Below are 72,089 nucleotides of genomic sequence, written 5' to 3'. Positions count from 1 at the left end.
CGTCATCATCAAAGTCAGCAAGGTGATGTCATTGCTTGCATCATGGATGGGACATCGGATGATCCAATAGGTGATCAGACGTTCCGTTCGTGATCGGACGGTCCGATCTCCGTTTATATATAGGGGTGCCGAGGCCTCATTTGGGGCACCAAATTCCTCTCTTCTCTATAGCTTCTAGTTGTCTTAGTCAGATCTAGGGAGTTATAGGCGTTCTATTGGGAATTCGGAAGTAGCGGAGCGATCCCGGCGTCGTAGCGGAGCTGTGCCTAAGTTTTGAGACAATCGAAAGCAAAAAGCTGACGACGGACGCAGGTATAGCTTTGACATCCTAAAAATATTTAAGATTATGGAATAGCTTTGTTAAGGCTTTCAGAGCTTAATTAGTGATGCATGAGTATTTGAATTGTAGTCGCAGTAGCAAGGACTTGTAGGCGTGGGATCTAGACCGGTGTGCTAGGTTTTGGCCTGCAGTATTAGAGGTACGTAAGTACTGACCGAGATAACCGACATGATATACATGCTTATATGTTGCATTTGTATGTGCTTTGTATTCTATGTTTTATCACTTTAGCACATGCATATTTTATACTAGACTACATCTCGTTAGAAGTGGGTCATTGACAGTCTCCATAGGGAGCATGCATCTCATTTTGGACTCGAGTCAGGTATTGATAGTTTCCATATGAGACTTGTATCCTGTTTTGGATTCGGGTCTGGATTGGGGGAGGCTCAGCCCCTGGTTTTGCTATCACTAGGAGCGACCACAACGGTGAAGTAGACACTATAGTTGATAGGGGAATATACGAGTACCCCGCGGAGTCGCACTCTTAGCACGGTACTGTGTATTCATGGCGTCCCGAGTAGATTGTTTTAACCAGGATTTTGAAGTCATTTGTATGCTGCATATTTGTCTATATATAATTGCTTTCGTATTGAGCATAATCGCTCACGCCCTATGTTTTGGTGTTCTTGGGATGCCTTGTGGCGGGGCAGGATTGAGACTGGATGGTCCAGGAGGTTTGTACCAGGAGTGAGGCCGGTGCCAGTTGTAGTGAGAGTTTAGTGGTCAAGACTTTCGATATGGTTGTATAAGAGTATTTATACACTTTTTACTGTCGTCGGTTGTATTCTGTCGATTGAATTTATTGTATTTAAATTATCCGCTCTTTACGCTTTAATTATTTTATGCATGCGCTAATAATCTGTGTGTGTATTTGTGTCATACTAATAAAAAAAATCCAACTAATTCTATGAAGTTTAGATGTTTTTTTTATTTTTTATTTTTTATATTCCAAGCGTTAATATGTAGTGAAGAACTAATGGAAGATGAACCAAAATGGTTTTAATCATAAACAATGGGGAGTAAATGGTTTTCGTTCCAAACAATAGGGTATAATATTCATGTATTTATGTAATGCCCCGAAACTAAGTCTAGTTTAATCGACATTATTTAACGTTTTCACAATAAACAACAAGTCTCGGATTTCAAAAATTCTAGAAATTAGTCTTTTATTCATAAACTGAAATTACAGTCTCTTTCCGAATCGAATTACTTTTACAATTCAAATCGAAAAATACAGAGTTTAAATGTAGATGCTAAAATACTAACAACGAAAACAAAAAATCAGTCATCACTTCAATCTTCACTAGCTCCAGAATTGGTTTTGCTCATCTTCCTCTAGCTTTTCTTCTTTCTTATCTGAGATGGTTTTGGGTGGATAAGTGATATGGTTGTCACGTAGTAAACCGGGCAAATATTCCAGCTTGTAAATCATTTTATCAGAAATCGTACATATTCATACAGAATCAGAGTAGAACTGAAATCCATATATTAATCGTAGTTAAATAATCAATTTATGCATCAGTTTACTTATGATTTTCATGGCTAACTGATATCAGCCCCTTGTATTTTTATCCTCTAAAGAGTGAGAAATCAGAACAAAGCAGAATATTCAGAATATATATATTCCTACTAATAGTTCACAAGTATCAGTGCATCAACATAATAGATTTCAGAGATTCAGAATTTGAAAACAGATATATATGCTGGAACAGAACTTAAAACGTAATATTAACTTTAAAACGGAAAGCCCACTTATCGTAGATTGATAAAAAAAAATCGGTTGTCCTTACAAAATTCCGCTCTCACTCAACTGACTGCTTCTCTTGGCTCTATTGAGTGCTCAACTGGCTGCTCTTACTCTAATTTTGTGTGTTTTGATTCATAATTCATGTAACCCTTTTTATCATAAATTTGAGTGCTATTTATTGACAAAATTCTGACTGTCGGGATCCCATTTAATGTCATTATTTGTCATGAATTCGAGTTAATGCATCAGTTACAAAACTAGATCTACAACTGTAGATTGACTAAATTTCTGTCCGTTGAAGTTAGCTCAACTGAACTTCGGCAACTGAATTTGGTACTCAACTGAAATTCGGAACTCAAATGAATTTTAGTCCTGAACTGAAATCCGAACCTAAAATGAATATCGGTCCTCAACTGAAATTCTAACCTCAACTGAATTTATTCCTTGACAGAGATTCAAGTTCTCACATCCCTCCCTCCTTATGAGAATTTTCGTCCTCGAAAATTGATGGTTCTACTTGTTCAAAGATATAAGGATATCACTTACGAATAACCTCTTATAATTTCCATGTAGCTTCGCGTTCCGAATGGTTGGACCACTTTCCCAATCCAATTATTTTTACAATTCAAATCGAAAAATACAGAGTCTAAATGGAACGGATAAAATACTAACAACCAAAAGTAAAGATCAGTCAACACTTCAATCTTCACCAGCCCTAGAACTAGAGATTTCAGACGGGTCAACCCATGGCAGAGCGGGACGGCCCACCAAAAAACCCATCATTTGTCGGGTCGAGGGCAAGCCGGCCCACCATCCCGATGGGTTGGATATCCCAACCCAACCAAACCCAAGGTGGGTTGCGGGTTTGGCGAGCCGGCCCTTGGGTTGGCTCACTACAAATAAAAATAAATAAAAATAACTATAATTAATTATAAATTATATTTCATAAATAAATATTAATAGAAACATATTAATAAAATTTTTAATTATTGATTTCGTGCGAGTAAATTTTATATAAAGTAATTATTAAAAAAAATCACAACTTTCATTAAAAAATACATATATCACAATAAAAATTAAAAAAAATTTCTCTAGGCCCATGGGCCAACCCAGACCTTCCGCAGGCTGACTCTCCTAGGCACGCGACCCGCGCGGATTGGCCCATCTCGGCCCACCTTTAGTTAACCCACTTACATTGTGTAGCGGGGCAGACCTAACCCAAATTGACGGTTCTACCTAGAACTGGTTTTGCTCATCTTCTTCTAGCTCTTCTTCATTCTTATCTAACATGATTTTGAGTGAGTGAGTGATATGGTTGTCACTTAGTAAATGAGAAAAATATTCCAGCTTTTAAATCATTTTATCAGAAATTGTACATATCCATATATAATCAGAGTAGAACTAAAATCATATATATTAATCAGAGTTACATAATCAATCTATGCACCAGTTTACTCATGATTTTCATGGTTAATTGATATCATCCCATTATATGTTTATCTTCTAGAAGGAGGAATCAGAATCTAGAAGAGTGTTCAGAATATATATATTCCTACCACTAGTTCACAAGCATCAGTGCATCAACATCATAGATTTCAGAGATTAAGTGTGACGCCTAGAATTTTCATAATTTGAGTTTTATGCCTAAACTGTTTTAATATTTATAATTTTTAAATTTTCGGTATTTAATTGCTTAAATTAGTTTTAAATTCTCTATTATTTAATCATTTCAAATTTTTAGTGACAGTCGCTTTTAAATTTAATTTTTCCCGCACTCTTGAACTTTCTCTTTTAAACCTCTGCGAGGATTAGTATTTTAATTTCCGGGCTATCGAATTCGATCTTTTATTTTATTTGAAAAATCCTAGTGTGTATTTCGGGTGCGGATTAATTTAGAAATGCGAATTATCTCTTTAGTCTAACACTTAAAATTTTAATTAACATTTTTACCTAGGGTTGGGTATAAGCCTAGCCTTTAAAACACACACACACATTCTAAAACACACTCAACTCACGCACACCATCTCGCAATACACACACACTCATGCCGAGAGAGAGGAAAGAATCCCTTTGTTCTGTTCTTCATTTCTTCCCTTTGAATCCTCACATCGTGCCATCTAGGTTCGATTTTTCTCGAGAAAATCAACCCTTGGTGAGCTAGGATGCAAGATTGAGCTCGGGTCCTGCAATTTTCTTCCGTTTCTCCTCGCCTCACTCACGCCGCAGCATCACACCTTGTTCGAGATTTCTGATTTCTTGCTTGATTTAGTTTAGGCAAGATTGTGGATTCGTTTCTTGCATTTCGTATACGAATATTATGTGTTGCATTTTATTGATAGCTACTGCCCTCCCAATTTTCGAAAATACAAGCTTATGCGTGCCCTGTTCTCTTCTCCTCACGGCTGGAAATGTTTATTTGCTCTGGAATTTTGATTTCAATTAGTTTATTGATGCCCTCATGAGTTAAATGCTATGGTTTAAAGCTTGAATGCCATTGTATATATACTTGTGTATTTTCGAAATATTTCCAAAAAATTTTGGCAGCTTGTTCGATTTCTGTTGTGGTTGTTGATGGTGTTTGATTGGTGTGGTGAGGTAGGGGCTACCACGGGTGATATGTAGTTCACGTGGTAGCAATGGGATGCGTTTTGGGACTTGGTTAGGGGATGTTCGAATTTTTGGCAGAAACTAAGTTCTGTTCTTGGCTGCTGGTTCGATCTTTAGCATGAGTTTGTGGTTGGTTTCGATGGGGTGATGGTGTAGGGGCTACCACGGGTGATACGTAGTTCACGTGGTAGCAATAGGATGATTCGATTGTGTCTTGAGATTGGGCTTGAGGCTGTTCGATTTTCCAGACAGCAACCGAAGGGCTGATTTTGGGTTGGCCGGGAACGGGCATTAGCTAGGGATAGGGCGATTGTTTCAAGGTTTTGGAAGAGCTTAGGGGTTGGTGTTGACGCTAGGATAGTGGCTTGAGGATCGGGGGACAGTTTGGTAGGTTTTTGGTTGGTTTGAGGAAGGGTGTTGAGAAGGATTTTGTAGGCCACGCTGCTGTCCAGCTTCTTGCGAGTTCAGCAGGGTAAGGGGCTGTATTCAGAGAACGGCACGGGGCTGGTGGATACCTTATAACGTTAGGAAATTGAGGTTTCGGGCGGAATTTGAATTGGTTGAGTTTTCCCTAAGAATTAGGCCTTGAGTCTTAGGAAGGGCAAAATTTTAAGGCAAAAGCTTGCTATTCGGGTTTGAACATTTTAACTAGTGTTGGGTTTAAGTCAAGGGGTTAGGGAAAGTATTGTCTCAGACAGATTTCTCTCTTGGTCAAGCCCTTAGCGAGTCATAAGAGGGTAGAGTGTGCAGCTCCGTTCACCTAAGTTCTTTATTCATGCTTTAGATTTCCGCATTGGTACTCCCCTAAATCACCAAACCCAATCAATCACCATCGAGTCTCTTGCATGTACATTGAGTAAATAGATTTTCTTTGAGTTCATTACTTTCACATGTGCTTGCTAAGTCCTATATCCAATAAAGAATAGAAAATTATTTTTTGAACGAGATGAACTGATTGTGACTATAGAAATGACGTGTATGTGTGGGGTTGGGAGACGTTCTGACCTACCTTACCAATGGACGTGTATGTGTGGGTTTGAGAGACGTCTTGACCTACCTTACCAAATATAGACGTGTAAACGTGGGGTTGAGAGAAATCTTGGCATCCCTTACCAATCACAGGGCAAGACGAGTTTAGGAGACATCCTGACTTCCTTGCGGCATAGTGCACTGCAGCCATGATCATGATCGAAACCACAGGGTCACAACTCAAGGATCTAAGTTCGCTATTTATATGTTTATTTTCAGAACCATGTTATGCAATTTATTGAGTTATTTGACTTAGCCTTGCACTTGCCATATTCATGTACTCGCATCTTTTGCATGTTCACTACTTTTAAGATCAAGGGCACTAACAGTTATTTTATTACGCACTATTTTGAATTCAGTGTGTGCTTGTAGTTATTTAGTACTCGTTATCCCCCCATGATCTTGCTGGGTCTTTTAGACTCACCCCACTTCTTTCTTCCTTTCAGGAGAGGACGAGTATCAGTGGACTGAGGGGCAGGATCCCATGGGTGAGGTTCCCGAGGGCGCAGGCCTGTGACCGTGGCTCCATTTATTTTTCGCTGTGTCCTTTCAGTCCTAGAGTCTGTAATGAATTTACATTTCGTACTTTCTCGTTTACTTGGTAGCAGGATGTGTTTCCCTGCTTAGGAACATTTGGTTCGCTTTACTTTCGATTGGTTGCCCGGTGTGTCACCTTACTGCCATGTTACTAGTTTTGATACTTGTTGAACGTTGGGAGTCGTTATTTAAGATATTTTGAACTGCTGTCTGTGTTGTTTGTTTGTTCTAAAATCAGATGGGTCATGCCGAAATTTTTTAAAAATTTTAATTATTTTGAAAATCCGTGTATTATTTCTTTTATTATTCGAGTACTAGTAGCTAGTTGTTTCATTAAGAATTTGAAAACAGATATACATGCTGGAACAGAACGTAAAACGTAATATTAGTTTTAAAACTGAAAGCCCAGTTACTGTAAATTGCAAAAAAAATTTGGTCGTCCTTGCAAAATTCTACTCTAAAAAATCCTAACATGAGCCCGATGAAAAATTAAAATAGAGTAATTGACATTAATACACAAATCTACTCAAGTGACTTCTTCTCCTGGCTCGACTGGCTACTCAACTTAATGCACTTACTCTAATTTTGTGTGTTTCGATATAGAATTTGTGTAACCCTTTTCATCAAAAATTTAAGTGCTATTTATAGGAAGAATTCCTACTGTTGGGATCCCATTTAATGATATTATTTTCCATGAATTCGAGTTAATAAGTCAGTTACAAATTTGGAGCTGCAGCTGTAGCTCGACAAAATTAAGTCCGTTGAAGTTAGATCAACTGAATTTGAGCTAAACTGAACTTCGACAACTGAATTTGGTCCTCAATTGAAATTTGAACTTTATTCAATATTTTGAATGGTCCTGCATATATCGGATTCAACTTTTCAACCATGTAAAATTGGATCATCCTTTCATTGGAGAAATGTTTACATACACCTTTTCTCCAACTTCAAATTCTAAGGGTCTTCTTTTATGATATGCCCAACTTTTCTGACGGTCTTGGCTATTGATAAGTGTGTTTTGTATGCATATTTTTGTGTTGTTTTATTGTTGTTTTGAATACATTCATGTGTTAATGTTGATGTTTTTAATTAGTTTAAGTTATATTTCATGCATTTGTCTGCATAATGTCTCTCTTGGTTTACTTTGTAGGAAGTACATAAAAAGTTGAAAGATTTGGACAGAAGTTGTCTCGCTCGAGCGCATGTTTCTACCGCTCGAGCAAGACCGAGTGAAGATGATAAAAATTGCCAGAGTATGGTTCGCTCGAGTGCAAGAATTTTCCGCTCGAGCGAGGTGGAAAATAAAAAATGTGGCAGAAGTTGTCTCGCTCGAGCGCAAATTATTGCCGCTCCAGCGAAACGGGCGTGCAGAATCCATATTTTTGGAAATTCCTTGGCCGAGTGGGATTTGATCTCTTGAAGATTTGAAGCCTATAAATAGTTATTATATCATCTGATTAAGGGTTCTGGATGCATATTCTCGCATAAAAGAGGCGGCCACTCTTCTACTCTTCTTCCTTTTTTTATTTTAATTTTTGGTTTTTGAATTCATGTTTTGGGTTGAAAAACTTGATTATGAATTATGTCAAAGTTTGAGTTGTAGTTTTTCTTCCGATCAAGGCCACGTGATTGGGCCGAACAAATATATGTAGAAAACTTGAATGTTTGCTTGAGATTTTTCAGATTTGGTTTTATATTATTGATTTTTGGATTTAAATTTGTCTTGTGAATAATCTGGCCAATTGTTTACTTGCATGTTAATCGATTCCAAGTCGAAAGGTGAGGAATTTATTTTGATCACTTCATTAATCAACACGAGGTTAAATCGACTAGAAATAGTATTTGATTTTATTGTGCGGTTTTAGGTTCAAACTGAATTCTCACGATTCTTAATGCATTTGAATTTGATTAGAATTATGAAAATTAATCCGTCAACATTTGTATAGGTTTAATTGTTCTAGAAATAGACTTTTAAACAAGTTAGGAGAATTAATCGTAAATTAAGATTTAATCTGAGTCCTAAATCGGCTACTTGTTATATGATTTGTTCGGTACCTACATGTGTTCTTTATCGGATTTTTCTCATCATTGAATTAAATTCTAAAACTCTTGTTGCGGTTTTATTTTAATTAATTTTAGTTACAATTTTATCTGTTAGTTAAAATACTGAAATCACTTTTATTGGTTAGTCTAGATTAAGTTAAGATAACTATATTTTGGTAATTGCTAATAACAGTTTCTAAGGGTTCGATACTTGGACTTAAATTCACTTACTATTACTTGACCTAGTGCACTTGCTAGTAGATACAGAAATAAGCGGTCAAGTTTTTGGTGCCGTTTTCGGGGATGTTTGTGATATCAAAATTGTTATTTTACTTGAGATTATACTTTATTTTGTTTATTTGTTCTTATAAATTCTGAAATTCTTTTATTTTCATTGTGTTTTTCAAGTACTATCTATTGTGCATGCATATCATTCTATCGTCTAAGGATCTCATACCACTTGATTTAGAGATCGAACACACGCTCATCAAAATTCGAAATGCTAAGAGAGCTATCAATCTTGAGCTTCGGTCAGAATCTGAACCAGAATAAGAAATGGTTGATAACAGAACTGTTCTTGATCTTATTCGTCCACCAGTTGAAGGATATGGATCTATCATATTTCGCCCAACTGTTGAGGTAAAAAACTTTGAGTTAAAGCCTTCCATCATTCAGATGATTCAGTTGCAAGCTCGATTTGGGGGCACATCCGTGGAAGACTCCTACGCTCATCTGGAGCGTTTTCTGTCTATTTGCGAAACTTTCAATTTTTATTGGGTAACATCTGATGCAATGCGACTGTGGTTATTCCCATTCTCTCTACAAGGCGAAGCTTTGGAATGGTTGGATGATCTGCATGTATGTTATATCACTACTTGGACCGGCCTTGTTCAAACTTTTTTGAACAAGTATTTTACTGCTACAAAGATGAAGAAATTATTTTCTGACATTATTTCATACAAGCAAAAGGAAGGAGAGTCTCTACATACAGCATGGACCAAATTCAAGAAGATGTTGAGGATGTGTCCTCAACATAATCTCTCTTAGAGCCAACAGACTCAGAAATTCTACAATGGAGCCGATAAGTCGGTTCGATCCATGTTGGATGCTGCTGCTAATGGAGGCCTATTCAGGAAGACGCCAGCAGACTCTTGAAAGATTATTGGTAACATGGCTGAAAGTAATGTAGGATGGCCGGATGTGAAAAAGAAAAAAAAAGCTGGAGTTCTAGAGGTCGACGCATTGACTTCACTGAATGCAAAAATCGATGCTCTCACACATCAAATGGCGCTTATGCAGACTGCCTCAGCAAATAAAGTCCAAGTGCAGAAGCCCGAAGAACAACAAGTGTTTGAAATTGATGCAGCAAACTTCATGGGAAATCAAGGGAAATAGCCGTACAATCTTTATAGCAATATCTACAATCCTGGCTGGAAGAATCACCCGAATTTCTCATGGAAACCTGCAGACCCCACCGCCAAACGTCTAAGCTAGTTGAGAAGAAGCAGAGATTTGAAGAAATCATGATGAAATATGTAGCGGGTACTGAGACTCGCTTGAAGAATCAAGAGGCAATGCTGCAGAATTTGGATACTCAAAGGGCTCAGATAGCAACCCAACTATCGACAAGAGCATCCGGATCACTACCAAGCAACATTGAGAAAAATCCTCGGGATGTGAACGCAATTATGGTGGTGACAAGGTCACAAAATTAGGAGCAAGAGAATAGCGATGAGGGAAGAATATGGAGAGGACGAAGACTTCAGCATCCAAGGAGGACACACATGGTGTGGAAAATTCTGAGACGACATGTAAGAAAAAGAAAGGTATGACTTCAAAATTTGAAGTTAATGCTGATGTAGATGTTTCTAGCCTCCCCTTTCTTCAGCGAGCTAAGCAAGTATTATTTGATTATCAATTTAAAAAGTTTCTTGAAATTTTCAAGAAACTATATATTAACATACCTTTTGCAGATGCATTAGCTCAGATGCCGAATTATGCCAGATTTATGAAGGACTTGCTGAAAAATAGAAAGAAGCTGAATGATATAACACAAATCACAATGAACGAGGAGTGCTCGGCTGTGCTGCAGAATAAATGAACTCCAAAATTTCAGGATCCAGGGAATTTTTCGATACCTTGCCAAATTGGAAAATTTTCATTTGAACATGTTTTGTGTGACTTAAGAGCAAGTATAAATTTGATTCCCTATGCACTTGCTAAGAAATTGGGTATAAGAAACATTGAACCAGTGAATATTTCTCTTAAATTTGCTGATAAATCCATTAAATACCCAAGAGGAGTAGTGGAATATGTTTTAGTCAAGATAGACAAGTTTATTTATCCTGTAGATTTTGTTATTCTTGACATGGATGAAGATTGCGAGGTTCCTCTAATTCTAGGGCGTCCTTTCTTAGATATGAGTAGAGCATTAATTGATGTGGAAAAGGAAATGTTAGTTCTAAGGATGAATGCCGAGCAAGTCATTTTTCATATGATTAAGTCGGTTAGCGATAGTCCAAATTCCAAATCTTGCTTTATTGTGAATTTTATAGATGTGATTCATGATTTGGTTGATAAATGTCTGCAGGTTCAGTGGTACGAAAGCATAAATCCATTGCTTCATGGAAGTGAAGCACGTAGCAGTTGCAGAATTCATCAGATTTCATCCAAGAGGGTGGATGAGCCACCGTGATTTTGGCCACCAATGAGAGAATTATAGTCGGGCTATAGACTATACACGTAGCGCTGACTGGGAGGAAACCCAATGTTTTCTCTCCCTCCCTCTCTTTATTTTATTTATTTTTTCGGCTCCTATGCCTTACCCGTCGCCTTTATATATGCAGTATGTTGCCCCGTTATGTGAGTTCCTGTTGGAGTGTTACTGACGAAGGAAGAGGACGAATCTAAAATCAGGGGAGTGTTATTTTTGTTTTCATTGTGTTTTTGTTCGTCTTGCGTTTATGTGTTTGTTTTTGCATTATGTTCATTGTTTTTAGAGCATTGAGGGCAATGCTTTAGATAAGTATGGGGTAGTTTAGCTATGCATCGTTTGTCATTTTGTGTTGCATCCATATTGTTTAATTAAATGCATATAGTTCGTGATTATGTCATATGCCATTGTGTTTCTTTTGTCATTGTGTTTTCTGTGTCTTGCATAAGTAGGATGATGAATGGTCGACAATGATGATGAAGTTGATGTGAAAAATAATTTTAGTAAAAATTTTTGCTCTTGATTGGACATGAGAAATCGTAGATTGAACAGTAAATATCTTTAAGCACACATGTTAAACCATTTAAATGTAGCGATATAATTGAGAATGTTTGTGTCTGTTTGACCATTTCACGACAATAGGTGTTTGTTGATCTTGATAGTGTCTTTTGAGTTTCAATGATTTTATGACATTGCACGTACGATCTTGGGCGCATCTACTAAATTTTTATAAAAATTTTGTGAAAACAAATTTGGCTCCATCTGGGTTATGAGCAAGAGATTGAAATCCTAATCGCCTTGTTTTTGACTAAGTATGCGGATTAAATGGGGTCAAGAATTTAAAAATCTAAATTTTTGAAATAAAATCAACAACAATTCCACCCGGGCCTGGAAAGGGATTGAAATCCTAATCGCCGATCCATGGCTAAGTCTGCGGGTTCAATGAGATTGTAGCTCCATCCGGGCTACAGACGAGGAGATTGAAATTCGAATCCTATCATAGTTATAGCTAAGTATGCGGGTAATTATTGGGACTTAAGAAAACCGGGTGCAAAATCCAGAGGTGCGTAATCTATCTCAAGGGAGTTGTGTTTTTGTTAGAATTTTTGGGAGGAAGGAGCAGTTGATTGTGATACTTGCACTGATTTGTCATAGGTCTCTAAGCAGCCGTAGAACGAATTCTTTTTCAGTTGCATGTAGCTGGAAGCCTGGAATAACATGACACGCACACACGTTCACACTAAACTGATGGTGTATTATGGAAAATCAAGAGCATTTGTGATTTTGTTTTGTTGGTGTTGGAGCTTATCTGAGGCTGTAATTTTCATGACTCGTCCTTACTTATGTTTGTGTTTACATATTGTTTTTGAATTTCTTGCTCGAGCAAGGGCGGAGGCACGTTATAAGCCACCCGGGCGTGGCCCATTTAATTTTTTTTTATGTATTAGATATATTTTTAGAAATAATTTTTTTGTTTTATTTTTGAACCAAATGCTATATTAGCCCGGGTAGTCAAATTAAAAAAATTAAAGCCCATATGTAGCCCAATTAAAAAAATTAAGTAACCCATATGTCTCAAAATTACATTTTTCGTCATTGTCTTATTGATTAGATTTGATTCAATTTAAATTTCATCTCTATCAATCTCCATCTTTTAAATAATATTTTCCACTTCTATAAGGTAGATTTCTTCTTAAACTTTTTTAATTTTTTCTGCTTTGTGATATTATTTTATTTTAAAAATGACTGCATTGCAATGAAAGGGTTTTTTTAGATTTGCAATTTTTTATTCATAAAAAAGTTTAATTGTTTCTTCCGTTTAAGTTTTTATTTATATTAGATTATGTATCCTGATATGATGTCATATTGAAAATAAATTTGAATTGTGATATTAGTCAAAAAATTTTAAATTTTAAGTATGATTCCATAAAAAATTATTGAAAATCGAAAATTTTTTTAAAACTACAATGAAAAAGTATCTTATTCATCGTTTCATTTCCTATGCATTATTTTTTGTTTCTTGTTAAAAATTCTAACCTGGGTGGATTTTGAATTCTGGCTCCGCCATTGTGCTCGAGGACGAGCAAGGTTTAAGTATGGGGGAGTTGATAAGTGTGTTTTGTATGCATATTTTTGTGTTGTTTTATTGTTGTTTTGCATGCATTCATGTGTTAATGTTGATGTTTTTAATTAGTTTAAGTTATATTTCATGAATTTGTCTGCATAATGTCTCTCCTGGTTTATTTTGTAGGAAGTACATAAAAAGTTGAAAGATTTGGACATAAGTTGTCTCGCTCGAGCACATGTTTCTGTCGCTCGAGCGAGACTGAGTATAGATGAAAAAATTACCAGAGTCTTGCTCGCTCGAGCGCAAGAAGTTGCCGCTTGAGCGAGGTGGACAATCAACAATGTGGCAGAAGTTGTCTCGCTCGAGAGCAACTTGTTGCTGCTCGAGCGAGACGGACGTGCAGAATCCATATTTTTGAAAATTCCTTGGCCGAGTGGGATTTGATCTCTTGAAGATTTGAAATTTATTAATAGCTATTATATCATCTGATTAAGGATTTTGGACGCATATTCTCGCAGAAAAGAGGTGGCTACTCTTCTACTCTTCTTCCTTTCTTTTTATTTTGATTTTTGGTTTTTGAATTCATGTTTTGGGTTGAAAAAAATTGATTATGAATTATGTTAAAGTTTGAGTAGTAGTTTTTCTTCCGATCAAGGTCACGTGATTGGGCCGAACAAATCTATGTAGAAAACTTGAATGTTTGTTTGAGATTTTTCAGATTTGGTTTTATATTATTGATTTTTGTATTTAAATTTGACTTGTGAATAATCTGGCCAATTGTTTACTTGCATGTTGATCTATTCCAAGTCGAAAGTGAGGAATTGATTTCGATCACTTCATTAATCAACACAAGGTTAAATCGACTAGAAATAGTATTCGATTTCATTGTGCGGTTTTAGGTGCAAACTGAATTCTCACGATTCTTAATGCATTTGAATTTGATTAGAATTATGAAAATTAATCCATCAACATTTGGATAGATTTAATTGTTTTAGAAATAGACTTTTTAAAAAGTTTGGAGAATTCACCGTAAATTAAGATCTAATCTGAGTATTAAATCGGCTACTTGTTATATGATTTGTTCGGTACCTACGTGCGTTCTTCATCGGATTTTTCTCATCATTGAATTAAATTCTAAAACTCTTGCTGCGTTTTTATTTTAATTAATTTTAGTTACAATTTTATCTGTTAGTTAAAATACTGAAATCAGTTTTATTGGTTAGTATAGATTAAGTTAAGATAACTATATTTTGGTAATTGCTAATAACAGTCTCTGAGGGTTCGATACTTGGACTTAAATCCACTTACTATTACTTGACCTAGTGCACTTGCTAGTAGATACCGAAATAAGCGGTCAGCTATCTTGAGTCATTCTCGGATAATCTTTACCTTGTCCAATGTGGATTGAAATAACTTAGGTCCGGTGACGACTTTCTCTCTCACTTCATCCCAATACAACGGTGATCAACACTTTCTCCCATATAAGGCTTTATATGACGCCATAACAAAACTACTTTAATAAATATTGTTGTAGGAAAATTCAACCAAAGTCAAATGCTCACTCTAGTGCGAACTGAAGTCTAAAGCACAAGCATGTAGTATATCTTTTGTAAGGCCCGAGATTAATTTATTTAATCCGAGAATATTTAATTTGATAATTTTAGAGTTTAGATTTAAATTCTAATATTATTAAATTATTTAGGATTGAAATTGAATACAAAAAGGGTCGAGGATTAAATTGCAAATTATGAAGAAATGAAGGGCCAAAGTGCAATTGTTAAGCTTGAGTGGAGGACACATGAAATTTATAGTTGTATGTACGTGTGATACATGTATATTCATCAAACTTATCAGATTGCTCAGCAAAGAATCGAGAATCTCATCTTCTTTTTGAATTTGATCTTCAAAATTCATTAACTCAAGATCCGGCCAACCGATTTTAATTCCGGGAATAGTTCTACGATCCTCTCTTCAAGAGCTATGAAGTGACATAAGTTTTCTTATGTTTCAGCTGATCATGAATATGTGTTCTAGAGTTTCTATGTATGATTGTATTGAAGTCGATCGAAGAACGAGCGTTGTTTGCTTTTTATATGAATTTACAGAAATATTTCAATCCTATGCCTATTGATTTAGCTGATATATGATGGATATTATGATGATATGTTGTGTATATGGATTGGATATGATTGATAGAATTGATAGATTTTAGTTTCGGTTACCGGTTTCGCTACCGTTATGCCGTCGGTTTGAAAATGATCAAGATTGAGTTTAGATTGATTGAGCTGAGCTTGTATGGTGTTGATTGTTGTTGTTAATGGCTCGTAAATACTTCATTTCAGATTAGTATTGAAGGAGATTTGAACTCAAGAATTCAGAATTTGATTCGGTGAAGAATTGAGCAAGGTTTGAAGTCACTTTTGTCTTGAAGATTGAATTGTATGTTTGAACAAGATTGTGATAAGAAATTTTATTGTAGTGTTCAGATTTGAAGCATTCCAGAACAAGATTGAAAGGTATAAGATGACATCGATCGTTAAGGGCTTTGAAACTCGAGAACTATGATTCTTGAGTTATCCCGCAAAAACCACATACTTGCTTAAATATATGTTCTTTGTTTAGAACTTGAATTGTGAATCCATCTAAGGTAAATGGATCGTTGAATTTTGTTATTTACCTTTGATGTTGAGTCGGTTACGATCCCCAAAGCCCGGATATATCTAGATCAAGACCTGTTACGAATCTTGATTCCAAGATCGGAAATGAACAAACGAATCTTGAGACCGAGATCGGATACGAAATCTCGAGATTAAGGATCAGTTTCCTTTATGCGTTTTGTTTTTTATATATCTTGAGTTGAAATGCTATCTTTAACACATTGATAAGTGCATTTTGTGCACTTAATTTGTATATGGTTTTACTTGACTTTTGGAATTTATTGATAGATATTGCGTGAAATTGTTGTTGTTTTTGTGTTTGTAGGAAGTTATGGATTTTGATGTGTTCAAGTGGAAATAAGCTTACAAGATGGAATTCTACAAGGAAAAAAGAGTTGGAAAAGTGAAGAAAAAAAGGCTGAGTTCGAGCAAGAGGCGCGCCCGCCCTATCCTTAGGCGCGCCCGTGCTGTTAATGAAGAGTTTGAGATATAGAGTCGAGCTAGAGGCTCGACCGCGCTGACCCTAGGCGCGCCCGCGCCCTCGAGGAAATTTTTAAAAGACTGTTTTGCGAGTTGACAGGGCGCCCGCCCTGTTTTCGACGCGCCCGCGCCGTCGTCTGATTGGAATTTTAGAGTCCGATTGTTTATGGAAACTTGGGGGATATCTTTGGTATTTTTTTGGACGATTGTTAGGTCATATTTAAGGGATTTTTTGGAGTCATAGTAAGGATCGATCATGTTGGAAAACTGGCGGTCAGATCAATCACGATTGATACCCGGTGCAGCGGAAGTTTAAAATTTTTATCATGGAACAATTCCATGGTGTGGGTATCAACCATTCAACGATTAAATTATTGTGTGTGTAAAATTCAAATAACAATTAATTAAATTTTACCTTCAATCTCGAATCGAGATTAATGGACACCACACAGATTTCTCTGCGCTTCTTGTATCTCCCAGGAACTGATGAACTCCTTCAATCAGGTCCACGAATGAGGTTTTAAATCCCTCTGATAGATTGCACTAGAAAATCTATCAGAAGTTTTCTGCGAAGAGATTAAACGAATCTGATTCGTTATTCCTGACTGCAATTCAAAATCACAGACCGGAATTTCTCGGGCAGAGAACAGGGAGGGGACGGCCGAAAACTTTTGAGAGAGAGGAGGGTTTCAATTTTCTGTCTCAAAAATTATGAGCTGTTGTGTGTAATTTCTGTACTGCAATAACTTATTTATAATGCAGGCCACTAACACCTTAGGGCCCATTAGTCATAAGTTAGGGCCCGACAAGCAAAGCCCGCACGTTCAGAAATTAATATAAAATTCATCGTGACTCCGATTGATGAACCGATTTCACCAATGTGCACAGAAACCATTTCTGCACATTTTAAAGTCAAAATAAATTTTCCTGAATCCGAATTCAGTGGTTTCCTAAAATGTCCATCCCTATGTCATTTTAGGAAATCCTACTCCCTTACTCTTATTTAAGAAGTCCAACTCCTTAGTTCATTAAATTTAACTCTTTAAATTTAACTATCTCAACGGGGATTAAAACTCCATTACACTGTGTGACCCTCAATGGTTCAGGGATACAGCTAGCCGTGGGCTCACAACTCCTTGTGACTCGGAACAACATTTTCCGACTTGCCCAACGAATCATGGTAAAGCGCCTAGCAACATCGCCCCATGATTCCCTAGGTATCACTGATAGTGCCTACAAGAACCAGTAGATTTTGGTTAGCGTACAGTACGGTCCCTTCATCCAAATATCCCGATCGAATCAACAACCATTGGTATATCGAGAGTCGCTCAAGATTCGATAACTATGCAATACATCTTGAAGATCAAATTAGTGACATCGCATGTGCTACTAAGAAACCATTTCTTAAATCACATCAAGTACTCTGGCCAGAGATTTGTCACACTAATATCTCCTCAGATCGCATAGGATATCCACACTCGCAAGTATGTGGTGAATCCTTGACAACAATGCATCGACTCCTATATGTGTCGTAACTGTACCCAATCCCGACACCTGATGACCCCCATAGAGTCGGTAAACGAGTCAAAGCACAGCACTAGCATATAGAGTCTCCATGATGTTTCAAGTCGTAAGGACTAATGGTGTACAACCAAAACCGCGGACTTTATCCACTCGATAAGTGATAACCACTTGGAAAGTCCGGATAGGGTAGTTCGATTATTCATCCTATGAATATCCATTTGCATGCTTCGAACATCTCCATGTTCCCTACCAATGAAACGTGGTACTCCGCATCGCAAATGCTAGTCTCAAACTCGAGCGATCCTTATCCTTATTATCGGACGGCTCAATCGACTAGGAACAGTTTAGAATATACAGTGACTATAAGATGTATTTCATGATAGACATCTCCATGTTCTACCACATCTTACATACACTATGGTATATTCAAGGTCTTTATCAAAACAACAATAGTATATCACAATATAACAATATGAAGTAATATAAAGTCATTGCCATTAATAAAAGTGTAAATTACATTAAACAAAAGATTGTTTTTACAAAGAGTCATCAAAGCCCATAGCCACAAGTTGGCTCACTGGGCACCCACTCTTTCAATCTCCCACTTGCCCTATAGCCAACTAGTCATACTACGTAGACCCATTGCTTCGCGATGTTTGTCAAACAATGGTCCTGGCAAGGGCTTAGTAAGCGGATCAGCGATATTGTCTGCAGAGGCCACTCGTTCGACAGTGATGTCTCCTCTTTCCACAATCTCCCGGATGATGTGGTATTTCCTCAGTACGTGTTTGGATCTTTGATGAGACCTTGGTTCCTTTGCTTGAGCAACGGCACCCGTGTTGTCGCAGTACACCGGGACTGGACCAACAAATTCAGGAATGACGCCCAACTCTTGGACGAAATTCCTCATCCAAACGGCCTCTTTAGCAGCAGCTGATGCTGCAATGTATTCAGCCTCAGTGGTGGAATCCGCTGTGGTGTCCTGCTTGGAACTCTTCCAAGAGACAGCACCGCCATTGAGCATGAATACAAATCCAGAGGTTGACTTCGAGTCATCCACGTCACTTTGGAAGCTAGAGTCGGTATAGCCTTCCAATTTGAGTTCTCGTCCTCCATAAACCATGAACATATTCTTAGTCCTTCGCAAGTACTTAAGAATGTCCTTCACGTCTTTCCAATGCATTTGACCAGGATTAGACTGATATCTGCTCGTGACACTCAGAGCAAATGCTACATCCGGTCTAGTAGATATCATCCCATACATGATACTACCTATAGCTGACGCATATGGTACATGTGTCATATTCTCTATCTCTGCATCAGTCTTGGGACACATAGACTTGGATAGAGAAACTCCATGACACATGGGTAGATGTCCTCTCTTGGACCCATCCATTGAAAACCGTTTCAATATGGTGTCGATGTAGGTTGATTGTGTGAGTCCTATCATTCTCTTAGATCTATCTCTATAGATCTGTATCCCAAGAATGTAGGATGCCTCACCCAAATCCTTCATCGAGAATCTACCTGATAACCATATCTTTGTTGACTGCAACATCCCTACGTCATTCCCAATGAGTAGGATGTCGTCAACATAGAGTACTAAGAATGTCACCGCATCCTTAACTACTTTCTTGTACACGCAAGGTTCCTCCGGGTTCTTGATGAAACCAAAATCTTTTATTGTTTCATCAAATTTCTGGTTCCAACTTCTTGATGCTTGTTTTAGACCATAAATTGATCTCTGAAGCTTGCATACCTTATGCTCGCTTCCCATGGATGTGAACCCTTCAGGCTGCTTCATATAGATTTCCTCCTTAATGTCTCCATTAAGAAAAGCAGTCTTCACATCCATTTGCCATATCTCATAGTCATACCATGCAGCTATGGCAATAAAGATTCTTATGGACTTGAACATAGCAACTGGTGAAAAGGTTTCATCATAGTCAACTCCTTGCCTTTGAGTATAACCTTTCGCCACCAATCGCGCCTTGTAGGTCAATACCTTACCATCAGGCCCAAGCTTTCTTTTGTAGATCCATTTACACCCTATTGGAACAATTCCATCGGGAGGATCTACCAAAGACCAAACTTGGTTTGTATGCATCGAATCCAATTCTGACTGCATAGCTTCAAGCCATAAATTCGAATCCGCATCAGAAATTGCTTCCTTGAAGTTTCTTGGATCACATCCAATGTCGGGTTCATCTTGATCCCCTTCAAGAAGAAGACCATATCGAATAGGAGGTCTAGAAGTCCTCTCGGATCTTCTAGGTTCAGGCGTGTCCAGCAATGGTTCCTGAGGTGTAGGATCGTTATTTTGTATTTCGGGTTCTTCTCGAACTTCTTCGAGTTCCATCATCTCGCCTTTCTTATCCAATAAGAACTCCTTCTCCAAGAAGGTGGCATTCCTAGAACAAACACCTTTGTTTCAGCAGGATAATAGAAATAATATCCGATTGAATTCTTTGGATACCCTACAAAATAACATAAGCTGGATCGACTATCTAACTTATCTCCCACTGTCCGCTTCACGTAAGCAGGACATCCCCAAATCCTCAAGTACGAATACTTAGGAGCTTTGCCATTCCATAACTCGTATGGTGTTTTGTCCACTGCTTTAGTGTGGACGTTGTTCAACAACAATACCGCCGTTTCAAGCGCATAGCCCCAAAACGAAGGTGGAAGCTCAGTGAAGCTCATCATGGATCGAACCATGTCCAACAAAGTTCGATTACGACGCTCCGATACACCATTCAGCTGTGGTGTCATAGGAGGAGTCCACTGAGAGAGAATCCCATTCTCTTTCAGGTAGTCCAAAAACTCGGTACTCAAGTATTCTCCACCTCGATCCGATCGAAGTGCTTTAATACTTTTACCTAGCTTGTTTTCTACTTCAGCCTTGAATTCTTTGAACTTTTCAAATGCTTCAGACTTATATTTCATTAAATATAAATACCCATACCTTGAATAATCATCAGTAAAGGTAATGAAGTAGGTGTGGCCATATTGAGTCCCAACTCTAAATGGACCACAAACATCTGTATGGATCAAATCCAACAGATTTTGACTACGCTCAGGTTTCCCCTTAAAAGGAGATTTAGTCATTTTTCCTTTTAGGCAGGATTCACAAGTAGGTAGAGAGTTAATATCAGACATATCAAACATGCCCTCTCCCACTAGCTTGTTCATCCTCCTTGAGGAAATATGACCTAGCCTAGCGTGCCAAAGGTTTGCCGGGTTTTGACTATCGATTTTCCTTTTGTTTGTTGTCGCCGGTTTATCAATATAATTTATTGGAACGTCTTTTAGTTTTAAGTTGTATAGATCGTTTTCAAGTTGTCCATTTCCAATCAAACATTCATTCTTGTAAATATTGCAAATCCCATTCACAAAATTGCAAGAATAACCATCTCTATCAAGCATAGAAATAGAAATAATGTTTTTAATTAAATCTGGAACAAATAAAACATCTCTTAATAATAACTTAAAACCGTTCTGCAAAATTAAACAAACGTCTCCTACGGCTGTAGCTTCAACTCTGGAACCATTCCCGAGCCTCAGCTGGGTCTCACCCATTCTAAGCCTCCGACTTCTTGTCATCACCTGCAAATCATTGCAAATGTGAGATCCACATCCGGTATCCAATACCCAAGAAGTAGTGTTAACCGAAACGTTAATTTCAATATAGAACATACCCTTTGCAGTTCGCAACTGCTCTAGATATTCCTTGCAGTTACGCTTCCAATGTCCCGGCTTCTTGCAGTAATGGCAAACATCCTTGGATTTTCCATTGTTTGAAGCCTTTGTCTTTTGCTTCTTCTCGGGCTCGACTTTCTTGGGTGGGGCAGAACGTTTCTTGCCCTTCATACTTGGCCCCTTCTTAGCAGAAGATGAGGAGCCCACCAAGAAAACGGGCTTATCCTTCTTAAGTGTGGATTCATATGTAACGAGCATATTGACCATCTCTTCAAGGGTGGCCTCTATCTTGTTCATATTAAAATTTACCACAAATCCATCAAATGAAGAAGGAAGAGACAGAAGCAGTAAATCCACATTGAGTTCATGCTCCAACACCAAATCAAGGGTCACTAACTTCTGTATGAGCCAAATCACTCGTACCCCATGATCACGGACCGAAGTCCCTTCACGCATGCGACACGTCATTAGCTCCTTAACAGTTGCGAACCTTTCAGCCCTCGATTGAGCCCCAAAAAGTTCCTTGAGTTGCGCGTGAATGTCAGCAGCATTCACCGTGTCCTCAAATCGCCTCTGGAGTTCATCAGACATCGAGGCTTGCATATAGCATTTGGTCTTGATGTCATGGTCCCACCATGCATCAAGCTTGGCCAATTCCTCCGGACTTACATCAGCTGGTGCTTCCTTCGGAGGTGCTTTCTCTAACACGTAGAGCATTTTCTCCGAAGTTAAGACAATCTTCAACTTCCGGAACCATTCCGTATAGTTGGCGCCAGTCAACTTGTTTTGTTCGAGGATCGAGAATAAAGGATTACGCGAATTCATCGTATGAAATACTGAAAAGAAAAACAGACATATATCAATGATTGTTTAAGCAATTTACTAAGACATAAAATTGGCGAATTTTATTTTATGAATCTCACTCCCACTATTTTAACGATTTCACCACCCTCTAGTGAAAACGGGAAACTTTTTCCTTAGTGAGAACATGGAGTCCAATTGACAAACTTATGGTCCCGAATAATATCAGCCAACCATAATTCTCAAAAGGTAGAGCCCAATTGCTTCCAAAGCAACCCCCATGTTTTTTTACCTCATGTCCAATAAGGGCCCAATAATATGACGCCGTTTAAAGTGACATGTCAAGATGACCCATCAATATTAAGTTGTGATGGACGGTCGCCATGTGGATCCCCCAATAATATGAGCCGATCCCATGGGAGTTCCACCCAACTTACAACATGTGTCGATCCAATGTACAGCTTTCCGACGGACGGGCCCCCCCAATAATATGAGCCGGACCGTATCCGCGGGTAGCATCACATACATTGACCGTTGATGGAAGGTAGGAACATTTAAACAAATTTAAATTTCCTTTATTTATCTTGATATCAATTTTAAATCATATTTAAAATGAGGGATTTTTAATTATAAAATATTTGTCTCATCATATTCAATTTATTGCATGCTTGCCGGATTCACGCAATTATGTCTAAACATGCATACAATCATAATATCAAATATTATATAGGATGATCGATTCCATTTCTAATTGACCCGTGGTTGCCAATCACGGGTCTTAGTTCAATCCTAGGTAATATGCAGTATGCAATGCAATCCTATTACAAATGCTTCCAATTTACATTTCTTCAGTCTTTATTGTCTGCTGGGCCCACCGTCTTCAAATCTTGATCTCCCACTAAATCTAATGTATTTACAATAAATAACAATGACAAGTAGGGGATACATTTTTAGGGGTGGGAACGGGCCATAAACCAAGCCCACTTTTATTACATATGACATTCATACTGGGCCATAAACCAGGCCCATTAATAAAACCAACAACAATAAAAACAAATGTAAATTCCTAACATACACCTACAAAATTGGTCATGGCAATCGATCATCCTTATCCAATAACTTTTAATTCAAAATTAATTTATTGGATAACATGCAGTGGCAATTCAAATTTAAACAAGATAAAATCATATTTTACATATAAAATCTCATTTCACATATAAAATCATATTTTATCTCTTTATCAAATAAAATCATATTTTATCTATAAAATCCAATTTTATAGATAAAATCATATTTTACTTAATATATTATAAGATCATATCTTATCATCAATTGTACCAAAAATAATTGATTTCAAAATTCAATTTAAGGATAAAATATTAAAATTTTCCAAAAATTCAAATTTATCCAAAAATCAATTTTAAAATTTACGGACTCGAACAATTCGATCCGAAATCTCGTGAACCAATCAAAAACAATTTTTGACCGGACCAAAAATAAAATTTTAACACATTAAAATTAATTTTAAATAAAATTAAATTTTTCCCGCGGGCCGCCCGGGACACTCCCGGGCCGGCCCGCACCCGGGGCGCGGGCCGGGGCAGCCCGGCTGCCCCCTTAGGGCAGCGCCTGGCGGCGCCCCTGGGCGGCGCCGTGCGCTGCCCTGGGCGGCGCCGAGCGCTGCCCTGCGCAGCGCCCAGCGTTGCCCTGGGCGGCGCCGTGCGCCGCCCGGGGCAGCAACAATTGCTGCCCCACCGGGCAGCGATCCAATCGCTGCCCGGGTTTTGCCCCGAAAAAATTTTTTTATTTAAAAATATTTATTTTTTTTCAAAAACCGAGACTCAAAAATTTTGTACAATTGATTAATTTAATCGTTTGATCTGAGCAACCTGGCTCTGATACCACTGTTGGAAAACTGGCGGTCAGATCAATCACGATTGATACCCGGTGCAGCGGAAGTTTAAAATTTTTATCATGGAACAATTCCATGGTGTGGGTATCAACCATTCAACGATTAAATTATTGTGTGTGTAAAATTCAAATAACAATTAATTAAATTTTACCTTCAATCTCGAATCGAGATTAATGGACACCACACAGATTTCTCTGCGCTTCTTGTATCTCCCAGGAACTGATGAACTCCTTCAATCAGGTCCACGAATGAGGTTTTAAATCCCTCTGATAGATTTCACTAGAAAATCTATCAGAAGTTTTCTGCGAAGATATTAAACGAATCTGATTCGTTATTCCTGACTGCAATTCAAAATCACAGACCGGAATTTCTCGGGCAGAGAACAGGGAGGGGACGGCCGAAAACTTTTGAGAGAGAGGAGGGTTTCGATTTTCTGTCTCAAAAATTATGAGCTGTTGTGTGTAATTTCTGTACTGCAATAACTTATTTATAATGCAGGCCACTAACACCTTAGGGCCCATTAGTCATAAGTTAGGGCCCGACAAGCAAAGCCCGCACGTTCAAAAATTAATATAAAATTCATCGTGACTCCGATTGATGAACCGATTTCACCAATGTGCACAGAAACCATTTCTGCACATTTTAAAGTCAAAATAAATTTTCCTGAATCCGAATTCAGTGGTTTCCTAAAATGTCCATCCCTATGTCATTTTAAAAAATCCTACTCCCTTACTCTTATTTAAGAAGTCCAACTCCTTAGTTCATTAAATTTAACTCTTTAAATTTAACTATCTCAACGGGGATTAAAACTCCATTACACTGTGTGACCCTCAATGGTTCAGGGATACAGCTAGCCGTGGGCTCACAACTCCTTGTGACTCGGAACAACATTTTCCGACTTGCCCAACGAATCATGGTAAAGCGCCTAGCAACATCGCCCCATGATTCCCTAGGTATCACTGATAGTGCCTACAAGAACCAGTAGATTTTGGTTAGCGTACAGTACGGTCCCTTCATCCAAATATCCCGATCGAATCAACAACCATTGGTATATCGAGAGTCGCTCAAGATTCGATAACTATGCAATACATCTTGAAGATCAAATTAGTGACATCGCATGTGCTACTAAGAAACCATTTCTTAAATCACATCAAGTACTCTGGCCAGAGATTTGTCACACTAATATCTCCTCAGATCGCATAGGATATCCACACTCGCAAGTATGTGGTGAATCCTTGACAACAATGCATCGACTCCTATATGTGTCGTAACTGTACCCAATCCCGACACCTGATGACCCCCATAGAGTCGGTAAACGAGTCAAAGCACAGCACTAGCATATAGAGTCTCCATGATGTTTCAAGTCGTAAGGACTAATGGTGTACAACCAAAACCGCGGACTTTATCCACTCGATAAGTGATAACCACTTGGAAAGTCCGGATAGGGTAGTTCGATTATTCATCCTATGAATATCCATTTGCATGCTTCGAACATCTCCATGTTCCCTACCAATGAAACGTGGTACTCCGCATCGCAAATGCTAGTCTCAAACTCGAGCGATCCTTATCCTTATTATCGGACGGCTCAATCGACTAGGAACAGTTTAGAATATACAGTGACTATAAGATGTATTTCATGATAGACATCTCCATGTTCTACCACATCTTACATACACTATGGTATATTCAAGGTCTTTATCAAAACAACAATAGTATATCACAATATAACAATATGAAGTAATATAAAGTCATTGCCATTAATAAAAGTGTAAATTACATTAAACAAAAGATTGTTTTTACAAAGAGTCATCAAAGCCCATAGCCACAAGTTGGCTCACTGGGCACCCACTCTTTCAGATCAGCCACCAATACACACAATATTCGGGAGAGCACTTCTGTGAGTTTTTTGGAGTTGAAGAACTGAAGATTGCTTGGAACGAAGACGAAGACTTTTCGCCCGGACACGGAAGAAAGACTACGGCTTTGTTTCTTCTTTTTAGTTTCTTTTGATTGTTGAATTATGTTTGAGATATTAAACATGATTTGGTTTTTATTGAATTCGAGCATGAACTAAACTTTTCTAGTCTAGAGGTTGACGTAGCTTGGTTGAGACCTATTCATGAATCTTTGATTTTAATGAATTGAATTTCTATAGATTAATTGTGTTTCTAGAATTGAATGTTTTCTTAATTTATTGGCCATAAATTGAGTTGTTATATTTACTTAGAATCATTGCTCGGGAGAGGGGATTTTGAGTAGGATCAATAGGAACTACACTGTTAATTGTTTATATAGCTCGGGAGAGTATATAGCTTTAATAGAACCTTTAAGGAACATCATTTTACACATATCACTACATCTAGATTTTAAATAGGGATATTGAAATCGAATTGTAAGTTGATACACTCTATTTATTGCTCGGGAGAGGGAAATAGAATACTCTAAGTGTTTTTGGTTATTAATCGAAGGAAATTCATAAAATAGATTAATTAGGATTGAATATTGTCGAGACCAAGTGAAATCAAAACCTCTGGACTATTTTTCTCTGATTGATAATTCCTAAAAATTTGTGTGTGTGTGAGCTGAATAATTTCTATTTATTTATTTTAGTTATTCTGCAAAACTCTTGAAGTTTGATTTTCTAGATAAAATTAAGACTATTTTAATTACAAGTATTGAATCTTTTCATTTTACTCCCTGTGGGATCGACACTCTTTCTTTCACTATACTAAAACTTAACACTCGTACGCTTGCGAGGAAAATTCACAACACACATGTTTATGTCGATTATAATGAGAATTATGTTCTCACCGGAGTTATCCGACTGTTGTCTTGTTTTGTATGTGTGCATGACAACAAAAGGGGCATGAGCTAGCCAGAGACGACGAGGGTAGCTCGAGAGAGAGATTCTTAGCACATGGTGCTCGGGTTGTAGCAAATTTGATGAACTTTAGATCCTTGTAAAATTTTTTAAGATGATAAGAACTTTGTATATATTTTCTACTTGTTGTATCCTTGTTTATAATCTAGCTTGTATAATATTTGGATCAATAGATGGATGTGATAACAACTTGTGAAAATGTTTAGAACTTGTTATAAATGTATGTGCATGTTTTAGAGTTGAAAGAGCAAGCTTTGGAAGAGATTACAAAGAGTAAAGTTGAGCTGCAGAAAACAGAGCCGAGCACTGCCCACGACAGCGCTCGAGCTGCAAAACCCGTAGGTTGGGTATGTAGGGAGCGCTCGAGTGGCCAAATAGTGCAGCTTGAGCGCACCCCCTTCCGAGTTAAAAAAATTTCTTTGATCCTTCTCTTCACTTGTTTAATTAATGATGTTTATTCATTAATTACCCCATATGAATCGAGATTAGCAACCCGAGGTCCCCAAATCTTTGATGGTCTGTATATTTCTTTCATTGTGCACATCAATATATGGATGATATGTTGTGCTCATTATCACCTTGGTACCCATGGACTCTTGAAAGCTTTTCCAAAATCTTGAGGCAAATCTTGGGTCTCGATCCAAAACGATGTTGACTGGGACTCCATATAATCTCACAATGTTGTCCATGTAGAGAGTTTCCAACTAGGTTTCAATTCATGTGTATTGGTAAGAAATGAGCATATTTAGCGAGTTAGTCCACAATTACCCATATAACATCATGACTCTGTCGTGACTTCGGGAGTCCGACTACAAAATTCATGAAAATATGCTCCCATTTCCATTCGCGGATTTCTAACGATTTTATTATTACACCGTGTCTTTGGTGTTTGGCTTTCATTTGTTGACACACCAATCACTTAGATATGAAGTCTGCGATATCTATCTTCATTCCATTCCACCAAAATCCTTTCTTCAAGTCTTTGTACATTTTTGTGCTTCCTGGATGAATGAAAAATCTCTAATTTTGTGCTTTTGACATGATCTCTTGGTATAAATTTTCAACATCTAGCACACACAGTCGATCTTGAATCCAAAGTACATTGTCATTGTCTACTCGGTGTTAAGACTCTTTCCTTCCTTAACTTTAGCTTTGATCTTTTTCAAGTTAGAGTCTTGATCTTGACTTAACTTTATTATTTCATGCAAACATGGTTCAATAGTTACAGCTGCGAGAAACATCTTTCCCATGTTCTTGCGAATCAAAGCATCAACCACTTTGTTGGCTTTCTTCGGATGATAACTGATCGTCAGATATAGTACTTCAAAATTTCTATCCATCACCTTTTTCTCATATTCAATTTCTTTTGTGTGAATAGATACTTAAGGCTCTGTTGATCCGTGAAGACTTCGCACTTGCCCCATAGAGGTAGTGCCTCCAAATTTTCAGAAAAAATACGACTACAGATAATTCCTTGTCATGTGTGGGGTAATTCTGTTCATATGGATTTAGTTGCCATGATGCGTTGCAATTACCATTCTATCTTGCATAAGAACGCAACCTAGTCCTTGCTTCGATGTGTTGTTGTAAATGGTAAAGTCTCTGCCTTCTATAGGTTGTGCAAGAACTGGAGTAATAGATAGCTTATTCTTCAGTGTCTCAAAACATTTATCACATTCCTCACTACGATTTAATTTAGCATTCTTTTGAGTTAGCTTAGTGAATGACACTGCTATTGACGAAAATTCTGCTACAAACTTTCGATAGTATCAGGCTAATCCCAGAAAAATCCGAACTTCTGTCATTGTATTTGGCCTTGTCTATTCCATGATGGCTTTGACCTTCACAGGGTCAACTGATACACTTTTAATAGATATTATGTGACCCAAAAATGTCACACGATCTAGCCAAAAAAAAATTCACTTCTTGAATTTGGTGAAAAGTTCCTTCTCCCTTAGAGTCTGGAGGGTCATCTGAAGGTAATTTTCATGGTCTTTCTTGCTAGGAGAGTACACAAGGATATTATCATCAATCCAAAGTACCACAAACTTGTCATGAAATGGATTAAACACCCGATTCATCAAATCCATGAATGCTACTGGTGCTTTCGTTAAGCCAAAAGGCATCACTCTGAACTCATATTTCCCATATCTAATTTTGAAGGATTTCATAGGAATATCTTTAGCTTTAATATTGAGCTGGTGGTATCCGAACCTCAAGTCTAGCTTTAAAAACACCTTACCTCTTTTCAATTGATCAAAGAGATCATCAATCCTCGAAAATAGATACTTGTTCTTGATTGTGATCTTATTCAACTCTCGGTAGTCAATAAACAATCTCATGCTTTCCTCTTTATTTTTAACAAATAAGACAGGTGCTCCCCAAGGTGATGCACTTGGCTGTATTTGTTTCTTATCCAAATTTTTTTTCAGTTGGTCCTTGATTTCATTGAGCTCTGCTAGCACTATCCGGTATATTTCCTTCAAAATAGTTGCTGACCCGGGTGTCAATTTGATCTTGAATTCAATTTCTCGATCCGGGGTTTTTACAAGGCAACTCGTCAGGAAACACAAATGAGAATTCTTGAACTATTGGGATGTCTTCCAATCTGCTTCAGCTTCCTTCTTAACTTCACTGATCCTCGCAAGGTAAACTTATTCTCCCCCATTCAAAGCTTTCCATTTTGAGAAGCAGAGAGAAGTGTCTTATGCTCATTTATATTGCCATGAAATAAGAGTTTCTCTTGGCTTGGATCTTTGAGAGTTACTGTCTTTCCATGACATTCCACTATAGCGTGATTATTGGATAACCAATCCATTCCAAGAATGACATAGACTTTCACAATGTTTAGTTGGATTAGGTCCGCCTTAAATTCTTGAGTTTCATTACAGATGCTGACATCTCGATATAGAGTACTAATTTCTATTGTTCAATTTACAAGAGTTGATACTCTATATGGATCTTCTAAGTTATCAAGCTTAACTCCTAATTTCTTAGCCTATCTCTTAGCCAAAAATGAATGTGTAACACCACAATCAAATAGAACATAAGCAGACATCTGATTAATTAGAATGGTACCTGCCACCACATCATTGGAGTTGTCAGCCTCTTCTTGAGTCAAAGCATAGACTCTTTGAATTTGGCTTATTCTCCCCTGGATTTTTTGGAGTTGTGCCCATTTTTGGAACATTCTTTAGATCAGGAAGAGAGCACTAAGAAATGCGGTGATCTAGTTTCCCCCAAAAAAAAAAACAGATTCCAGTGTTTTTGCGGCATTCACCCGAGTAAATGAATCCACAAGTTGGGCAATTTGGCATGTCCATATTTGGCTGTGAAGACTGGGTTACCTTGGTCTGACTGCTGGTTGTAGGGTTGCTTGATTATTTGGGCTTTTTGAATTATTGGTCCTGCGGTTGTTGCGGGTTAGGCATGGGATGCTTTAGCTTGTTCTCACCCTCACGCCTCTTGATGTCATTTCTGACCTGATGGCAACTCCAATCAATTCATCAAAGATGTTGGGTTCAATAACAATAAGGGCAGATTGGAACCGACTTTTCAACCCTTTATTGAAGCAATGTATCTTCAACGCTTCATCCTCCATGATAGTTGGAGAATAATTTTCCAAGGCATGGAACTTGGATGAGTACTCTACCACTGACATGAACTTTCAAATTCGGACATCTTATGTACTCGAATAGCTGTTGGAAAATACTGCTTCAAGAATGTCTCACGGAACCTTTTCCAAGTGATAGCTCCCGTCCCTAACATAGCTGGCGAAACTCCTTCCCACCGTTTGACTGCTTTGTCCATCAGAAAGGTGTGATTACTTCCACCTTGAACTCTTGTGGAACCTCGAGTTGTCGGAGATGATTCTCTACCTCCTTCATCCAGTTTTATGCAACTTCCAGATCAGGATTCCCATCGAAGTTCGGAACCCTTGCCCTTCGAATGGACTCATAGTGCTTCTTGGTCACATTGTTTTGTACCGGAGGTGGTGGCAGCGCCGACGTCTAGTTGACATTGGGTTTATTAACCCCTACAGTGTAGGGACCACAACAGTGATGACCATGATTTGTTCATTGCTAAGCCTTCCAAGTGGTGGTGGATCATTCCACATGTTCGCAATCTATTCACACTATTGCTAGAAAATAATACTTGAAATCTAATCATTTAATATAATATCAATTTATATTATATTAATAAAATATCAAATCTTGCGAAATCGAATAATTAAATTTGGGTTCAAGTTTGGCTCGTACAAAATTCTAATATGTTCGAATTTGGCTCAAAAAGCTTGCGAAACAGCTTGATTCATTTAAATCTCTAATATTTTATTCATAAAATTATACATAAAATACATATATTTTAATTTGAGCCATTTAAAATCCTTTTTTCTAGACACATTTTAAATATACAGAATCATATTAAAAAAATTCGATTTTAACTCAAACTTTAGCTTTATTTCAAACCAAATTAAAGTCAAAATTATTTAATTGTTTGAGGCTCAAGTTCGAACTCTAATTCGAGTCATATACTTTCTCAATAGAAAGACTATAGGGATCCGATATGGATCATCTACTAATAAAAATCAATGACATGTAATTAAACCTAATAAAAAAATCAGTTAAACAATAGGAACTTAAATAGTTAAACAAATTATAACTGTATTGAAGAAAAAAATTATTGAACTTAAATGTTTTACAATCAAATTGAAATAAATGTGAAAATAAAACCATATCTAACTTCTGCTCACACCGAACCTGCTGTCTCAAAGCTGACTCCCACTTAGTCTGTCCAACTTAACACTTGTCCCATGGAGTGTCCAAAAGAAATAAATCAAGGATGTGAGCGATAAATTTCCCGGTACGAAGGTATGAGCACACAATTCTATATGATGTGTCACGCCCCATGTCCAAGGCGATCGACACCGACGCTGTTTTCAAATTATTCATTCAAAAACAACACTTTTCAGAAGTACAAATTTTGAAAATATAACCACTCTGTTTATTCATAATACTGAAACTTTATTGTCTTTACAAACTAAACTGATAACAAAAGTCAAACAAAGTGGATTACATAATAAAATTTAAACAGCAAAAAATTCAATGAGTTTTCTTCACCATTCCTATAACTAGTTTTTCTCCTCCTCTTATATTATAGTGCTTAAAATCCAATCTATTAAATCGCATGCATTAAATTAAATAAATATTATGATTATTATTTCAAAGTTTAATTGGTTTAAATTTTTTATTTGAGTTATGTGTTAATAAAATGTTAATTATTTATTTAAATGATTTTATTGTACTAACTATTTAATTAATGCTTTTAATTGTTTAAGTTTACTTATTTAAATTATTTTATTATACAACTTATTTGTTTTAATGATTTTAAAGATTTAAGATTTTTATTTAAATGATTTTAATTGTCTAGCTTATTTATTTAAAATGACTTGATTTTATCGGTTAATTATTTAAATTATTTTAAATGTCTAGATTATTTATTTAAATTCTTTTAATTGTCCAACTTGTTTTAAATATTTTTAATCCGCTTGTGTATTTATTTAAATGACTTTTAAACATTCATCTAGTTTATTTAAATTATTTTAATCACTCCGTTTATTATTTAAATATTTTTTATCATTGTGACATCAAAATGTTTAAGTATTGATTTTAAAAGTTATTGAGTTTCTGTTATATCAGTGCCGACGGACTAAAGCGGGGTCGTGAGTTATAATAATTTATTTTTGAGTTTTATGTAGTAAACTTGAGGAAATTTATTAAATGATTATTTTCGAGGATCGTAAATTTATTTTAAATCTTTAAAAGTTGAGGGAAGTAGGTAAAGCTTCATTTTATGGATTTTTGGGTAGCCTTATTTATTTTAAAAGAATTTTAAAGTTTATTTAATTATCTTCTAAAAATTAGTGTTTTAAAATCCGGATGGAAGTTATTTAATTCCATTCAACTTGCAAACTTCAAAGAAAATGATTTTTAATAAATGTAGTGCGTGTGGTGTAGTAGTTGGTACTAGCCTAATAGCAAAATTTTGTATTTTAATCATTAACAACTACAATTACACACACATATACATACACCTACACATATATACACAATTTTAAAACCCAAAAAGAAAAGGAGATAGAACCCTTCCCCTCCCCCTTAACTCCTCTTCTCCTCTCCAAGACTCACGGCAGCCCTCCCCTTCAACTCCTCCACCGGCCGGAGAAGCTCATTCAAGTGCTAGGGAATCTGCCTTTCACGATTTCCAGCCTTGTTTTTTTGATTTCTTTGACTCAAGGCAAGTATAAGACATTTCTTTGGCCACCAAGCAAATATATTATGTTGTATGCTTGTTTCTTACCATGCATTTCGATTTTTGAAGGTTTTGGGATAGGGTTTCGGTTTTTGCTATAAAAAAATCAGTAGGTGCTCTTGCCTTTTTGAGATTTATGTATTAAGTTGATGTTGGAATGAGCTATGTCATATATTTCATTCGAATTTTGAAGGCTTGCATGGTTTTCAAATTTTCCAGCACGTTTTAGGCCAAATTTTTAGTGTAATTCGAAATTTTCATGTTGAAATATGATGGTATTGAGTTATATTTTAAGCCATGATCTTCCATTATTAAGTATGTTTTCGAAAGTTTGAGACCCGCTTGTGGCTATTTTCTTGCAAAATTCGAAAATATTGTGGTGATGGTCTAGGGGCTGCCCTAGCTATGCATTGTGAGCTTGCAGGATATAGGAATATGGGCTGGTTTATGGAAGGGTCATAGACTCATAATAAAATTTTCCAGCACATTGTTGGTTGTTGATGCAGGTAAGTTTGTTTGGGTGTCTAGGGGCTACTGGTCAAATCTGGGCTTGTTCAGGAGCCAAGGGTGGCTCAAGCGGTGGCCAATGGTGTGTGTGTAGGGGCTGGATGGAGGTTGGTTGAGGTTTAGGGGTGCAAATGGGTGAATTGTTGTTGAGCGCGTTGTGCAGAATTTAAGTGCTCTCGCGTAAGGCTTTTGGTTACTCGGTACAAGTGGATGGTTCAGGAAGCCTGGGCTGGCTGTGGGATGGTCCTAGGTCGAGCCTAGGATGTGAGGGTTTTGTCGGTTCAAGTTAGAGTCATTTCGGATAAGAGATGGTCAAGTTAAGGGAAATTTAGCATCGAGTGGTTGGTGCAGAAATTTTACGAGTTTAAGGAAGTTGTCCTAATGCTGAGGATTAGGTTCTCGTCTAGTGAACTTTTGGGGTTAAGAACTGGTCATTGCATTAGTACAAGGAGCGTAGGAGATGTCATTTCAAGCGGGAGTCCATTCGGTTAAGAATGAGTTAGTCTAAGGGCCGTACGGGCCAATCGTCCGTAACGAGTCTGAGGTGGGATAAGTTTATGAGCCAAGGGAAGTTCATATGCTTAGGAGCAGGCACTTAATCTTCACATTTACTTGATCGAAATATTGTTTATATTCGTTTAAAGGTCGAGTATTTAAGTGAGTCATTTTCAAAAAGTTCTTTTTCAAGAAGAGTTAAGTTTTACGCAAGTGGTGAAAGAAAAGAAAAAATTTTGAATGAGGAGATTTGATTGTGACAATAGACGTGCAATGTCGGTCGGGGGATGCCTTAGCTCACTTTCCAAATCAGACTTGTAGGGAAAGGCCAGGAGACATCTTGGTTCCCTAACAAATTAGAAGGGCAATGTGGGACCAGGAGAAATCTTGGTTTCCTTGCCATAGAGGGGCAATGTGGGGCCAGAAAAAATCATGGCTTCCTTCCTGACATAGTACTGTAGCCGTTGATCGATCAAACAAAAGAGGGTCACAATCGATGATCTAAATTCACAGAAAAGTTAACGTTAAAGATCAGTTAAGTTTCAAGTGTGAGTTTCAGTTAAAGTTTCAAGTGTGAGATTAGTTAAAGTTTCAAGCGTGAGTTTCAGTTAAAGTTTCAAGTGTGAGTTTCAGTTAAATTTTCAAGTTTTTAGTTTAAGTTCAGTTTCAATCATGCATGAGATCTTTTATAAGTTAAGCTTATTTCTGTTTGAGTTGGTTGTTTAAAGAAAAGTTTCAAAGTATTTTGAGTACAGCTATTTTAAAAGGCGTGTGCATGTATTATGTATCCCTCGATATTACATTTTTTATACTTGTTGAGCTTTTAGGCTCACTACATTTGCTTGGTGCAGGTTAGACTTTCGATGAGATCGAGGGGCATGACTCTTGAGTGGAATGTGATGCGGGCTTGACACATCCCTCCGACTTATTCTAGTCTTCCGCAGATGTTATTTAAACGTATAGTTTTGATGTCTTTTATTTTGTATATATGTTTAGATGTAAATTTAAGAACTTCTAGATCAGATTTGTTAGCATGTTAAACATTTGTTTGTTAAACTTTGACATTCGCAAACTTTGAATTATCTTTATTTCAGTTCTTGCTCGTTCTTCGTTTATATTGTTCTCTCGTAGTTCAATTATTGTGGTGTTGTTCAGACATGTGGATCTTAAATCTTAAATGTTTTAAATAGGTCATGCCAAAATTTTTGAAAAATCCTGCATTATTTTAATATCTTTTAAATATTAGAGGTTAGATGATCGTTTCATATATGCTTTCCTCATTCTTATCTGGGAGTGGTTGGAGTAGGTGAGTGCTATGGTTGTCACTCAGTAAATGAAAGAAAATCATCCTAACTTTTACAATCATTTTGACATAATCTCATATATTAGAATGTAAATCACATATTTATCAGAAATACAGGAATCATTTGATGCACTAAATCGCTTATGAGTTTCGTGGCTAACTGATATCAGTTCATATTTGATAATCTTCTAAAGGGTCAGACCATAATTCATGAATGTAACAAGAATCACTACCGTAATTTGTTAAAAAATACTATTTTGGTTATCACTACTGTACTGCATTTCACTGCTTTCCCTTTCCGCTACTCTTTCTGCTTGTAATATGCTCTCTTCCACTCAAATTTTTAGATGTTTATGCTTAGAATTTTGTGTAACATTGTATCAAAAATCCAAGTGTTATTTATAGGAGAAATTCTGACTGTTATGCTCCCATTTTTTGCTATTATTTGCCACAATTTTGAGTTAAAAACATCAGTTACAACTTTGAAGTAGCATTTGGTTCGATGATATTTCAGTCTAACTGGTCCAGCTGACTTCAATTTAATTGGTCCAACATCAGTCTAAGTAATCCATTAGTGTTCGCTAGTCAAACTGACCAGTTTTCATCATTTTAACTGATCAGTTCTCATCAGTCTAATCCAGCTGATTTCGGATTCTCACGTGATGAATGTATGTAAGTGTACTGGGTATCAAAGATAAACATAAAATAACATGCTCAGTTTGGATGTGCCCAAGTGTGAGCACTCTGTACCGTTGTACCAGAAGGTGATTTCCACACCAATCAAGATCGTGGACAACGTATGTCCATGAAAACCGAAGTTGACAAAAGCGACTTTTGGTTTCCAATCAATCATCTAAGATATATATAGAAATAGAAGATCCGAAATTATATTGGAGATATCATTATATTGGCACAAATTTTTTTGAAAATTTTTATATATTAATTTTGATTAAATTTTGTTTATTTTGATTTTAACCCGGGTAGCTCGATTCAAAAAATTAAAGTATTGACGGGCTTAAAATTCTAGCCCGGGTATATTGATAATTTTGGCTCCGCCATTGCTCAGTAACACCTTGCTATTGCCCGACCCTCGATAATATGATTAAAAACATTGAATATGTACTGACCCGAGAGAATCCCTCAAATTATGTCAAGATCATGAGATTTCCTCGCCTATTTAAAGATGGAGTTTGGAAGTCTGAATTGCACTTCAAAAGATCCGAAATGTGTATGTGAAGAGAGTTTTGATACCTATGTGGACGCCCGGCAGGATGGTCCTAACTGCACTTCCAAACTACTATGTGTCAAAACTATTTCAACACGTTGAGAGGCCGCGTGGCACCATTGATTAGGACTATCTGAACCTTGTTCTCTTGATCCCAACCTAGTTTCGTCGGTTCGATCTCTTTGGGTCTTCTGAACTCGGTGTTGTCCTTCTAATCTCTCCAAGTTTATTAATTTGATCTGATTTGCTTAATTAATAACCTTATAATCATATTTTAACATTTAAATCTATATTATATTCTATATCTATACTATTCTATAAAAGATGAGACCGTTTAGAAACTACTTTGGCCTGTTTGATGACACCAATATAAATTTATAATTTTAACCTTTGAACATTTATTATTCTTCATATAGATTATTTCGTAATGGTAAAAACACACAATTGCATTTCTCACTCCCACTATCAAAAACCACCCACTATCTACGTCTTGCTAAAATTTCATATTTATTATTATTTTAACTAGATATTAAATTATTTACATACACGCAAAGTGTGTACGTCGATTGCTAGTCTATATATATATATAAAAGCAGAGTTTTTACTAAATATAGTAGTTTTCCGCCAAACATACTTACTATAAATAAAAATTATGGATGAAATTTTGTTAAAACTATAGATAATGTTTTCGGTTCAAATAATAATAATAATATGATGATTAAGGTTATAGATAATGTATTCGGTTCAAATAATACTAATAATATTTTTGGTTAAATTTGTAAAAATAAATTTATATTTACTACTTTTATCAATGTTTGTTTTTTAATTTCAATTGATTTATTGTGTCCATATACAAATTAATCTTACCAAAAATATCGTAAATAATTTAAATATCGTGTATATATATGTCAAATTAATAATAAAAAAACTTACGACACAACCTAAAACATTTATATATGCTTGCATATAGTTTTCATAAATAATATATATATATATATATATATATATATTTGTGTGTTATAGTTTAATATGATAATTTTTGCTAATTTTTTATGCCTATATATATGCAAAATTTTCCATTAATTACTAGCAACATTGGCACACACGTGTGTAACAAAAAATGTGATAAATGCGTTTGTGCTTAATTTAAACATATTTGATATAGTGTTTCAAAAATTGAGTTAGTTTTGGTTTTCTCTTTTTGTTTTGCATAAGAAAGAGAAATATAATGCTAAGTAATAGAAGAGAGAAAAAATAACTGCATATACAAAGAAAATGGATGTGGGAAGTTATTTTTTGAAATGTGGATTTTACCGATGAATATTATCTACTTTTCCATTATTTTTTTCCTGTAAAATATATAGTAAGGAATTATTTTAAAATTAGAAAAGGCTATACCAACTTACCAAAAAAAATTAGTATGAGACTCACATCTTTAATATAATAGTAAGAGATATTCACCTACCAAATATAAAATTAATTTCAAAACTTTTCAAATTCATATTGAGATTGAAATTAAGAACATTGAAAATATAAAATAACTTTAAATATCTGCATTAATTATAATATTTCATTAATTTTTTTTTATTTTAGGTTTATCGATTGTTTTCTTATTATTATTATTATTATTATTATTATTATTATTATTATTATTATTATTATTATTATTATTATTATTATTATTATTATTATTATTTAATTGATGTATTTTTTTAAAAAATAATAACATTCATAATTATTTCTCATATATTTATGTGAATATATTGGTTTTGAAATAATATTAATATATTTGCATGCGTGAATCGTGATCAGCATATACATGTTATCAATAATAACTACCCGCTATACAACAAATAATAACAAAATTGTAATAAATAATTTGATCCGTCTTTAAGAATTTTTATAATTCATTAAATAAAATAAGTATTATCAATAAAATTTAAAATACTTATTTGAAATATTATTATTTAATTTCAGTAAATTATGTACGTGTGTAAAAATTCTCATTAATTGTATATATATGATAATTTTCGGTTCAAAATTTGATATTTGGTTGGATATTTCAAATTTTAAAATTTTATTGATTGTTTCAATATTTTAGATTTCAAATTTTTTTATATCATGATTTTTTGTTCAAAATTTATACGATGTTTCAAAATTTTAAAATTTTTGATTTAAAATTTGAAAATTTTTAATGTACCAATGTACGGTTCAAAATTTGAAATTTGATCGTATATTATCGCTATTTTTTTATTTCAGTTAAATTTTATGTTCATATATATATGTGAAAATTTTCATAAATGTTATATATGATAATATACAAATTTTTTGTTCAAATTTGAAATTTGATTGGATGTTAGTATGTTATCAATACTTTATAATTTCAATTAATTTTTGGTCAAATATGTAAAAAAAAATTGCAAATTTTATATATAATAATTTACCAATTTTCGGTTTAAACATTGAAATTTCAAAGGATGCTATAAATCTATATCTATATATATATATATAAAAGCAGATTTTTTTACTAAATATAGTAGTTTTCCGCCAAAACATATTTACTATAAATGAAAATTATGGATGAAATTTTGTTAAAACTATAGATAATATTTTCGGTTCAAATAATAATAATAATATGATGATTAAGGTTATAGATAATGTATTCGGTTCAAATAATACTAATAATATTTTTGGTTAAATTTGTAAAAATAAATTTATATTTACTACTTTTATCAATGTTTGTTTTTTAATTTCAATTGATTTATTGTTTCCATATACAAATTAATCTTACCAAAAATATCGTAAATTATTTAAATATCGTGTATATATATGTCAAATTAATAATAAAAAACTTACGACACAACCTAAAACATTTATATATGCTTGCATATAGTTTTCATAAATGATATATATATATATATATATATATATATATATATATATATATTTGTGTGTTATAGTTTAATATGATAATTTTTGCTAATTTTTTATGCCTATATATATGCAAAAATTTCCATTAATTACTAGCAACATTGGCACACACGTGTGTAACAAAAAATGTGATAAATGCGTTTGTGCTTAATTTAAACATATTTGATATAGTGTTTCAAAAATTGAGTTAGTTTTGGTTTTCTCTTTTTGTTTTGCATAAGAAAGAGAAATATAATGCTAAGAAATATAAGAGAGAAAAAATAACTGCATATACAAAGAAAATGGATGTGCGAAGCTATTTTTTGAAATGTGGATTTTATCGATGAATATTATCCACTTTTCCATTGTTTTTTTTTTGTAAAATATATAGTAAGGAATTATTTGAAAATTAGAAAAGGCTATACCAACTTACCAAAAAAAATTAGTATGAGACTCACATCTTTAATATAATAGTAAGAGATATTCACCTACCAAATATAAAATTAATTTCAAAACTTTTCAAATTCATATTGAGATTGAAATTAAGAACATTGAAAATATAAAATAACTTTAAATATCTGCATCGATTATAATATTTCATTAATTTTTTTTATTTTAGGTTTATCGATTGTTTTCTTATTATTATTATTATTATTATTATTATTATTATTATTATTATTATTATTATTATTATTATTTAATTGATGTATTTTTTTAAAAAATAATAACATTCATAATTATTTCTCATATATTTATGTGAATATATTGGTTTTGAAATAATATTAATATATTTGCATGCGTGAATCGTGATCAGCATATACATGTTATCAATAATAACTACCAGCTATACAACAAATAATAACAAAATTGTAATAAATAATTTGATCTGTTTTTAAGAATTTTTATAATTCATTAAATAAATTAAGAATTATCAATAAAATTTAAAATACTTATTTGAAATATTATTAATTTAATTTCAGTAAATTATGTACGTGTGTGAAAATTCTCATTAATTGTATATATATGATAATTTTTGGTTCAAAATTTGATATTTGATTGGATATTTCAAATTTTAAAATTTTATTGATTGTTTCAATATTTTAGGTTTCAAATTTTTTTATATCATGATTTTTTGTTCAAAATTTATCCGATGTTTCAAAATTTTAAAATTTTTGATTCAAAATTTGAAAATTTTTAATGTACCGATGTACGTTTCAAAATGTGAAATATGATCGTATATTATCGCTATTTTTTTATTTCAGTTAAATTTTATGTTCATATATATATGTGAAAATTTTCATAAATGTTATATATGATAATATACCAATTTTTTGTTCAAATTTGAAATTTGATTGGATGTAGTATGTTATCAATACTTTATAATTTCAATTAATTTTTGGTCAAATATGTAAAAAAAAATGTAAATTTTATATATATAATGTACCAATTTTCGGTTTAAACATTGAAAATTCAAAGGATGCTATAAATACTTTATAATTTCTTCTAATTTTTTTTGTAACCATGTATATGTGTAAATTTCGATAAATATTATATATGACGATGTAACATTTTTCAATTTTAAAAAATGAAATTTGATCGGAAGTTATTGCTACTTTTTAGTTTTAGTTAAATTTTTTATGTCTATGTATATTTGAAAATTTTCATAAATGCAATATATGATGTAGTACCAATTTTTTATTCACATTTTAAATTTAACAACATATTATCAATACTTTTTAATTTAATTTCAATTTTTTGTTGTGTACATATATGAAAATTTTCATAAATACTATATATATTGTAAAGTATTAATTTTTTTGTTTCAAAATTAAAAATTTGATAGAAAGTTATCACGAATTCTTAATTCTGGTTGACTTTTTGTGTTATATATACGTAAAAAATTTCAAAAATGTTATTTATAATAATGTATCTATTTCGATTCAAAATTTGATTATATATCATTATTTTTCAATTAATTTCAATTAAATTTTTTTTGCCCCTATATATGTTAAAATTTGCATAAATGCTATAAATGATAATTAGGTTTTGCTTAAGATAATCAATATTATGGCTGGACCCACCATAAAAATATAGAATGCATTAAAATATATACAATGATGTATCATTTTATTCAATTTATGTTAATATTTTGAGTGTTGTGTTACTTTTATATGTTTAGTTCTCACTAATATTTATAATATTAAATATATAAAAAAATTTATATAATATTACATTTTTGAATTTTTAAAAGAGTATCGTTGTGAATGTTTGGTGTATTGATTGTTAGTAAATCAATTTATATGTATATTAATTATAAACTTGATATAAATTTTTTATGATATATATTCTAAAAAAGTAATAATAATTTTTTATTTATTAAAATATTAATACTCTGTGCATCGCACGGGGTGAAATACTAGTCTATATAAAAGCAAACAAGTCTATAAAAATAGTAACTTCATGTTTTTCCGCCTAAACATTCATACTATAAATAGAAATAGCAATTAATGATAAACAAAATAATAATAAATTATTGTGGAGAACATTAAATACTGACAACTATTTGACACATATTCCTATACAAAATAAATGGATGTCTTTGATTTTTGCATAGATGGTTAATTAATTTATTTTAAAAATAATAATAATAGAGTTTAAATAATATATATAATTAAATTTCATAATTAATGTGAGTTAAAAAAGACAAGAATTCTTGTGTTACAAAGTATGCTAAAAATAAAAAAGTTTTCTTAAAATCATAATTTTTTTAAAAAATGAATTATCGAGATATATATTTATATCTATCACGTTAAATATATAAAAATAAATAGCAAATAAAAATATAATTAAGTGTTAAGAAATTTTGATTTTTTAAAAAATTTAAATGTGAATTAGTTCCTTAAAAATATAATTCTACAATTGAGTATTTACATTTATTATAACATGTCATTTATTTTTGTCATGATTTTGATTTTATTTTTAAAAAAATATTTTTTTTTTGTAAGATTTTGATAAATTAAATAATATGTGATTTTTAAATATAATTTTATAATTTTTTTTATAGTACTCAATATACTCAATCAAGATATTGAATGTAATGATGAAAAAATCAATTTGATAAAATATGATGTTATCTTCGTATGTGCATTATCTCAAATGGCATAAATTTTTTTATAATAACATTTAAAAAACTTAAAGAATTAAACATATTCATCTTTTTATATCGATAAAAAATATTCAAACACTTACTCATTCTAATATTTAATTACAACATAACACTTCATGCATTATAAAACTTTTCAATTTTTTATTAAAATTCAAATTTTAATCTCAGAACTATAGAAATATAAAATTTTTTATTCCAGATTCGATTATGTCAGTCAATTAAATTTCTATTTTGATTTTGGATTATCATATCTACAACTATTATTTCTAGCAAACAAGTCTCTAAAAATAGTATCTTCATGTTTTCCCGCCTAAACATCCATACTATAAATATAAAAGGCAATTAATGATAGACAAAATAATAATAAATTATTATGGAGAACATTAATTATTGACAACTATTTGACACATATTTCTATACAAAATAAATGGATGTCTTTGATTTTTACATAGATGGTTAATTAATTTATTTTAAAAATAATAATAATAGAGTTTAAATAATATATATAATTAAATTTCATAATTAATGTGAGTTAAAAAAGACAAGAATTCTTGCGTTACAAAGTATGCTAAAAATAAAAAGTTTTTTTAAAATCATATTTTTTTAAAAAAATGAATTATCGAGATATATATTTATATCTATCACGTTAAATATATAAAAATAAATAGCAAATAAAAATATAATTAAGTGTTAAGAAATTTTGATTTTTTTAAAAATTTAAATGTGAATTAGTTCCTTAAAAATATAATTCTACAATTGAGTACTTACATTTATTATAACATGTCATTTATTTTTTTCATGATTTTAATTTCATTTTTTAAAAAAATATTTTTTTTGTAAGATTTTAATAAATAAAATAATATGTGATTTTTAAATATAATTTTCTATTTTTTTCAAATTTAAACTATTACATGGAAATCAATATAAAAAAAATTAGCTGATAACGTATAAAATAACATTAGAAGTAAGAATAATTTTGGTTTTTGATTGTGGAATATTTTTTATTCATTTTTCTCAAGATAAAATTGAAATAGTACAAATGCAAAAAATTATTTTCCCATGAAAAATTATGAAATTTAGAGACAATATAAAATAATGAAGCCGCAGTACGTGTTATAAATTTAAGTTTCTTGCCAAAAGCCAAAAGAAAATTTAAATTAAATGCATGTCACCTTTCAATGATACAAAATTTGTATAAATAATATTAGTTTATTTTATTGATTGAAACAACTCATGATTTAGGATATTAAAATCATGGACAAAAATTTGGTGATTAAATAGTGCACATTTTGAATAAAAATAAGTTGAAAGAGTAAAATACTGGAAAAAACACCTAATATTTTTAAGAAACAAATAAATAAAATAAAATATGATCAAAATGTTGTGAGATTTTAGAACATAAGATGCAGAAATTAAAGATACAAAGCAATTAATGATAGAAGAAAATAATACATTATTGAGTTAAAATAATAAATTAAAATAATAATTGAGTTAAAATAATAGATGTAATGGTCTGTTGTATCTTGATTTACGAATCAAAAGAATCTAATAAATATGAATATCAGGGATCTTCAAATTTTGATACATAATAAAAATAATAATTAAAAAAATCAACGATATATAAATGTTGTAACAATAAAGTTTTTCAAGATTTTGAAATAATTTTTTGCTAATTCTACGGATTATGATCAATTTATTTGGGTTTCAATTATTTATTCTGCCTGAGGTACTGGTCGAGATGAACTTGCACCAGATGTACGTTCTGTTGTTCTTTGAGGACATACCTTGGCATAATGACCTGGTTGGCGACAGATATTACAAGTCCCGGACACACCTCTGCACTGCTCGGTAGCATGTCGTCCACCACACTTGCCACAATACACCCCTGACTCACTAGATCTCTGTCCTGTACCAAAAGGCCTCTGTCCACTCGAACTGGAGGAACTACTACCTGATTTCTTAAACTGTTTACCTTTCGGTCTGAATCTAGAATACTTTCTGCCACTGCTTCCTCTCTCAAATCTGGGAGATGGTTGCTGAAACTGTGGCGGATTCTGTGGCAATGATGCTGATACTGGCTGTGGCGATGGCTGTGGAATAAATGGTGCTCCTCTTTGTCTCAATAACCCTGCTTCTGCTCCCTTAGCTTTATTCAAAGCGTCAGCAAAGGTATTGGGTCCTCCACTGTTCACCAAAGTAAACACATCTGGATTGAGGCCATTAATAAATTGATCTGCCATAGCTTCATCAGTTGCAGCTATATGTGGGGAAAACTTCAAAAGACTTGAAAATTTGGCCACATATTCTTCAATGTTCAGATTACCTTGCCTCAGATTGGAAAATTCAGCACTCTTATCTTTCCTGTAGGAGACTGGAAAGAAACGTTGATAGAATTTAGTTTTAAAGACAGTCCAGGTGATTGTCGTACCTCGCTGTTCTAAAGCTCGTTTTGTAGTAATCCACCAACTCTTAGCAACTTCGTGAAGTTGATGTATTACAAGTCTGATACGACGATCATCAGAATAATCCAGTGATTCAAACAACTGTTCAATGTCTTCTAACCAATTCTCACAGTCAACTAAATTTTCTGTTCCTTTCTGTTTTGGCGGTTTAAACGACTGAAATCGTTTCAACAATGTATCCATCGGCGTAACAGTAGCATCCATAGAATCAACAGATGTACTACCCTGTGCATTCTGAGGTTCAGCAACTGGCGGTGGTACTGGTGCCGGTTCAGCCTGAGGAACAGCCACGGTCTATCTAGTGATCGGTGCTTTACGGGGAGGCATATCTGATTGTCAAACAGATTAGTGCATAAATAATATCATATTCTGCAATTTATTCCATCCTTCTCTGATAAGCATTCTCATGCGTTCTCATGAGAATTCAGGTTCTGACTGAGGATAATCTGGAATATAATTGCATATATAGCATGCAGTAGCAATGAAAAGCACATAATCATGCAATCACATAATTCTTGCAATATAATGCATGCTCGCAAATACTGCACATAATCATATACAACATGCTATTGCAATATCAAACAATCAGACATACTCAATCTACCCCGCTCATCAACTTATATCTAAGTCCAGAAACTTACGCTCTGATACCACCTGTTGTGGGGACCTCAGGTACTAATCTAATCTTACAGGGCGATTAATAACTAGAAATATTCAATTTGAATATTATTCTGCTTAATAATCAAATAAATAATACAGGACATTTGGCGACGCAAAACCTTACATTTGGCGACGCGAAAACACGTCGCGAAAAGAATAATTTTTTTTCCCCGGACAGACCACACACGGACCTTGTCCGGACCCTGCACGGACCCAAGGAACGGGGTCCGTGCCTCTTCTGGACCAGGGTCCGTGCCCATGTCTGAATGCAACAAAAACGGGATTCCAAGACAGAGTGCATCCGGACCCTTGCACGGACCTTGGCACGGGGTCCGTGCCCTGTACTGAAAAATCAGAATTTAACATTTCAAGGCTGTAAACATGAGATATACAACTCTTATTCAATCTCAAACCTCATTTACATGCATTCTGATTCAACTACACAGTCATAAACATGTAAATTAATCCCTTCATCTAGGATACACGACATCAAATATAAACGAGTATTCTCAAACATATATACAAAGGTTCTTATTTGTATTATAACATGTTTAACAACTCAAAATACATGTTTTCTTCCTTAAAAACCCGAGTCCTCACATGCTAAAATTCTATCTCGAGCTATCCCTGTCGCTTCTGGCCAGCTCCTGCCCCACCTATTGCCATGCACATATACAAAACACAGCAATAGCCGGATAACTCCGGTGAGAATAAATCTCAGTATAAATAACAAAACATGCAATATAATAAACATGAATGCAATGCATGTTTCAATGGAAGGCTATCAAATCTTATTTCAACTGAATATTAGTTCTTGGGATCCCGAGAAAATAAAATCTTCAACAAACACCAACTCACCCAATCGAGGTGAAGTCAAATACTTTATTTTCTCTGACTTTGGTGCAACTATAGTGAGTCTTCTAGCTCTGGAAGTAAGTCTACATTTCATGCCACTCAACTACAGTCCTCCAAACGTCATATGCACTCTAGGCCTTTCAACCCTCTGTGCTTTTCAGGCTGGAGTTCAAGATGAATACAACATAATCTGTATGCATTAAAGACTGTAAAACATCTTGAACATCTAAGCACATAAGCAAGGAAATCATCAAATCATCTAATCACATAAAAACAAAAAATCAAACACGTATGTGATTAACAAGGGAATACTCGAAACAATAGCTATTTCGAGTGTTCTATCCCATCTGGATTAGCTGTAATTTATACCTTTTAATATCACGTCTGAAAGTACTTCAAATCTGCAATTACATCAATGATAATTCATATCAAAAGGCTGCTCAACTTCTCAACTCAATCTCAAGTGCAAATGCTATCAAACCTTTCTTCAAATCCTTCTCGGTTCGACTCGGAGATCTCGAGTTCGGCAAACTTCGATATAAAGCTGAAATGACATGTAGAGTGACTAACAAGATCAGATGCAACTCAAACCATGCTTCTTTCAATCAACAATATCAAAGTCTTGTCATTTTGCGAATCGACGGCATAACGGCTAAAAACCGGCAACCGAATCAATATCACAATCAATATATCAATCACTACAACTCATAATCTTCAAGATATCAACATGTAATCACACGTCCAACACAAAATCAGAATTTGGAGATTTTTGAAAGAAATTCATATAAAATCTGAACAACAGTCTTTTTTCGAACCATTTTCGAATACGTAACCGATACTAGCTCAATCACATATAAAATCAAAAATAACAACAACCCATTTTCAACATAAAAATAAAATCTGAGAAAAGTGAATGAAACTTGTACCAAAACGAAGCTTTCGGAGCGATGATCGCAGATATATATTTATCTCGAATTTCTAATGGCCGGATCACAAGATATCGGAGCTTTTGGAGACAAAAATGGCGTCTTGGATAGGTTCAGCCGTGTTCTCTGCCTTTTCATTTTTAATTCTGATGCTTCACGTTGAAAAGGGCTGAAAATAGATATATCTTTAGATAATTATCAGTCAAATTGCAGTTTAGTCCCTAAACTTTTGACTATTTGTAATTCAGTCCCCGAAGAAGCGATTTAATTCAATTTCAATCCTTATTCATTTAAGAATATTAGAATTTAATTCTAAACTCTAAATATTCCCAAATTAAATATTTTCGGATTACAATTAAATAATTTCGAGCCTTTCATAGCTTTTCATAAACCACCCTCTGCTCCATGACTTTAGAACCCATACCAATGAAAATTTTGTCGTGTAAATGTTTAAGAAGGTCCACCTCCACACATACCCTGGCCATCGTCAAACGTTCTCCCTTTGACGTAGCTTCATCCATCTTCAAAGGCTTCCCAACAAGGTTGGCCACCGAATAGAGGTGCTTCTTGTCAAATAAAGATATAGGCAGGTCAGGAAACCGTACCCATACTGGAACAATTGAGCATTCTCGTTGATAATCAAAATCTGGAGTCCATTTGAAAACTCGAAGAACATAGCCCTCTAAAAACCATCTACCTTTGCCCCAAAAGCGAGCCATATCCTCCTCTAATTTGAAGTCTATGAATAAAAACCCTGGTCTCAAGAATTTAACGCTGTAAGGCCCTCAAAAACCAACGGCAGAAAACGCTTGCAAAGTTTTTTTTCGTCGGCCATCCACCGGAAAATTTCCCGATCAAAGCATGTGGATGAGCATTCGTCCTCTAAAAAAAAATATTCCAGGAGAGTTCTTATAAAGAATCATGGGTTTGATCGAGGGTGCCTCATCGCCCGACATTTATGATTTCTTTAGCGTACATGGAGATGAAGCCATGAAAGCCGAATCATAGGTTTTATTCCTAATGTCCGGCGGCTCCGGTTCCGGCGCCGACGAGCCGTCGTGTTGTAGAATGCACCTAGGGTTGCCGTCGCTCATGGAGCTATACCAGTTTTAGTAATTTTTTTCCTTTCTTTTGGTAATAGTTTCTGGGATTGTGTTCTTGAGTTACTGTGTATGTGTTTGTCTGGTAAATGTTCTCGAAATATTTTCCCTAGTTTTAATGGTATGCACTAACTTTTTACTCATACTCAAGTACCATGGATTAAAATCCCAAACTTTGATATCAATATACCAAAACTAAAAATTGGATAACTTAGTAAACCAAAAAAGTCCTTCTCCACACATACATACGCCTTTTGAAGAAATAATATCAACAATGGCAGAATGACATCGAGTCTGAGATCCATTAAAATTCAAATTTCATCGCATCCATTTCTTAAAAAATCAATCGTTCGTTAATTTTGTTTCTCCCACGATAAAATTAAAATTTTTTATTAATTACGGCATTGACAACGCTCCTGTTCGAGGTCTGGATCCGGAAGGCAGACCCCATATCGGCAACCTCCTTCAATGCAGAATCCGTCGCAGTAATTTGGCGGGTCATCTCCATCATCACAAGGACGACCAATGTAATAGATACCATTGTTACAGTTAAGCTTCGACTTCCCTTGAACATAAAAATGATTATTACCTTCAAGCAAAAGGATATATGCAACCACACGTTAAAAAAGATCAAGAATTAATTCATATCTAATCGACAAATTATTTTATATATTTATTGGAAAATCAGAATAATATTGTCTAAATATTAATATAAAGGTTGAAAAAAAATACACACCTACGTAAAAGATGACCGCAAAGATGAGAATTAGCTGCAAAACCCTAAAGTTTGCCATTTTCATATTCTCTATTGTGGGTTTTTATTGTTTAAAACTTTAAAGATTGATTGCTCGACTTTGAATTGTTTAGTACAAGTATATATAAAAGCATTCGGTTGTATAATTGACAGGTACAAGTTTCTTTTATTTAAAAATGGAAATGAAATTATATTTTGAAATCAATGAAATGTTGCTATTATATTAAAGGTGGGTGCCCAATAAATTTAAAAATCGTTTTCTAATCAATTTGCATGATGAAGATTTTTTCGAAATTACAATTATAACCTTTTTCTTTTTGAAAAAAATTACCGTTAAGTATCATTGCGGGGAAATCGCTAAAAAAAATCCCGAACACCAAATAAACTTCAGTATCTATGTCAGAACTTGTCGTTGTTCAGTCCCCATTTAAGTTTATGAACTCCCTGCCGAACACCAAAATACCAAATACCCTTGTATATAATTGAAAATCCACTACTCCTTTTATTATTTTAAAACAAGGACAATTTATATGATACTATATAATATTTCTTCCTCAACTTCATTTCCAGCGTTCTCCTTTCCCTACTTCAACTTCGAATTCAACCCTCTACGTGCATCCACGTCCTTGTACCATATTTTTTCCAAATTTGAAGGGAATAATTGGAGAGGCGAAAGAAGTTAATTTTGAGTGAAGACAATGCAGAAAATCGAAGGAAAAACCAATGAATGTGAGTAGAATGTTCGAATTTTTTAGGCTCAAACTTTATGTTTTTTCCTCTGAAATTGCACGAGCAAGAGTGAGTTAGAGTTTTATATATCCTTTTAAATTGAATGATTCCATGAAATATGTGTGTGTTGTGGTACTCAATCTACCGACTAATTTTATCTCCAAAATCTAGGGTTTAGTTTTATCATGAGATGATTTGTGTTTCCTTTTTTAAATTCTAGATTGATACGCGTTTATTCCTTATAGTACTCAATTATTATAATTTCATGCCCAATTTTCAATGTTTAGTTCATAATTCGAAATTTTGTTCAATTTTTTAGAAATTTTTTTGGAAATTCTTTAAATTATTGAATGTTTCAGAAAATATTCTTAGTTGAACCATGAAAGAAAACAAATCCTATAACTAGGAATATGAAGAAATCTAGGCCATGAATGGGAAGAATTTGCATGTATTTAGATTTTATTATATTATTTTTAATTGGAGATTATTTTTATGATGCATTGATTGTTTTTATTTGAAAGTTTGTTAGGATTTGAGAGTGTTTGTATTACTTGGTCATACTGTATTTCAATAACTTTTAAGATTGTCCATGTTATATTTCAATATATGTTATTGAAGTGTGTAAATATTTATGTTATTTGCAAATACATTTTTTGGACCGTTTGCATGCTTCATCTTTCAAATTATTTTTTTTATTGAAAATGAAAAGATGGTGATAGGATCTTGTGTCAGTAAGGTGCAACCCTCAATCGTGATGTTTATAAACGTACATGGTTGGGTGTCCAGCCCATGACACGAATTTCATCTTCGGATATAAACAAGATGTGAAGATGAACAAAGATTGAGTCCATAGACGGTGATTATATCATCAAATGCAAATGGATTCTTGGAGTAAAAATTGAGTAATTTATTTATTTATTTATTTATTTTTATCTATGCTTATAATTTGTAGTTTGGGAGTTTGAACTTTTATATTTTTTTTAATCATCATGGAGTTTTGTAATGCTAGTATACATTATGTGCTGATTAAACACAACGATGGGATCGCTTGAGTGTAGGGGTGGAAAGGGAGAATATACTTCAAAAATTATGCTCAACTAAAATTGATTAGAACACAATCGGGTTTAGCGATTGAATTATTTCTTTCTTGGTGTCTATGTAAGTTGACAAATAAACTGGTTATGCGTAAAAAATGTGAAAGAACAGATTCTAAACAACGAGTATAGAAAAGTATGCAAGACTAAAAGACAGAGATAAACTGAAGTAAGAACACAATGAAATGTTTATGGATGCAAAGATTTCAAAAACTTCTGCGTCAACTCTCTTCCTCTTTGGAAGGATAACACTAGAATACTTTGAATTTTACAATCAACTTACAAAATCCCACTCCAAGACTAGCACTTATACAAATCACCTATCTCAGAACTCCTAGTAAACACAATACAAAAGCAGTCCTCGACTGAATGAAATACATGAGCATCACAACTAGATTACGAGTGCACAAGTTGATCCTTAAATGATCGAATAAGAACTAAGAAAGTGTGATTCGAGTTTATTGATCAGTTAAGCTTGAAAAGCTTTAAAATATTGGTTGCAATAAGAGACCAGATAATGCGAGAGTGTTCAAAAATGACATAGAGCCTTGCTCAACTGATCGAATTTTCTATATATAGGCTTGGGTGCCAACGGTTATTATTTTAAATGTTCACTGAAATCCTCAAATTATTCTCGTTGCACTGTTTTTATATGCCATATCAACATTCTCTGCAAAAAGTACATTTTGAATATGCGACGATCGTTACAGGAATGTCTGAGTGCGGATGATCTTATCCGCTATGGTAAACTATGCGATAGTCTGAGTATCTTCTGAGTAAGGGCTTCAGTTTACTGATAGTGGCAATTTAGAGATAAACTGAGGATAATTGGATGTAGTAACAGTTTAGCAAAGGTAAACTGATATAACTTTGCAGTTGGTCGATTGAGCAGTTCACTTCACTTCACTTCACTTCACTTCACTTAGTTTCTGTGATGCGTGAGAAGTTTAGCGATGCTATCAGTTTATCGATGCTATCTGTTTAACGAAGCTATCAATTTAGCGATTTGACGATGCTCGTACAGTTTTAGATTTTCTATTGTCACAATGCCCAAACACCTAAACTTAAAATCTCCAACTATTTTCCCCTTTTCAGTGTTTGATAAAACATAGGCTTATCACAACTTCGTTTACCTGTTAGCTGAGGTAAACTGATAAGTTTTACTATCTATAAACTTTGAACTTTGTTATGATATTATTTCCGTCCTTTTTGACAAACTCAATAGATAATTTGTCCAAACGTTCAATTGTTCTTCGAATAACGATAATTCCGTAAAAAGTGTTGATAACATAGTAAAAGATGAATGTCTATTGTTGACTGGGTAGTAATGAGAAGTGTTTTGAGGGCGACGGACCAAAGGATGTCTGCTAGACTAGCCCTGATGGCCATCTCTTGACTGACTGGATCATGGGAGCGCCTGATGGTACAAAATTTGGCCAGTAAGCGAAGATAGAGATTCTATCTGATTTGACATTCTATAAAAGTTTGTAGTCAATGTTTCTTTTAATATAATGAGTGAACTTCAGTGGAAAGAAAATCCACTTTAGTTTCAAGGGAGGCATGTGATTGCTGCAGTTGATTAAGAGAAGAGTTTGTAAGATTGAACTAGTGCAGACTTTTGAAAAGCAAGGTGAATTGCTTCTACAACATAGCTACTTTGTTGGTCATTGAATTTCGAAGCACCAAAATATGATCTCCAGATTTGATTTGATAATTCTTGATGGCTTGAATGTTTGCGAAGAGAGAGACCAGTGATGATTCAATGTTATCGAGGTAAATATTCAATTCATCAGCCTCCTCTCCTTCAGGTTCTTGAACTGGCTCAATAATCTCATCAACAATCAAAGAAAGTCCTCCTTGACAAAGTTTGCTAAATAAGGTAGACTAGTGAGCTTTGGTCAGGAAAACTTCTTCTTCTTCTTCTTCTTCTTCTTCTTCTTCTTCGATCTTATCACAATATTTCTCTTTAATTATTAGTTCTTATTCCTCAATTTTCCGCTTTCATTTGCTTGATTCAAAAGCAACTTCTTTTTTTGTTTGTGGAACAGATATGTGTGTAGATGACAATGTCACAAACTAATTCATTGTTTCTACTTCGAAGGATTCATTAGTTTTGGTACTTTAATTTGAACTTTGAAGCTTGACTGATGAAGAAGCACTTTCAAATTGATATTCATGCGAAGTGAAGAAAAATGGAGGAATGTAGAAAGTCTCTGGCTTGGCGACTGAGTGTTGATAAACAATTAGAGCCAGACTGTGTTCCTCAACATTTTCTTGTCTAAGTGATTCATCACTTGGACTGTGAACGAACAAAATTGGTTAAAAATGGTGGTTCATCTCATCATCAACAGATTGTGCCAAACTTTCTTATGTTGCAGTGTGAGTCATTACTTGTTTCATAGCTTCATCGACATTCATGAGGGTGATTTTTGGTAAGGAATAATCATGCACTTGAGTGACATGAACTGGATTTAGCATTGTTGTGGATTATACCGAAGCGAACATGACGATAATAGAAATTTTGGAATAAAATAATCTTCTTGAACACCAAAGATTTACGTGGTTCACCCAATATAGGCTACGTCCACGGAGCTGCTGCAAATCTTTATTATCGGAAAAATATTACAAGTGTATACAAAACACTATATCTCTCCACAACCAAGCCTCGAGTATTACCGAGAAAATATTTCTCTAACTCACACAAGAGATCACCGAAAAAAAAGAACAACTCTTTTTTTCTACTCTCTATTTTCTTCTCTACTGTCAATACAAAAGAGAAGAATGAGATACAATAACTGAAATAAGGGAGCTCTATTTATAGTAGATCCTTCATTCTTCTTTCTTCAAACATTTGATGTGGGATTCTTTAATGGACCTCACCCTTAACAATTCTCCCACTTGAAGACTTGATTTCAATCATGGCTTCAGACAGTCAATGCAGCAACTCATCCCTCCTTGCTTATACTTGCAATCCAACTGAAGTCGAACACAACTTCAGTTTGTCAGTGGTCACCGCCTTTGTGAACATATCAGCTGGATTTTTACTTCCAAAAATCTTCTCAAGCATCAAGATTCCATCTTCCAAAACGGATCTGATAAAATGGTACCGAACCTGTATATGCTTCGTCCTAGCATGATAAACAGGATTCTTTGCCAAATGAATAGCACTCTGACTGTCACAGTGTAATGTGCTATCCTCAAGCTTCTGACCCAACTCTTCAAAGAATGATCTCAACCAAATCATCTCTTTGTTCTTTTCCGTGACTGCAACGTACTCAGCTTCAGTAGTCGAAAGTGCAACAATCTTTTGCAACTTGGACACCCAACTTACTGTCGTACCACCCAATGTGAACACATATCCAGTAGTACTCTTTCTGCCATCTAAGTCACCACCCATGTCGGCATCGACATATCCTTGTAAGTCCTGATTAGTCCTCTTGAAGCATAGAGATAAACCAGCAGTACCTTTCAAGTATCTGAGAATCCACTTCACTGCTTCCCAGTGTTGTTTTCCCGGATCGCTCATAAACCTGCTCACAACTCCCACTGCATGTGCTATGTCTGGTCTGGTGCACACCATTGCATACATGATGCTTTCGACAGCAGAGGCATAAGGAATCTTATTCATATAAGCATGCTCCTGCTCCGTCGATGGTGATTGGATTTTGGTTAGTTTGAAATGACTAGCCAAAGGAGTACTAACTGGTTTAGCTTCATCCATGTTGAATCTTCTAAGCACATTTTTCACGTACTCTTCCTGAGATAACTTCAAGACTCCGTTCACCCGATCTCTTGAGATCCTCATTCCAAGGATTTTCTTTGCAGCACCCAAATCCTTCATTGCAAATTCTTTTGATAATTCTCTCTTGAGTTTATCAATCTCCACCAGACACGATCCTGCTATCAACATGTCATCCACATATAGCAGTAGAATGATATAAAAACCATTAATCTTCTTCATATAACAACAGTGATCCGCCTGACAACTCAGGAAACCGTTGTTATTCATGAATCCATCAAACTTCTTGTACCACTGTCTTGGAGCTTTTTTGAGACCGTACAAGCTTTTTTGAAGTTTGCATACCATTTTCTCCTTCCCTCGTACTTCAAATCCCTGTGGCTGCTTCATATAAATTTCTTCATCCAAGTCACCATGAAGAAACGCCGTCTTTACATCCAACTTCTCCAGATGTAAGTCTTCCTTAGCCACTAGTTCAAGTACAGTTCTGATAGTGGTTAACTTCACCACTTGAGAGAAAATCTCGGTATAATCAACGCCTTCCCGCTGTTGAAAACCTTTTACAACAAGTCTCGCCTTGTACCGCTTGCTACCGTCAACTTCTTCTTTGATCCGATACACCCACTTGTTGTGTAATGCCTTTTTGTCTTTCGGAAGTTCTGTTAACTCCCAAGTCTGATTGGATGACAGTAAATCCATCTCGTCTTTCATGGCTAACTCCCACTTGATTGAATCATCATTTTGCATCGCTTCATCAAAGGTCTCTGGTTCACCTTTATCTGTCAGCAAAATATAATGAAGTGCAGGGGAGTATTCTGAGGTGGTCTGATTGTTTTTGACGATCTCCTGAGTTCAATCACCGGAGTTTGTGGATCAACTTCTTGTGCAGTTTCTTCTTCCTACTTACTATCCTCCGACTCATTCATAGGAATATCTATCAATGGCACTTCATTTGACTTCTGGACTTCAGGACATTTATCTCCTGCTGCAATGTCTGACTTGTCCTTGTACAAAACTTGCTCATTGAAAATGACATCTCTGCTCCGAATGATCTTTCGATTTTGGTCATCCCAGAACCGATAACCAAAATCATTATCTCCATAACCAATAAAGAAACATTTCTTTGATTTCGGATCAAGTTTCGTTCTACTGGCTGAACCGATGTGAACATATGAGAGACAACCAAACACTTTCAAGAACGAAAGGTTTACTCCTTTGCCGCTCCAGACCTCCTCTGGTATTCTGCAATCAAGTGGTACCGAAGTCCTTTGTTGATCAGATATGCTGCAGTGTTAACTGCATCAGCCCAGAATGATTTCGGCAGTCCTGCGTGCAATCTCATGCTCCTGGCACATTCATTCAGGGTTCTGTTCATTCTTTCAGCCACACCATTCTGTTGAGGTGTACCAGAAATGGTTTTCTCCATCTTGATCCCGTTTTGTGCACAATACTTCTTGAACTCAAAATCTTCATATTCTCCTCCGTTATCAGACCGTAAGCACTTCACTTTTAAGTTGGTCTCATTTTTCACCATGACTTTCCACCTCTTAAAGGTTTCGTAAACATCAGATTTATTTTTTAAAAAATAAACCCAAACCTTCCTGCTCGAATCATCAATAAATGTGACATAATATCGCGAGCCGCCAAGGGATGTCACAGGAGATGGTCCCCATACATCAGTATGAATTAAATCCAACTTTGCTGCTTTTGGTTCTCTTTCTCCTTTCGAAAATCTCTCCCTTTTCTGTTTTTCAAGAACATAACTTTCACACAATTTGTGTTCGACAGTTTTTAACTCCGGTAGTTTTCCTTTTGATATCAGCATCTTCATTCCCTTCTCACTCATATGTCCAAGTCTACAATGCCATAGACTTGAGTTGGCTCCAGCATCCACAATTGCTAACATTTCTCTGCAACTGGAAGTCATATAAAGAGTTCCAATTTTTGTTCCTCGAGCAATAATCATGGCCCCTTTGCTAACTTTCCAAGAGCCATCACCAAAGGTCACTTTATGGCCTTCGTCATCGAGCTGTCCCACTAAGATTAGATTCCGGGTCAACTTTGGTACATACCTCACTTTGTTGAGCTTCCAGATAGATCCGTTTTAAATTTTCAAACTGACATCACCCATACCAGCTATTTCCAAAGGTTTTCCATCAGCGAGGAAAACTTTTCCATAATTACCAACAGTGTAATTACTGAATAGCTCAAGATCACTAGTGGTATGAAACGAAGCTCCCGAATCCATAACCCAAGAATCAACCGAGCTTTCCATGGATAGTACTAAGGCATCATGTACATTTTCAGTAACAACATTTGCATTATTCTTGGGTGATTTGCACTCCTTTTTCATATGACCAGTTTCACCACAGCTCCAGCACTTCAATTTCTTTTCAAAAGTATTTTTGTCTTTTCCAGTTCTTGATTTGGATCTGCCACGCCATTGGTTAGAACCTTTTTCGCTGCTCCTGCCTCTATTCTCGAGATTAAGAGCAGATCTCGATGATGTCGCTTCTCCCGAATCCATCCTGCGAACTTCTTCACCAAGAATTCGATCTCTGACATCATTGAATTGTAATTTTCATTTGCCAGCAGAATTACTAACCGCTGCCCGCATCGGCTCCCAAACATTTGGTAAATACGCCAAAAGAATAAGTGCACGGATCTCATCATCAAACTTGATTTTCAACGATGTTAAATGGGAAAAAATCGTGTTGAATTCATTGATGTGTGACGCCACTGAAGCACCTTCCTCCATCTTCAAGTTGAATAACTTTTTCATGAGGAACACTTTATTATTTGCTGATGGCTTCTCGTACATGTCCGAAAAAATGGACATCATCTTCTTCGTGGTTTTTGCCTCCGCCACGTTGTGTGCCACGTTCTTTGTTAGGGTCAATCGTATTACACCTAACACCTATCGGTCAAGGAGCTCCCACTCATCATCCTTCATCTTTTCTGACTTCTCCCCGGATAGAGGTTGATGTAGCTTCTTGCTGTACAAATAGTCTTTAATCTGTAACCGCCAGAACGTGAAATCTATACCGTCGAACTTATTGATTCCAGGTCCCGATCCGTCATTTCCGGCCATCGCTTCTCCTGCCTTAATAAAATTTCAAAAAAAATTTCTCCAAGGCTCCCGAATACCGTAACAGCTCTGATACCAGTTGTTGTGGATTATACCGAAGCGAACATGACGATAATAGAAATTGCAGAATAAAATAATCTTCTTGAACACCAAAGATTTACGTGGTTCACCCAATATAGGCTACGTTCATGGAGCTGCTGCAAATCTTTATTAACAAAGAAATATTACAAGTGTATACAAAACATTATATCTCTCCACACCCAAGCCTTGAGTATTACCGAAAAAATATTTCTCTAACTCACACAAGAGATCACCGAAAAATAGAACAACTCTTTTTTTCTACTCTTTATTTTCTTCTCTACTGTCAATACAAAAGAGAAAAATGGGATACAATAACTGAAATAAGGGAGCTCTATTTATAGTAGATCCTTTATTCTTCTTTCTTCAAACATTCGATATGAGATTCTTTAATGGGCCTCACCCTTAACAAGCATTTTCTCTGTGTGATCATCTACTGATTTCATATGCTTTGAAGCAGTTTCTCTGTCAATTTCTTGAAAACAAATTGGTCAATTGTGTGTTCAGAAGATTTAGCGATCTCTGGTTGAACTTTATTGGAAGATGATTTAGATTTTGACTTGCAACTTGAAGGATTGTAAGCTTCTGGAATAACAAGTTCTTTGTATTCTTCCCAAACTCTAAGTCGCCTTTGTGATGATGAAAGTTAAGTGTCCAATTGAGTGAATACAAACCGATCTTCATATGCAGTTCTAGAAGTTGGATCATAGTTCATTTGCAGTTCCGCATGAATTTGGGTTAGTTCTTGATCCTCATCAGTTCAAAGAAATACTATCTTCTACCGAGAGAAACTGAGATATCAATAGTCCTGACAGTATTTGAACAGTTTCTTCTAAAAATATGTATGTCCTTAATTTTCCCTTCTTTTTCAGTTTACGTGCCAATGTAGATGTCCTGTATTTGCACCATTCATCAAATACAACTTCAATGGTGTTTTTAGCGTACTCCAACACCTCATTCATTGTTAAGTCAATTTAGAATTGAATGTCATTAGTCGGCCTATCATCATCAGAAGATTAATGAATTTTTCGCATTGCAGTTTTATTTCTGCATATATCACCCCTACGTTGACGACAGTATGAATCTGGGCATACATGGGGACATTTAGATGAGAACGAAAAATATTTTTACTACAAATAGTTTTTGGTAAGAAGTTTAATAATAGTCTCTTCCATTTTCACTAAATTCAGGGAGCGGGAATAACTCCTAATTCAGTTCAGTTTCTTCTCGAAATTAAACCCATTACCTCACAAATTATTGGTTTTTAACGACTTTGGAATTAATATTATTTTCTCTATAAAGTTAAGATTCAGCGTGCTTTAAAAAAATAATTTTATAAGTCTTCGTTTGTAAATCAGTTCTGTTCTTCTTATCATCATTAATTTCGTAGTTATCATTGTTAAAATATTATTTAGTTTGATTAAGCCTGTTTGTAAGTGTTTAAGGATGTGGTGCATTGATTGGGTTTAATATGAAGAATATTGGGAATCGGTGTACTGTATGGATTTCCTATACATGAATTAAATAGTTATTTTAGCTTTATTTTGGTATTAGTAAATTAGCAGAAAGTAAATCTGTTTTAAATCGGCGTAGAGATAGTAATGAAGACAAACTTGCAAAAATATTGTCAAAATATTTCTGCTCCGAGTTATGGTGTTACCAATTCATTGATCAGTTTACTCATGTGCCAAGTGTAATAATAATAATTAAAACAGTTCAAATATTTTCATTTGTATTTTGGTTTAAACATTGAAGATATATAAATGGCAACCTGGGGAAGAGGAACAATTAAAGGCAACATGGAATTCGTATTGTCAAGAACTATGCATAAAACTATTGCACAAATGGAGAAAAATGATTCATCCGCCAACACAAGTTCCTGGGAAATGTATGGGCTGCATGACAAATTGTTTGGAGCGGATAAAAATGGGAAAAAAAGTCAAAGACAACTAAAAATAGCAGAAATAGTGAGGTGGTCTGGTCCAGGCACTGGAGTTACTAATCACACAGCTGGTTCACACTATATAATTGAGCATACTTTGAAACTGGTAAGTTTAATAATAATATATTTCATTCGTTAATATTACCAACCTAACATTTTTTAACTTCTTTGTCTATGGGTCAGATTTAAAACATAAAACTGATTGCTGGGAGGTGTTTCGTATTACATATCATCACAAGGATGACACTTTTGTTGATGTTCGATCTCAGGCTGTAGATGTAAGTAATAAAAAGTTAGTACTCTTGCAACCTATCGTCATTATTCTATGGATGTACTCTTGTTGTGTAATGGAATCTTCTTAGTATTTATTGATGATCAATTCTGTTCAATTGTATTCTTAACTTCTCTTTACAAGTTTAAGAATTAGAGGGTGACAATATCTTTGTGACCAAATAATTTAAAGTTATTTATATATCATGATCGAGAGCCATTGGATTATTCATCCTCAGTTTGCTGTTGGGAAACTTGGATCTTGATCTTTGTTAGTGTCAGTGAGGGATCTTGCTGAATAAGAGTAGGAGTTTTGACCAAGTGGATGACCTGTTTCAGCTCCTATACTGCTTCTCTCTATAACTGGACCATATTTCCTTTCATTTTGGAAAGTTTTCTCTTACTCTAAAATCTAACCATTGTTTTGGATTCAGATCATGTTCGAGTAGTGTTGGGAATTTATTGCACAATATTTTCGAATATTCATTATGATAGTTTTTTTTTTCATATTTGTGTTGATGAATACTTGACATATCACCTATAGATTTTTCGTTTACATAGGATAATATGATGTGAGAATTGCCGAGAAATCTCAAGCTAATATAGAGGGGGAGGAGCTACATACTCCATCACATGATGTCATAAACGACATATATTACGAGGTGATTAAAGGATGAAGAAAAATTGCTAGTCTCTATTTTAGAGACTGAAGTTGTAACCTCAGTCACTAATTTAGAGACCGGTTCGTGGTGTCAGTCTCTCACAATTAGCGAGAAAGGTTATTGATACCGATCAAATCAGTCTCTAATCTTTCTCTAATTGTAAATATTGACCGACTAGAGACCGATCCACGTTTTTCTTGTAGTGAAATAGTTTTCACTATAAACAATAAGGGATGAGACGTGCCTATTGTTATGTATATTGTTATGTACCAGCAATTTAGTTAACTAAAGTATCATCTTTGAGGTAAATTTTTCATATACCAGTCTATGTGGGACAACACTTATACTTATGCTGTATTAAAACTTGGCCCAGATAGTCGATAATATCAAAAAGTTTGGAGATATTTATTTGTCATAAATTATTGTGTTAGAAATATTCGTCATCTTTTTCGAGAGATTGAATTAAATTTAAAATTAAAAAAATAATTTTATAATAATTTTTTTATGTTATGGCTGATATGATTATTGAATTTAAAAACGTTAACAACATATTTTAAAATAAAAAAAAATTAGTTTTAAAAAAATTATATATCTGATTATAAAAAAACACATCATGATATCAAAGTTACTTACTCTAAACTCCTCCACTTTAATAAAATAGTACTGATAATAAGAATAGAGTTCCTTGGCACAAGTCTGCTAATATATGAAGTATTATTTTAGGTTAAATAATTTTGTGAAAAATATTTAGATATTATATTAAAATTTTAAAATAACAACTGATTTAATAAATCATAAAGATAAAGATGAGAAATTATTTTATTAGGATAAGATATGTAGATAAGATGAAAATTTATTAAAATAGGTTTAACAACATATTTTAAAATAAATAGAAAATTTTTTAATTTGAAAACATGATATATTTGATTTATCAAAAAACACATCATAATATCAAAATTAGTTACTCTAAACTCCTCAACTTTAATAAAATGGTACATATAATAATAACTAGAGTTCCTTGGCACAAGAAGTCTGCTAATATACGAAGTATTATTTTTGGTTAAATAATTTTTGTTAGAAAAATCTAGATATAATATTAAAATTTAAAAATAACAACTGATTTTTATAATAATTCCATCTATTTATGAGTAATATAATTATTTAAAAATAATTCAAGAATATAGATAACGATAAAAATATATTTAATTGAGATTTATATATATATATATATATATATATATAATATAATTATATAATAAGATATATATTTATATAATAATACGTATATATTTAGTCTTTCTAACAGATAAAATAATTAAAATATTAACATATTTTTCATATAATAAATCATTTCTACGTAGAATACTAGTATTATGTAATAATTCCTATTCGGTCCACAGAAAAGTTTTAATATGTGATTTTTTATTTTGATTTTGAAGATTCTGGTTAATACTTTTACATATGAATTGTTTTAGCGTATATTATTAATATGAACCTTTGTATTTGGGCCATTTACTCCTCGATTCAGTATCTTAGGTAGATTTATTGATCCCACATCGCCCTATTAAAAACATAATATGTCTTTAATATATGAGTTTTGCCGCATACCTTATCGCCGGGCTCAGTCGCGAGGGTCTGTAACCTAAGTAGGGGCAATAAGGTTGGGGAATTGAAAAATGAACACACTATCCTCCGAGGGTTGGGGAGATTGGTCAGGCACTGGAGGAGGAGAGAAGCCACCGATTACTGGTTGTGGCGAACCCCTCCCACCGCATACCAATCACCGTAAATTAATGGTAGCATCTCTTGACTGCTGGCTTTACAGAGTAGCATCCTATCAGCATCACCTCCCCGTAGATGGTGTTTCCACCTCATTCCCACCCCGAACTTTTTCTCTAACATTATAGAAAATCAATGGGTAAATTTAGGTTTTTCTTTTCTTTTCTGTTTTTTGACAAAATCACTATTGCTAATGGGTAAATTTTTATTTTTTTCCCTTTTTGCAGAATTAATTGCTATAGCATTGCAATTATTTCTTTTAGATAATTTATTTTCAAGGTATCTTTATTTTTAAACTTTTACCGTGTTAAATCAAAATTGGATCAATGTTGTTATATTATACGTGAAAATATAGAAAATATTGTTATTGCTATTCTTTTAGGAGTGATTTTTTTTTTTTTTTTACGATAAAACTTGTAATCTTATTGAACAAAAATGAGGTATTTGTTTACAAGATCTACCAACCAATATGGAGCCTTTCATGCCAAATGCCGGCCCATGTTCGCATAACCAGAAGAAGACATCAACTATGTCCAGAAGTTTACCCTGTTAATTAAGGAGCGGCCAAAACATTGTTCCCTTTTTAATTTTTAATATTTATTAATTAATTATTTTGGAAAATTTATTTTGGCTTGCACTTAAAGCCTGGTGGTGCAAGTTCGAATCCTGGGAAGGACAAAAACTCTCCTTTCCAGGTGGAGAGAAGGTCATGAGTATGGGTCTGGGCCCCCAGAGCAGAAGGCCAGATAGGCCAGAAGCAGAGGGACGCACCCAGCCCATTAAAGCCTTACTCATGTGAAAGTTTGTCCAATCTCACATAAATGTACCCTCGAGGAGAGGTTCTGAATGCATAGAGCTCCATATCTTCACCTAACCACTCTAGAACACTTTGGGCTATAGTTAGAACTCTTTCACCTTAATGGCAATTTTCCAGCACTACTTCGCCTCCATCACCGCCCTCACCAACATAAACTTGGAGATAATAAGATCATTGATCAACTAATAGTGATTTGAATAGAGAAATATGTAATTTCGAAAACAAAACAATACTTCGGGCTCAGCTTCATCCCATAAGTCAATTGGTTCCACCTCTCCATTAGAATCCTTAAAAGCTTCACGCATTCATAAACAGACCAGAGCAAACGTACCATTAAAATATGAAAACATAGAAATGGTAATATTAGGGAAAAATTGCTGAAATATGGTCCAAGATTATAATATGATCGCAATTTTATTTAAAGCATTATAAACAATTTGTAATCAGCTGAAAAGTTCAAAAAGCAATTATTTCAAGCATTAGAATGAAAACTACAGTATAACATTCACTTCCCACTCAAAAGAGAACCCCAAAAAAAATATTTTTTCCATTCAATAAAAATATGTTTATTGAAAGACATAATTCCACTCACACGTAAAGTCGAGGTAATATAGTGATTTGTTGGAAATATTGAATGAATTATGATTGTTGGAAGAAATGGGCTTGAAAGGATTTGAAATGATTGACCCAAATGGCTTGAAACACTTGTCCCAAGTATTGAAAAATTCAAAAATTTGGTGAAATAAATTGGAGGGAAATGGGGAATTGGTTGTCCCACATTGGAACAACTCCAATTTGTTGTTCACCTTAAATAACCCATGTTTGGTTTATGGGATTGGGCCCTTAGGGCATCGGATGTTTTGTAAAGGGGCAAAACGCTAATCGATGCAACAAACACACGCGCGGCCGGCCGGCTCGGCGAGGCGAGGTCTTATGATAAATTATTCTTTTTGGATAAAATTTATTTAAAATAATATTTTATTAGGCTGCCTAAAATTACCGCCCGAGCGCACCTTCTGTGTTCTGAAAAGAAAGTCACGAGTCTTTCTGGGCTTTTTCTGTCATGGGTTGCATCCTTATGCCTTCAAACGTGTTGTTTCGTGTATAAGACTATATATACGTTGGTTATAACACAGAAAAGTTACACAGAAACATCTGATAACGTATATATCAGATTTCTGAAAAATCTCTCCCTCACTTTCTCAAAGAAAAGTTGAAACTTATTTTCGTTCGCTGAAGTTCGTAATATTTATAGTGCTGCTATATCACGATCGTTAGTCGGTGTATCTTAATGACAATTGCCGCCAACGTTGAGCACTGTTAACGGGCAATTTCGTCTTGCAGATAGAGAGATTCTATCACCTCGACTAGTTGTTGTTGGCGTTGCTGCTGTTGTTGTACACGTTTTCAAAATTCGAAGTACACCTTTATAACAATCGCAAGACGAAATTTTGTATTTCTCGGATTCTGAAGATGTCTACCGTTTCATTCACTCCGCTCGCTTCCGCCCCTGCACATGGAGAAAAGCCGCCAAAGTTTTCTGGTGCCGACTTCAAACGTTGGCAGCAGAAGATGCTGTTCTATCTGACAACGCTCAATCTGTCTAGATTTCTGAAGGAGGATCCCCCTATCGTCGTTGTTGGCGATTCTGACACCCAAAGGAGGACCGCTGTTGATGCATGGAACCACAGCGATTTTCTGTGCAGAAACTATATTCTGAATGGCCTTGATGACACTCTCTATAGTGTTTATTCATCAGTCAAGACGGCCAAGGAACTCTGGGATTCTTTGGAGAAGAAATACAAAACGGAAGACACAGGTATAAAGAAGTTCGTGGTTGGCAAATTTCTGGACTTCAAGATGATAGACTCAAAAACTGTAATGAGTCAAGTGCAAGAGATACAAATCATCTTGCATGACTTATTGACTGAAGGGATGGAAATCAATGAACCATTCCAAGTCGCGTCTATCATTGAGAAGTTGCCTCCTATGTGGAAAGACTTCAAAAACTACCTTAAGAACAAACGTAAGGAGTTGAAACTTGAAGATCTTATAGTGCGACTTCGCATTGAGGAGGACAACAGAAATACCGAGGCCAAGTCACATAAAAAGATGGAAACCGAGGCCAAAGCAAATCTGGCGGAGTCTAGTAGGAGTCAAAAGAGGAAGCGCCCCCATGATGGAAAGCAAAAAGGGAAAGCGAAGAAATTCCAAGGAAGTTGCTACAACTGTGGCAAACCGAATCATATGGCATGGATTGCCGACTTCCAAAGAAAACCAACACAAATCAGAAACGAAATCAATCAAACTTGGTTGAACAAAGGTATGTACCTTTAGCAATTTCTGATATTGATTTAAGTGCCGTTATTTGTGAGACCAACATGGTGGATGATCCGAGAGGATGGTGGATTGATACCGGCTCTACGAGTCACATTTGTGCCGATCAAGATATGTATTCCACCTATGCCACCGTTGGGGATCGAAAGTTGTTCATGGGAAACTCCGCAACGTCTGAAGTTGTGGGAGTGGGAAATGTGGTGTTGAAGATGGCCTCGGGTAAAGAGGTGACGCTCAAGAATGTGCTGCATGTGCCAGACATTCGGAAGAACTTAGTTTCTGGTTTACTCTTGAGCAAGGCTGGATTTAGAATGGTATTTGAATCTGATAAATTTGTGTTAACTAAATCTGGTGTATTTGTTGGGAAAGGGTACCAAGATAGTGGTCTCTTTAAGTTGAATGTAATGAATGTTTCCCGCCTTGAGGCGAAGAATAAAGTTATTGGTTCTGCTTACTTGACTGAAAGTTATGATATATGGCATGAACGATTAGGACATGTTAACTTCAACACGTTGCAAAGACTTGCAAATTTAAATGTAATACCTATGTTTAAAAGAAATCCACAACATAAGTGTGAGATTTGTGTTGAAGAGAAAATGGTTAAAACTCCATTTCATAATGTCACGTGAAGTACTACGCCACTTGAATTAATACATACTGATGTATGTGATTTAAAAATGGTACAAACACGAGGTGGAAATAAGTATTTTATAACATTCATTGATGATTGCACCAGATTTTGTTACGTATATTTATTGAAAAGCAAAGATGAAGCAATTGAAGCTTTCAAGAAATATAAGACTGAGATTAAAAATCAATGAAGTTCGAAAATTAAAATGATTCGAAGTGATCGAGGTGGAGAGTATGTGGCTCCTTTTGAAGAATTTTGCTCAACTTCAGGCATCATTCATCAAACGACAGCCCCTTACTCACCTCAATCCAATGGCGTTGCAGAACGCAAAAATCGAACATTAAAGGAAATGATGAACGCGTTGTTAATAAATTCGGGCTTACCTCAAAATATGTGGGGTGAAGCGATTCTCTCAGCAACTCACATTCTAAACCGGATTCCAATCAAAGGAAAAGACGAAACACCATATGAACAGTGGAAAGGTCATAAACCTTCTTACCAATACCTCAAAGTATGGGGGTGTTTGGCTAAAGTAGAAGTACCTAAGCCAAAACAAATAAAAATTGGGCCTAAAATGGTTGACTGTATATTTATTGGTTATGCATACAATAGTAGTGCATATCGATTTTTAGTACATAAGTCAATGATTCCTGATGTACAAGAAGGCACAATTATGGAGTCAAGGAATGCTGTATTCTTTGAAAATATCGTTCCATGTAAAGAAAGGAAAGAAATTAGTTCGAACAAGCGAACTCATGAAAACATAACTGAAACTCCACAAAACAACGAGGAACCACGACGCAGCAAGCGTGTAAGAGTTGAAAAGTCGTTTGGTCCTGATTTTCTAACATACATGTTAGATAATGAACCAAGAACTCTTCAAGAGACTTTATCAAATCCTGAGGCTCCTTTTTGGAAGGAAGCCATACAAAATGAAATAGATTCCATCATGCACAATCATACGTGGGAGTTGGTTGATCTCCCTCCGGGATGTAAATCTTTAGGATCCAAGTGGATTCTTAAAAGGAAATACAAAGAATATGGATCTATAGATAAATATAAAGCTCGATTAGTGGTTCAAGGTTTTAGACAAAAGGAGGGATATGATTTCTTCGATACCTACTCTCCTGTTTCTAGAATAACATCCATTTGTGTTCTCATAGCTATTGCAACATTGCATGATCTAGAGATACATCAAATGGATGTTAAAACAGCGTTTTTGAATGGAGAGTTGGACGAAAAAATATATATAAAACAACCAGAAGGGTTTATTGTACCCGGAAAAGAAGGAAAGGTGTGTAAACTTTTCAAGTCGTTGTATGGACTCAAACAAGCACCTAAACAGTGGCATCAAAAGTTTGACACTGCTATGTTGTCAAATAATTTCACAATAAATGAATGTGACAAATGTGTCTATATTAAAGGTACTACAAATGCATATGTAATTGTTTGCCTTTATGTAGATGACATGTTAATCATGGAAAGCAACCATGAATTGATTGTGAAAACCAAGAAAATGTTGAGACAACATTTTGATATGAAGGATTTGGGATTGTGTGATATAATTCTAGGGATTAAAGTCTCTAGACTTCCTGCTGGAATTATGTTATCCCAATCTCATTATATAGAAAAGGTTCTTGAACGATTTAATGCCACAAATCATCCTTCGGCTAGAACACCTATGGAATTGGGTACACATTTAGCCAAAAATAGAGGAGAACCTGTTTCACAAGTGGAATATGCAAGGGTGATAGGAAGTTTAATGTACTTAACTAACTGTACCCGTCCTGATCTTGCATATACTGTAAACAAACTTAGTCGGTTCACAAGTAATCCAAGTGAGGATCATTGGAAAGCACTAATGAGAGTGCTTGGATATTTGAAATACACTTCTAGTTATGGAATAGTGTATACAAAAAATCCTGCAGTCCTAGAAGGATATTGTGATGCAAATTGGATTTCTGATACGAAAGACTCCAAGTCTACAAGTGGATATGTGTTCACAATCAGTGGAGGAGCGGTGTCATGGAGATCCTCTAAACAAACTTGTATAGCTCGGTCGACTATGGAGTCCAAGTTCATTGCTCTAGATAAAGCTAGAGAAGAAGCCGAGTGGCTTCGAAACTTTCTAGAAGATATTCCATGTTGGAATAAACCGGTGTCTTCCATTACGATTCATTGTGACAGTCAGTCAGCAATAGGAAGAGCACAAAGTAGTATGTACAATGGTAAATCTCGACATATTCGTCGGAGACACAATACCATAAGACAATTGATCTCGAATGGGGTTATATCGGTTGACTATGTGAAGTCAAAGGAAAACCTTGCGGATCCGCTTACAAAAAGTATAAATAGAGATCAAATGTACAAACTACCTGGAGGAATGGGTTTAAAATCCATAAATTAAAAATATTTATAGCGGTAACCCGACCTTGAGAATTGGAGATCCCAAAACCTTGGTTCAATGGGACAACTAAGTTATAAATATTAGTCTGAGTGCTTGGAATTGTTACTTGCTCATTCCTGAAATATCCAAGTATAAATAACCTGCAAAATGTGGTGAGGTTAAGTTTTCTTTTAATGATTCCTATACCTATGAGGTGGACTAATGCAGGATACTCTTGATAGGAGATCACCTATATAAGTGCGAAGTATTGGCCGCTTTGATTGCAACACTTATGAATCTAAGATACGGTCCAGGGCCGAAATGGACACAACGTGAGAACAAAATATGTTAGAGTATTGTTATGTAAGTACTATTGTCTTGGTTTACACAAACGGTTGACTAGTTCAAGACATCGCGTCATTATGCAACTAGTAAATCCGATAGTATTTTACTACGGTAGGTTCAAAGCCACAAGCTACCTATCCTGATGTAACAATAACTCAAAATGACTTTCTAGTGGGAATGCTAATTTACGTGAAATTCATTCATGTGGGGGATTGTTGGAAATATTGAATTAATTATGATTGTTGGAAGAAATGTGCTTGAAAGGGTTTGAAATTATTGACCCAAATGGCTTGAAACACTTGTCCCAAGTATTGAAAAATTCAAAAATTTGGTGAAATTAATTGGAGGGAAATGGGGAATTGGTTGTCCCACATTGGAACAACTCCAATTTGTTGTTCACCTTAAATAACCCATGTTTGGTTTATGGGATTGGGCCCTTAGGGCACCGGATGTTTTGTAAAGGGGCAAGACGCTAATCGATGCAACAAACACACACGCGCGCGCGCGGCCGGCGTGGCGAGGCGAGGCGATGTCTTATGATAAATTATTCTTTTTGGATAAAATTTATTTAAAATAATATTTTATTATTTTATTGAGTGCGCCCGAGCGGTAAATAATTACCGCTCGAGCGCATCACCTCATATGCGGGACAGAAACTTGGCAGAAGGTGGGCGCCCGAGCGGTAATAAATTACCGCTCGAGCGCATCGTTCAAAGAGGCTTGCGCCCGAGCGGTAAAATATTACCGCCCGCGCGCGACACCTAAGTGCGAGACAGTAGGCTGCCTAAAAGTTGGCCACTCGAGCGGTAGAATATTACCGCCCGAGCGCACCTTCTGTGTTCTGAAAAGTCACGACTCTTTCTGGGCTTTTTCTGTCATGGGTTGCATCCATACGCCTTCAAACGTGTTGTTTCGTGTATAAGACTATATATACGTTGGTTATAACACAGAAAAGTTACACAGAAACATCTGATAACGTATATATCAGATTTCTGATTTCTGAAAAATCTCTCCCTCACTTTCTCAAAGAAAAGTTGAAACTTATTTTCGTTCGCTAAAGTTTGTGATATTTGTAGTGCTGCTATATCACGATCGTTAGTCGTTGTATCTTAGTGACGATTGCCGCCAACGTTGAGCACTGTTAACGGTTGCGGATAGAGAGATTCTCTCGCCTCGACTAGTTGTTGCCGTTGCTGCTGTTGTTGTACACGTTTTCAGAATTCGAAGTACACCTTTATAACATGATTCACTAGGAAACCCAAATCTTGGAAATAGCAATATCAGGGTCAAAATGTCAAACATATGGAGAACAAAATCAAAACAATGGAATAAAGCTACAAGGATCAAATAACGAGCTTACCGCCAACTAAGGTTGGGCTGGTTTCCTCGTCTTCGAAGATGCAGCATTGAAATATCAAAAGAAAGTCAACAATCAAAAAAAGAAGCCGAAATCAGCCGTGGTGATAAATCGGGAGTAAGGAAATATGAAAATTTACCTCTGGATCTTTGAAATCATGAATCGGGAGTAAAGAAATCAGCGCTTGGATTTTTGGAGTAATATATATGTAAGAATGGACTTCTACGGAAGCGAAGCTTACTTCAACGCAAAAAAAGGAGAAGCTGGATTGATTTAGGGCGCGACTTTTCTCCACCCATTCACCGAAAGCCCAAACAAAAGCAAACCTAAACCCCCCGATAGCAAATCAACATATACTAAAAGACCAAAAAACTAAAAGCCGCCGTGGATAAATTTCCGCGACCCATTTCTGGTGGTGTAAAGCGGCGGCGACCGGCGCTCAAGGTTGAATATGAAAGAGATCTGAAAGAGGGGGGCAACAGGTTTGGGTAGGTTTCTCTCCCCTGTTTTTTTCTAAGTATATATGCGTATATCTGTATGATTAAAATATATTATTTAAAAAATAAATAAATAAACAACTAAACAGTTATATAAAAATCTATTGTCTTTTATAAAATAAATGCACAAAGGCAACGGTGAATAAAAACCGTTGTCGTAGATAAAAAAACCTCTAATAGACAATAGTTTTTAAAAACCGTTGTCTTTTAATGGAAACTGTTGTCTTTGATAAGACAAAAATGCTCAAAGACAACGGTTTTCATTAAAACCGTTGTTAAAGAATAAAATGCAACAGTTTTGGCAAAAATCCGTTGTCTTTATAGTGTTGTCTATGACTATATTTGTTGTAGTGAACCTCATTTTTAGATGCAAAAAATGAAGTTTTTTCGAAGCAATAGTCCATATGTGTTTTGGGTTAGGGGTGGAATCGGGTCGGGACCCGTCCCGTAACCCCCTCACCCGATTCCCGTCCCAATTGGAATTAGGATTTTTTTTCCCGATCCCGCACCCGAGAAGTGTCGGGACCCGAATGTTCGGGATCCCAAATATTCGGGATTCCGTCGGGTCGGGAGAGGGTAATCTCGAACAATATTTTTTAAAAAAAAAATTCTATGAAAGTAT

The 72,089-nt window shown here is 34.9% G+C and overlaps 1 protein-coding gene and 1 long non-coding RNA gene across 2 annotated transcripts; both read right to left on the bottom strand.

The window, feature by feature from the left end:
- Positions 1-44,671: 44,671 nt before the first annotated feature.
- LOC140879156 (uncharacterized) lies at positions 44,672-47,988 on the bottom strand. The gene is made up of 4 exons (XM_073282819.1): positions 47,863-47,988; positions 47,306-47,480; positions 46,940-47,126; positions 44,672-45,750 (listed from the first exon to the last, which is right to left on the bottom strand). Exon 4 carries the CDS (start codon positions 45,623-45,625, stop codon positions 44,672-44,674), a length of 954 nt encoding a protein of 317 aa, XP_073138920.1. The 5' UTR covers positions 45,626-45,750; positions 46,940-47,126; positions 47,306-47,480; positions 47,863-47,988.
- A 1,278-nt stretch (positions 47,989-49,266) lies between these two features.
- On the bottom strand, positions 49,267-49,826 carry LOC140878415 (uncharacterized). Its single transcript, XR_012149335.1, has 2 exons — positions 49,699-49,826; positions 49,267-49,551 (listed from the first exon to the last, which is right to left on the bottom strand). It is a non-coding gene; the product is annotated as an uncharacterized lncRNA (long non-coding RNA).
- Between the last annotated feature and the right edge of the window lie 22,263 nt (positions 49,827-72,089).

This window comes from Henckelia pumila, chromosome 2 (assembly GCF_033568475.1).
Source record: "Henckelia pumila isolate YLH828 chromosome 2, ASM3356847v2, whole genome shotgun sequence".
Taxonomy (NCBI): domain Eukaryota; kingdom Viridiplantae; phylum Streptophyta; class Magnoliopsida; order Lamiales; family Gesneriaceae; genus Henckelia; species Henckelia pumila.
Note: the sequence above shows the minus strand (reverse complement) of the source record. Positions and strands in the feature narration are given on the sequence as shown.

Excerpts from the sequence above, each read along its gene's own strand:
- LOC140879156 (XM_073282819.1), bottom strand. The coding sequence starts at position 45,625 with ATGGATGCTACTGTTACGCCGATGGATACATTGTTGAAACGATTTCAG.